The sequence below is a fragment of the Epinephelus moara genome, chromosome 15 (genome assembly GCF_006386435.1).
Source record: "Epinephelus moara isolate mb chromosome 15, YSFRI_EMoa_1.0, whole genome shotgun sequence".
NCBI classification, from domain to species: Eukaryota; Metazoa; Chordata; class Actinopteri; order Perciformes; family Serranidae; genus Epinephelus; species Epinephelus moara.
The window spans coordinates 14,690,501-14,760,002 of record NC_065520.1 but is presented as its reverse complement, the minus strand read 5'-3'; the positions used below and the strand labels follow the sequence as shown (position 1 = coordinate 14,760,002).

Here is a 69,502-nt window from a genome sequence, read left to right as displayed (position 1 = left end):
TGGATCGATATTAGTGTATCAATCTCAGAAAACTGTCATAGGATGTTTCTATGAAAACAGAAACAGTGCTCTGAAAGTGTGCAAACATCTTTAATGTGTCTTCTATAAAAACTGTTTTCACATCAAGTGGGTAAAAACTAATCAAGACACAAACATGAGCAAATCTGAAGGCTCAACAGTGAACAGGTCATGTAAGAACACTTAAAGTTTATATATTAAAACTGTTCCTTTTACTTTAATATGTAAGGCTTAACTTTGATGAAAATTTCTCCCGACTTTGGACATGAAGTGCACAAACACAGATCGGAGAAGTTAACACAGACGGACGTCCGGACTTAAGATCGTGAATCCACATCAGAGGTTGCTGTTTACATCCCGACCCTGGAAACACACAAACACTTCTCATTTATCATCGCTCCCACACTTCACTATTACCAACATTCCAGGTAAACTAATGGAGTCCCTCCCTGCTCACAAATGTGTTGAATTCATTCGCGCTTGATACTTTCGCTATTGATAGCCTACGCAGCTGTAACGTGGATGTGAAGCACGGATTGCAAAACAATGGTAGAAGAGAAGAAGAAAACAGTTCTGTGTGTATTGCAAAACGGGGTTAGCATACCACAATAGCACGTCCTCAATGCTACAACATCTACGAAGAAAACATCCAGTGTATATAACGAGTTCGCCGAATGGACCCGGCAGAACAGGGTACGTTAACGTCATGTTTAATTGCATTTAACCTTAATCAGTGATCGCTAGCTGATATTCATAATGCATGTAAAGAGCTTTATAATGGCTGATTAATAACAGAAATCAATGGGGTGGCTAACGTTACCTGGCAATGCATCATGTGTATTAGCCAAGTTTTGTGAGATAATGTAGCAACACGCGGAAAATAAAATGTGTCCAGTGTTGGTTGATTTTTCGGCGGAGCGGGTTTAGCGTTAGCTCAGCTGTCAGCGGCAAACTATATCCTCAGTCCTTCTTTCAGTGTTAAAAAATCCAGTCCAGACGTTTTATTTAAATGCCTATGGTGCATTTCTAATTTCTTTCTCTGGTGCCTCCATCTTTGTTTTGATGACCGTCCTGCCAAATTCAGCTAACTGTGACCTCTGCTGACCTCACCAGGAAAAAAACAACATCAGCACCATCTAGTGGACTAAAAAAAGCAATTGATTTTATTATTCTAGTAACAAAATGTTATATTAAAATGCATTTCTCTGTGCTCACATTAAATCACACATGGTCCTATATATGTGGTCGTTTATTCAACCTACACAAGTGTAAAATAAACCTGTCTCTGTCTGGAGAGGATCTTAAACAGTGGCTCTGTGTTATTCATGTGTGTTTAAGGACAAAGAAACTGAAGCAGCCAACATTCATTTTATTCTTCACACCTATGCTTTGCCTGCTGTCACACATTAAAATGTGTGTCTCCACCTCTGTGTGCCGTCCTGTCATGTGAGGACTCTGTCAGCCGGACCTGGATTCAGTGTTTTATTACACTCACAAATGATCTCTAGATACAGTTTGTTGTTATTTCTGATTGTTGTAGACACACCTTCTTTTTAGGAGTGGTCGGCTCAGGGGGCAATTTTTGAAGCGCAGTTTGGGCACTGCCTGTTACGTATTTTAAGACCTGAGGTGAACAAACCTGTCCTGCAAGACAAAATGTGGGTGTGGCACCTGTTGGAGGGTCCGCAGGTCCTCCAGGGTCTGCTGGGCAGCCAGTCTCAGGCCGGGCTGAGCGCTGGAGGTGAGACGATTGACGAGAGCCTGGAGGTCTGGATCCAGCAGAGAAGGGCCCAGCAGGAGCAGCACCTCCTCCTCCAGCAACACTGACTGCAGGAGACGCAGAGAGTGGAGAGACACCTCCCAGTCTCCATCTGTCGGACAATGAGAGATCAGAGGTAGGGTGGAGGCCGACACCTGGACGCTATCAACAATTCAATCGTAGACTGGTGTGACCTTGTGCTTTTCAAATGGAGAAGGAACTCCAGCAGGTCAGCCTACAACTTTGTAGCCAAAGTGATGTCACCCATTGGTTTTTGAAGCCTCAAGTTTGACATTTTGGCTGTCGCCATCTAGTCTTTCTGGAGCCAGAGGTGACCTCCCAGTACCGAATCTCGCATCCACGTTTCCCTCACTTGCATCTCTTCCTCGCGTCTTAGCTCCGCCCTCGTAAGACACGGGGGAGAGATGTGAGGATGTGACGCGAGGAGAAAAGAAACAAGGAGATGTGACGATAGAGAAATGAGACGTCTTTTCCTTTAAAGCGCCACGTGAAGCGACGCTAAGCGTGTATCCTCGCTTCCCCTCAGAAAGTCTCCTCTCTTCGACTCCTCCGAGTGCATTTAACGAATTGAGACGTCCTACAAGATGGCGAGTCTCAATTGATATCCGGATCGAGGATAGAGGACGGAGGAGTTGAGGAGGGATATTGGGATGAACCCCATGTTTAGACAGTAGGGTGGAGCTGTGGAGGAGCGAGGGGTGGGTCTGACTGAGAGCACAAGGGCACTGTCGGCACTGTGGACAGCTTTGTCTCTCTAAGCGTCCTGCCCTTAATTATACATAACTATAAAGAGGACTTTTAACCAGTTTTAAAATTCATATATTTTATTCCTATGGTCTAAGACAGTCCAAAAATATGAGTAAAAATAAACATCTATCAAATCTATGGGAAAAGTCTTTTCGGACCACATGGCATCACATGACGGTGTTTGGTGGCCACTCAGAAAATTGGCGTCAAAGCCCACTGCACTTCTTGGGGGTCTGGGCTAATCTCTATAAGCCCTTATCTGCATATAAATGAAGACAAACAAAGCTAATGCTAAGCTAACGCTTTGTTTGTTTACGTGCCTCAAACATAATTGGTCGATGATACTCAGACTACAAACAGAAACCAGAACAAAACACATCTCCTGGTAATTTGTACTTCCAAACCATTGTTGCACTCATGATTTTGGGACCTGTAGTTGCTCAGTATGGCCCCAGGTGACATTCACGCACTCTCAGATCCTTACTGAACTCTTTGGACTCTCCCATTGAGATGTTTGTATGCAGTCAAACACGCCCTGATCGTACAGGCACAGAGAAGCTACCAAGTGTAGTAAATCATAATCACGTACGGGAAGTCAGAGGCACTCCCATAACGTGACACTACGGAACATTATTGTGTGTTTCAAAATGGTGTCCTTACCACTCAGCAGGGTCCAGATGAGAGGCAGGAGTCCTGGGTTCTCACTGAGGCACTTCAGTCCTTTAACACTGATGCTGACATTATACAGAGCCATCAGCATCAACCTGCAGCGACACACAGCTGCTGTGAAGTGCAGAAGCACAGTGCTGACACCTGCTGTTCACATCGAGACACTGACATGCTTTACTGAGTGAGCCACACTGGCCAGAGGTGTTGAGTGCACGTACAAATGAATCTTCAGATTGAAACTACCAGTGGTGTGTGTTTTGCATTCTACTACAGCGCCACGTACACTTTCAATTTGGGGAAGACGCCGGGCTTCATCAGCTCCAAAAGCTTCACCAGAGTGTCCAGGAGGACGTGCGCCGAGCTGGACAGGAAGTCCCGGCCACAGGTTACTGCTGCTATGTCTGATTGGAAAGGAAGAAGGCAGGTGATTGGAGGGGACACCTGGTTTTATGTTCCGTTCTTTATCAGCCTGAGAAATAAATTCTGACGGTACAGCCAGTGCTTGAGGCTGCGACAGTGACTAATGACCTGCATATATTTTAAATAAGGGCAGGAAATTAGACCCAACCCTGATTCAAATGAGCTGCTGTGACTCGCTGGCAGTGCAGCAGCTGTGAACTCACTGGTGATGGTTCCAGCCAGCGCCAGCACGAACTGGTGCTCCTGAGAGGTGTGGTCCTCGGTTTGAGTTTTGGCCTCCTCATCCAGAGACCTGACGAAGCTCTCCAGAGTACGAGCAGCGACGGACAGGAAGGCCTGCAGCTTCCCCTACACACACACCAGACAATACATCTCCACCGATCAGCTGTCAGATATCCAATTATCTCACTGTTTAATATGAAAGTGGAGACGACTCACATCAGCCAGCCAGCGTGTGACCGCGTCCTCGCTGGCAGAGCAGCTCCACAGCAGACCGCCGGCTGCCGATCCCAGACCGGAGCAGAAGTCCACCTGCTGCTGCAGCTCTGCGTCGCTCTGCCACAGGTGCTCGCGTAGCAGCAGCTTCTCCTACACACACACACACACACACACACACACACACACACACACACACGTCTTGATATGACACACTAAAAGTCAAGGTAAAGCCAGAAACACAGCATCTCTCACCTCTCTCTCTTTCTGACACTCAGTCTGAGCTGCATCCAGCCGGGACTGAAGGTGCAGACACTCCTGTTGCAACTTCTCCTGCTCCTGCACAAGCTGCTCCTTCACTACACACACACACACACACACACACACACACACACAAAATGTCTGCAGGTTTGTGGGTGTCCAGTTACCCAGGTCTACGTACTATAAATGAGCCAAAACGCGTGATATTCACATTATTTTGACTTCTTGCCCTATTGACGTCATACTGTTACCCATGGCAACAACAAACATGGCTGAAAGCGAAAGTGTTACCGACTCCGCGGTGGTTCCAAGAAGAGGAGCAGCTTCAGTAGTGTGGAATAAACTGTGGCGTCCTGAATGTTTTATGAACAGCCCCGGACTTCTCAGACTCTTTTAGTGACCCACCGCTCAGAGGGAACTCATTCAGCGGCTCCTCTGGCAGCAGCACAGCGTCTCTCCCTCTATACCATGCTGTATCGGTTTTCCCCTCCACCCCTTACAGTTACTAGCTAACACATGACACATGGCTGACACAAGGTTTCGTTCAATAGGGGTGTACTTGTCTGAGCTGCCCGAGCTTTATGCAGCATTTCAATCAGGTCTCCCTTCAGCACTCTGGGCAGGAACTCCCTCAGCTGCATGACCTCTGTGGTTAACTTCTCCAGGTCTCTCTTCCTCACTCTGACAAAGTCATCCTGAGAGAAAAGAAAGCTCGATCTCAATGCATGGATCATTTCTGAGGCGGCAATTTGATTCTTTCCTCCACTTTCTTTAGGCCCCCACCCCACCTCAGGGGCCCCAGTGCAGCCACACTGTCTATATTTACGTCACATGGATGTATTCAGAGACCGTGGATTGAAGCTGAGTAAAGTTACCTGTTGGCTTGCCTTCATGTTTGCACCATGACTCAGAGGCAGAGATTTCTCTCCTAATGATGCTGACATCTTTGGTGGTTGGTTTATTGTCTTCTTCTGCTGCTGTTGTTTCTTCTTCTCCTGTGGGAGTGTTAGCATTGTCAGTAGTATTAATAGCTTGTTAAAGGAACCAGTGTGTAGGAGGTAGGAGGATATATTCGCACAATAAGCATGTCTTCTTTGGTGTATAAACACCTGAAAATAAGAATTCCTGTGCTTCCTCAACATCTGGATCAGACAAGGATGAGCACACACTAACTTATGCTGAACTGTATCAGAGATGCACTGATGTTTAACGTGAAACTGCTTTATTCAGTGTTTCTAGTGGTTTAAATCACCTGGTCTGTTTGTTTTGGAGAGGAAGAGACCTTTGTGGATAATTCGGCTTCTGGTGAAACCCTCCCTAACATCTGGATCTTATGTTATCTTACTTTGATGATATGTTATGTTACTTTCTCTCAGAGGTTAGGTGTTATTTTTTTATATAGTGTGTAGGGGTTATCGTTTAAAAAAGAAAATACTGTAGGGATTATACTTTTTAAACACATTTTTGGGGTTATCTGTTTTTAATAAATATATTTTAAGGGGTTATCTTTTTTAATAAATATATTTATGGGGTTATCTATTTTTAATAAATATATTTTAAGGGGTTATCTTTTTTTAATAAATGTATTTTAATGGGTTATCTTTTTTAATAAATATATTTTAAGGGGTTATCTTTTTTTGATACATATATTTTAAGGGGTTATCTTTTTTAATAAATATATTTATGGGGTTATCTATTTTTAATAAATATATTTTAAGGGGTTATCTTTTTTAATAAATATATTTTAAGGGGTTATTTTTTTTTAATGAATATATTTTATGGGGTTATCTTTTTTTAATAAATATATTTTAAGGGGTTATCTTTTTTTAATAAATATATTTTAAGGGGTTATCTTTTTTTGATTAATATATTTTATGGGGTTATTCTTTTTAATAAATATATTCTAAGGGGTTATCTTTTTTTTAATTAAAAAAAAAATGTAACCTCACATTGGCATACGTAGGGACCAGCTGCCTGCAGCAATGTGCCAGATTGCCTTGGAAATACATGGATTTGTAACATTAAACGGCATTATTTGGTGTTTCTGGTGGTTTAAATTACCTGGTCCTTTTATTCTGGAGAGAAAGAGTCCTTTGTGGATAATTCGGCTAATGGTGAAAACCTCCTGAAGGTCTGGATCTTATCTTATCGAAGAAAAAAGGTAACCTGACATTGGCATGTATTGGGCAAGCTGCCCGCAGACATGCCAGACTGCATCTAAAATACATGGATTTGTAACGTGAAACTGGATTATTCGATGTTTCTAGTGGTTTAAATTACCTGGTCCTTTTATTCTGGAGAGGAAGAGTGCTTTGTGGATAATTCGGCTTATGGTGAAAACCTCCTGAAGGTCTGGATATTATCTTATTAGAGAAAAAAGGCGACCTCACATGGGCATGTGTGAGACTAGCTCCTCGCAGCTACATGCCAGACTGCGTCTAAAATACGTGGATTTTAAGCGTGAAATGTCATTATTTGGCATTTTTAAGTTTAAATCCCAGGCTTTGTTTGTTTTGGAGGGGAGGAGACCTCTGTAGATAATTCGGTTTACAGTAAAAACCTCACCCACACCGCTAGACGTCACCAAATCTCCCTAAATCTTACACACCTCACCTTTACATTGGCACCTGTGTCGAAGCTAGCATCGTTAGCATAGTTAGCTAAGATGTGTTTGAAGCAGGGAAACAGCCCAAAGTCGTTTGGTATTTAAAGAATATTTTCAGAGATACTTTGATAAATAATGTTCCTTACTTCTAAGTTTCCCTCTGAGCTGTGGGCGGCACACCGGCGGGAGTGTTTCAGTCCGGTTTCCAACCAAACTGGAATGGCTGTCAGTCACAGAGCCGGCAGACTCCAGTCCGGGTTTTGTGACTCTCCAGCCGCTCTAATAATCTTACCTACTCTTCCTTTGTGTTTGAACCGTATCAGTGTGCTCGGTGGGACCGGGAAACCTGCAGAAAAACGCCTCAGTCCGCCACTTTCATACTTCACTAATGTCTGAGGGACTAGAACCGGACTTCTCCGGGGATGAGGCGTTCAAGGGCCGGTTTCCCATCCACCGAGCCTGCCGGGATGGAGATGTTGGAGCTCTGGTGTCGCTGTTACAACAGCCCCCGAACCGGGCTCATCTGACCACCGAGGACTCCTGCTACGGATGGACCCCCTTACACTGGGCTGCTCACTATGGACAGGTAGGGATTAACACTAACGTTACACTACAGGCGGGATTAACAGATTTAGTGACCGAGCAAATGTCGTCGTCTTCTACAGGTCAGCCGGGGATGTTATAACTTGACAGTAATTCACCATGTAGTTAATGTGACTTCATTTAACAGCCGTTAACTTCAATAACGGCTTCACTAACGTTAATCTGTCCTCATGATAGTTTACAGTCACAACATGGCGGTGCACAGCAGCTACCAGCATGAACCTAAAGGTTTATATTTAATGTTTAATACTGTTCTCTGAGTGAAGTCTGCCGCAGCTCCTGAACCCGCCGTTTTCCTCACTGTCACTGACTGAGTCGCTTCCTAACGCAGCAGCTGTCTGACTGTGACTGTACAATAAAGTTATGAGGGGAGGAAAAAATAAACAACGTCACCGCATGCTGTGTTTTTATTGGTTCCAGTGCAGCCAATAGCGACTCAGGCGCCAAAACAACTCCAGAGAAGCAGGAAATAGTTAATAATAGATCAATAACGTGTCAATAGATCCGTGATTGATACTGTAAGATTTAAGATACAGTTCATGCTGACATGACGTCACTGTCCTCACATCTTTCACTTAAAAATAACTGATTTAACCATGTGCAATAAAGACCAACATCCTACGTGACACTTTTTCTCAGGGGCTAGGTGTTATTTTTTTATTTATATTTAAGGGGTTATCTTTTTTTCATTAGTTTTCATCTTATTTTCAAAAATACATTTAAGAATTTTTAAAATTTATTTCAGGGGTTATTTATAGGGCTAAATTTTTTAATATATATTTATATATATATATATATATCAGAGGTTATCTTTTTTAAAATTTTATTTCAGGGGTTATCTTTTTTTATTTAAGGGGTTATCTTTTTTTAAGGGGTTATCTTCTTTAAATTTGTTTCAGGGGTTATCTTTTTTCATTTAAAGGGTTATCTTTTTTAAAAACTTATTTTAGGGGTTTTCTTTTTTTAAAAAACTTATTTAAGGGGTTATCTTTTTTAAATTTGTTTTCAAGTTTGTCTTATTTTCAAAAATATGTTTAAGTGTTTTTAAAATTTCTTTTAGGGGTTATCTTTTTTTCAATTTCTTTTAGGGGTTGTCTTTTAAAGAAAATATATATTTCAGAGGTTGTTTTTTTTTAATTTGTTTCAGGGATTATCCTTTTTTTTAAATACATTTTAGGGGGTGTTATGTTTTTTAATTATATTTTAGGGATTTTTTTTAATATTTAAGGGGTTATCTTTTTCTAAAAAAAAAAAAAAAAGAAGAAGAATTATATTTAGGGTTTATCTTTTTTTAAATTCAATTCAGAGGTTATCTTTTTTTTTTTTATTTCAAGGGTTATCTTTTTTCCAATTTGTTTTAGGGGTTATCTTTAAAAAAAAAAAAAAAGAAGAAGAATTGTATATTTATGGGTTATCTTTTTTTAATATGTTTTATATTTTAGGGGTTTTTTTTGTTTGTTTTGTTTTTTCATTTATTTTAGGGGTTGTCTTTTTTTTTAATTTGTGTCAGGGGTTATCTTTTTTTAAAATATATTTTAGAGGCTATATGTTTTTTAATTATATTTTAGGGATTATCTTTTTTTTTTTAAATATTTAAGGGGTTATCTTTTTTCAAATTTGTTTTAGGGGTGGTCTTTTTTTAAAAATGTATTCAGGGTTTGTCTTTTTAAAATTGATTTTAGGAGTTATCTTTTTTATTTGTTTTCGTGGTTGTCATACTTTTGAAAATATATTTTAGGGTTTGTTTGTTTGTTTTTTTTGTTTGTTTGTTTTTTCATTTATTTTTAGGGGTTGTCTTTTTTTTTAAATATATTTTAGGAGTTATCTTTTCAAATTTATTTAAGGGGTTATCTTTCTTTTTAATCTTTTTATTATAGAAGCCATCACTTACAACATGTGGCATTAGGACAAAAACAGAATCATTCATGCGTCATACCCAAATAAAGATAACATCACAGGCATGACTCCACTCTTGATGGGACAAAGCATCCAGCGTGAGCGCACAACATCGGGTCAAAGTAAGCTAATATTGAACAAATAAAAGGCAAAATAATAACAATAACAGAAAAGGTAGGCAATAAAATCACATTTACATTCATAAAATAGATGTTTGACTAAAAATCTTGAGATGAGTTTGTTGGCTGGATAAATATCATGCGCAGTTTTGTAATGTTGTTTGTTTGGGGTAACACAGTGAGAAATGTGGGTGTTTCAGCAGCATCAGGACAGAAATAAGTACAGATAAACAGGGAAACATAGCCTAAATAATAATAATAAAAATAAGAATAAAAACAGAAACTATTAGATTCAGAAATACAAATCAGGCAGTATTCATACACTACACATAACCAGAGCTGTGCTTAAACTATACAGGGCAACACCATCTCAGGCAAAGTCTGATTCTCATCACCTGCCTGTGTTCTGTGTTTCCTTGCACACAGCTGGAGTGTGTGGTGCGCCTGGTGCAGATGGGTTGTGAGGTGAACACGGTGACCAGCCGCTTCAACCAGACGCCAACACACACCGCCGCGTTCGGAGGACATCCTCACTGTGTGGTGTGGCTGACTCAGGCTGGAGCTGACGTCAACAGGCAGGTCAGTCTCCCAACACCCCCCAGCAGGTCCATTTAACATGTACTATACTAGAGTGGATGTACTTGTTGTAATGTGGTTTTTTAGCCTTCACTGATCTCTCTGAGTTTGACATTGTGTCTTCAGGATTTTGTAGGTGAGGCTCCCATCCACAAGGCGGCTCGTTCAGGTAGCTTGGAGTGTATCCAGGTCCTGTTGATAGCAGGTGCTAAACCACAGTAAGTATTCTGCAGTCTGACCTCTGTGCAGCATCAGCAGGATTTGAAGGTGTAGAAATATCCCAGATGTTTCGTTGGCTCTTCCCTCCCAAACCAGCTGATGTAAAGTGATCTTATCTGTGTGTGTTGTATTTTCTCCAACAGCTGCATAGGTAAAAATGCCCTCGTATGTTATATGTTAAATGATAGAGATAGTTAATGAGAATGTTGGCAGCACCAGAAGCAGAAAAGCTCATGTGTTTCTATTTACGTACGGCACACCAACAAAAACACTGTATTCACCTGGAGACAAATATGTAAGACGTGTATAACTGTGTAACTACACTGCAAAATATTTCTTCTAAAACTTCATCAACATGCATTATATCATAAAACGCAGTCTCATTTTGTGATGCAGTTCACTGCATCGCCACCGGGTGTCCTCACCTGACAGGCTAACAAAGTCAACCACACCTCCTCACTGAGGTAAACGTTTCTGTTCCTCTCTTGGTCAGGTCCTAAACTAGTCCTCGCTATAATCTGTTTAGTTAGGAACTGTTTGAGAGTAAACTCATAATGTTTGTGTATAAGGCTCCAGGTTTCCAGCAGCAGCAGAAAGTTTCACCACATCACCTGTAAAAGCTGATGAGGCGTCAGTGCTGTGATCTTGCTTTTAAACTGGCAGTCGCTGCCCCAAATTTGGCACAAACATCCACTTTGGCTCATGGGTGAACTGATTAGATTGGGTGGGCAAAGGTCAAGGTCACTGTGGTGTTTTGTCTGTCTCATTTTCATGAATGCAATAACTCGAGCGCACCGTGGGAATTTATCGAAATTTGGCACAAACGTTCACTTGGACTCAAAGATGAGCTGAAGGGGTGTAACTGTACACAAAATTCACGGTTCTGTTCGATATGATACAGTGGTGTCACAGTTTGGTACGTTTTTGATTCAGCAAAAAAGTAGAAATAATTTGGGCTTTTGTTTTTGTATGAAGCAGGAATTATAGTCAGCCGGGGCCCCTTAGCTACTGGGTTAGCTGCTGAAGAGAGTCTGAAGCTGTGCGGTGGTTCGTTCTTTAGCTCGGTGGTTTTTCCCATACTGTCTTACCGTCATACTCTAAACTAATCTATAGCGAAACCGAAGTGGCTCCAAACACCAGACTTGTAGGTTATCGGAAGATCTTCTATTTCTGATCTGGTAATGGTGTTAAAGGTAGGGTCTGGAGGATTTTCCAGTTGCTGTTTGTAAACACACATTCAAATTTGGCCCCTCCTATCAGGCTCAACTGCGCGCTGCCCCTACCCCTCCCAGCAGTTGGGTGTTACACAGAATGATTCAAAGCTCAATCCTCACACTACATCAAGCCAGGCGTTTTGCCTCACTCACATTTAATTTCCTTTTCTTCGTGGGTACGTCTGTATCCGCCATTTCTCCCGGGTGTACGGAGCCCGGAGGTACGGAAGAAGGCTTCACAGAAGAGGTTCAGGCAAGGCTCGCGCTGGTGCACGCTTGGACACGCTCGGGCACGGCACCTGTGCGCTCTCATTGGCTGGGGAAATCTCCGCCCAGAAGCGGTCCGAGCTCACAAAACATCAAAATACAGTTAAAGGGCAGGAGCTCTGCAAACAGAGTCACCACCACACATGAGTAGAAGCCCATAGGTGATGATTAAGCAGGATTTCATTTGTATATGTCTATATTTTGTTTTGTTTGAAAATCCTCCACATCCTACCTTTAATAACCATCTTGCAACAAGCTAGCTTAGCATAGCTGCCTCCCAGTGTGTCTCACTGGAGTAGAACGTTCTGGGCAGAGGTTCTGGGTTGGGGGTGCTAGGGGCCGACAGCATGTTGCCTGTTCCGTCCTGTTGGCCACCTTGTCGAGGGCAGTAGACTGACAGCGTCATATTAAAGATTAAGCTGTACATTTTGTTTTCCAAATGTAACAGAATACCGAACCGAAAGCCTTGTACCGAACAGTTCAACACGTATATGTGTGATGTTATACCCCTAATTAACTTATTAGATTTTGGTAGTCAAAGGTCAAGGTCACTGTGGCCTTGTGTCCGTCTCATTGTCTCGAATGTTATGTCTCAAGTTGAGTGAATTTCTTCAAATTTGGTACAAACACCTGCTTTGAGTCGAGGATGAACTGATTAGATGAGGTGGTCAAAGGTCAAGGTCACTGTGACCTTGCGTATGTCTCATTTTGTGAAGGCGATATCTCAACAATGCCATGAGGGAATTTATCCAAACTTGGAACAAACATTCAATTTGACTCAACGAACAGATTAGATATGTAGCTACTCTAATGTCTCTGTTTGCTCTGACTTCAAGAGACATCAAATGAGTTGTGGTCGATTCGGACATGGATCAGTGTCAGTAAACGGACATCATGAGCTTTTCAGCCTCAGGGGATTTTATCAGCGATAGTAATGAGGGTGTTTCCAGACTTGTTTTAATCTGACACTGTTTGTTTTGTCCTTACATGTTACATTGTGAACTGAATATTTAGACTTGCTTTTGGATCTTATGCCATATTCTGTAAAGAAAGGATAACCATGCGCTGCATTTTCAAACTGCAAACACCCTGCACGTTCTGATGTTTTACAGCTATTGAATTTGAACACGATTTGTCTTGAGTAATCCCAGAAAGAGGGAGCAATCCAAATAGGCACTGCAGAATCTGCCACATGTGCATCAGCGAGCATCTTACAGTTGTTCGCTTCCTACACTTTCCGCAGCTGGCAAACTGGCGAGGTATTTCCTGCAGTGATTGGTTTCAAGTTTCAGAAAGAACTGATGATGATAGTCATGTCTTGACCTGCATGCTTACTGTGTTAACAAACTGCGAGCTTATTGACACACCTCAGGAATTATTGTAGAGATCACAGGGAGCTCAATGTGGTGGAGGGAAAGGAGCAGAGTAGACAGTGACACGTGAAGAGTCAAGTCAGGAAAAGAATAAAATGAAATGTTTCTTTGAACAGGTTCTTAGCTAAATATCAGCCGTAGAGATGTCTGCCTTCTCTCCAGTATAATGGAACTAGATGACACTCAGTTTGTGGTGCTCAAAGCGCCAAAGAAATACCTTAGAAAAACTCAACAGCAATGTCTCTCTTCAGAATTCTTGAGACTCAGTGCTCCTCAAAGTCAAGGATGCTTCCTCGGTTGGATGGTCCTTCGGAGTCGGGTCTTACAGAGTCTAATCAAGACTTCTTCCTAGCATTTGGTGAACACAAATTGGAGCAGGCCAGCATGTGCCGAGGTGTTTGTCATTGAAGAGGCCTCACCTTCAGTTCCGGCAAAGAATTGTGGATACTTCATGCCTGTTAAGGATACACACATGCATCCTCGAAAATTCCCCAAAGGAAGGACCTTGTCCTCGGTAGAATTCGAAGCATCCTTGACATTTAAACAGTCTACTGCTAGCTGCCGATACAGTTGATGGGTGTAGTTTGGTAGAAGGAAATAGTTCCTTCATATAACTACTCACAACAAAGTCTGTGGATTATCTTGAGTAACCAGGTTGCGGTTTCTGCAAAGAGACATTGCTGTTGAGTTTTTCAAATGTATGTTTTGGCACATTGAGCAGCACAAGCTGAGTGCCATCAAGTTCCATTATATTGGAGGGAAGGCAGACATCTCTATGGCCGATATCTCCAACACTCGGCAACTCACACTAAAGCTATCTAGAAACTATCTAGACTTTAAATTGAATTTTTCTGTCACTTACATTCTCAAAATCTGAAACTGATGGAACTCTAAAAGTGAAACTTCTCTCAACACCAGACATATTTTTCGACTCATTAGAGAAGATGGTCAAATAAAAAAAGGCTTAATCCATTGTATATCGTGTATAATGAGTCATTGTAGTTCTTTTCAGACCGTAGAATAAATGTTTGCTAAGTCTTTTACACTAAGTTAACTTTAACTTCACGAGTTATATACTGGATTCCAGTAAATCAGACGTCCAATATTGTCTTATCACGGTATCACGAGATATGTAAGTAAAAGGAAATCACCAGAGGCCCCACGATAGAATAGTTTTACAATACTTCAGTCACGATACAATATGATTTTAAACATTTTGCATTATGTTTAGTTTTGCAATAACATATATTTGAGGATGCACGATAATATCGGTACGTCATCCGTATCGGCCAATATCAGCGTTTGAATGAACCATCAGGATGGGTCAACATGCTTTTTCCTAGACTTGATCACTAAAAGTAGTTGATGAAAAAAGCGGATTTATCGATATTGGTACCAAGTATCGGCCAAATAAGTTGTTATATATCGGGCATATCGGATATCGGCAAAACTCAAATATCGTGCATCCCTACATACAAAATATTCTGATTTATTACCTTTTTTCAAGTGCAAATTATATCCCCAAAGGAAAACTTCATCAACATCATTGCTATATACCGGGTCCCTGCAAATCCTTAAAAAGTCTTAATGGCATTTAATTCATTAATCTAAAAAATAAGGCCTTAATAGGTATTAAAATGTCTTAAATCGATCTTTAACAAGCAATTTTTATGAATTGTAAAATTTCAAAATAATATGTAACTTTAAATTTAAAAAATGTTTCTTGCAGAAACGTCACCAAAATTAAATGTCATGTTTAATGTCACAGTAAATATTTTGGCAACATTCTCAAGAACTGTAAGTAAGTAAGTAAGAATTCCACTCTGTGGGGCATTAAAAAAGTCTTAAATCCCACTTACCTTAAGCTGTAGGAACCCTTAAAGATAAAGTTTCTCACTTCTATCATTTTTATTGCAGTTAAATGTATCTAGGGGACCAAAAAAGCACCTTTTTTTTTATTCTAGTCGACTACCAAAAGATAATTTGTATTTGCAATATTAGTCATTTGTATAAATAAAAAAATATATACTTGTTGTCTGGTATTGTAGAAGATAAATGATATAATAATTTGGTTATTTCAGAACCTCGTTATGAGACATTTCATTTTATTTAAATGAAGTAGAGTTAGGATTATCTAACTAACATTTCAGCTAACAGGACTGTGTTTAAACTGTAGATTATTCTGTTTTTTCATTTGTCTTTAATCAGTTCTTTTATCTTTTGGTCATAAAAGTAAAATACTAAAGATGTCAGATATCATTTAACATACCCACCCTTTATATTTTATTCATGTAGCAAGCGTTGCAGGGGGAGATGGTCAAGACCAGAACACATTTAGGATTTAAGGTCATATTGACCTACTGTGAGCTGTTCTGAGGTCTGTTACTGGCTCATGACGATCTCTCCCTGCAACGTCACAGTCCTCTAACTGACAGACTTGATCAGAGTAACGCAGTGATGAGTGCAGGATGCAGTCAACCTGTTTGTGACGTCAAACAGGAAGCAGAGCGTCTCACCCGTCCCTCCTCTGGTTCAGGTTAAGGAACGCCAGTGGGCAGACGGCAGCGGACCTGGCCCACGCGCACGGCTTCCTCGACTGCTTCTGCCTCATCTCCAAAACCAAGAAGCACCTGCAGCAGTGCGGCGGGCTCCACGTGAACGGGGTGCAGAATGGGAACGGCGCCCCGTGTGGTCAGGGTTTGCTCGGCAGGAAGAGGCTGCTGGCAGCCGTGGATGCCGGGCACATGAAGAAAGCCAGGGGACCTGATAGTAAGAGTTAGCTTAGCATTTGTTTCATTGAATTTTACACTGTGAGTCAAAGTGATAATGATATGAAGGCTCCCAACACCTGTCACACATGTCACCTGTCCTTACTCTCCTCTTTGTGTGTGTCCCGCTGCAGATGTGCTGGAGCAGATGCAGAGCAGCGAAGGAGAGGAGCTGGAGAGCATGAACATGGAGCTCAACTCAGGTGCGACTGTTGGACTGATAAAACAATCACAAAATGACTAAGTATAATGTTGCGTGAATTGCTAACGAGGAGTCTTTGTCTTTGAAAAACTAGATGACGACACCAAAGCGATCACCAACGGCCATCATCACACGCTGCCTTACACCGACCAGCCACCCAAAAGGATCCCCTCGCCACCGTCCCCTCCAGCCAACCAGCAGGTGGCAGCGGTGCCTGCTCAGCACTCCTCTGCCGACATGTGTGGCTCCCTGCACCTGACTGGCAGCCCCAGCAGCTGTGTGTCCCACCGGCCGGCCTGGCGGGGGCTGATGGGAGCAGACAGCGGGGACTTCCTGCATTACGGACACTTCCACGGCTTCGGGGACACGGCGGAGGAGCTGAGCGACAGCGGCGGCCAGGCCGAGCACAGATACAAGATACAGCTGTACCATGAGTCATAAGGACAGCCAGGGAACCTCTGCTCCTCCACACGCTTTAAAGAACGCTCACAATGTGCTGCCAAACACACAGTCACTACTACGGACATCACGGACACGTTAGTTAATCTAGTTTTGTTTGTTTGTTCCTGAGTTTTCAACTGCATGTCATGGTCTTCATCAGTGGATGGAGCTGGCCTCCTGTCATTTTACAAAGTGGCCTCCGAGTTAAGTCAAATTAATATATTGCATTTCAATGGTTTGGGGTATACTTCATTTAGTTTTTTCAGTGTGACACATTTCAGACTTAATAGTCCTGTCCTGTCATAGTCAGGGTTGCCAGGTCCGGTGGTGTTACTTGAGTCAACGTAAAGTGAAGGTTGCCGAGTCAAATTGTTACCCAGTCTGTTAGGTCTAAATTAGCATTTGTTAATTCATTTTACCCCAAGATGGCGGCTGTGTAGTCGGCTGTTTATTGGTGGTGGCCAAATGAAGCTTCATAAAGCACCAGTTGTATTTGCTGAACCCACTAGATGGCGCTCTTGGTGTCATGAAAAAGGCTCAAGGGATGGCAGTGCAGTTTGGTTTCATCAAGTAATGGCCAAATGAAACTTTATGAAACGTTTTCTTTATTTTTTTGGGGTCCACTCCGGCACTCTTTGTTCAGCAAAGGGTTAATATATAATATTTTTAGCAGTGGAGTACACTCAGTTGTCCCGGAGACGGCTGATGTCAAAATGAAACTGACAGCTTTGCGTAAAACGTCGGACCACTGCTTTAAAGCTTCAGAGTTTGCAAGACAAAAGACCAGTTTGCCTTCGTTTCCATCTTAACATAATGTTCAGTTTAAAATGAACAGATGGAGGTGTGGATTGTTGAGGATCTGGACCTGTTTTACCATTTGAACTTCCTGTTTCATCTTTGCTGATATTTCCTGTAATGTGTTTCAGTATTTACAGCACTGATCTGTGTGTCTGCTCCTGCCGGCTGGTTTGCACTATTAAGGGCTGTCTGCTTGGATTATTCAGTGTTGTGTGTGTGTGTCCATCCTCTCTGAATGTGGCCTGATCTGGAACATCTGCACACACACTACTTGCTGGCCTTGAATACCAAAGGGAATATGTTATGTTTGTTTTTTGGTAGCTTTTAATTTGAAATCCTGTATTTATGTTTTAGAGCAGATGAATGTCTTTATCCAGAGCTGTACTGTAATTTTATAAAGCATACTGTAGGGGAATCTGTGGGGTTACTGTAACGTACAGACAGCGTGCTGAAGAAACGCTGCCTCTTTGTAAACACTACATCGGCTGCTGATTCTGACAGCTGGTTTTATACTTGTGGTTTTGCCTCTTTTGCTATTAAAACGTGTTTTGCAGTTTCGTAAAAATGGTGTCAAGTGATTCTCTATAACTCACAGCACTCACGGACAAACACTTGTCTTTATCTGGACACATTTTCCCAACAAATACAACATGCTAACGTTATTAGCACAAGCCTATGGCATTTTACATTGTATAAATTAGCCTAGCAACCAGCAGACATTTCCTCTGCTATCATGTTCACAAGAATGAGATGGATGCAAACTCGTAGTGACCTTGACCTTTGACCATCAAAATCTTATCAGTTCATCGTCAAGTCCAAGTGAACCTTTGTGCCAAATTTGAAGAAAAAAAAACGTCCCTCAATGTGTTTTTGATTTGAAGAAAAAAAAACGTCCCTCAATGTGTTTTTGAGAGACGGACGCAAAGTCATAGTGACCTTGACCTTTGACCAACAAAATCAAATCAGTTTAAAGTTGAGTCCAAGTGGATGTTTGTGCCAAATTTGAAAAAAAAATTCCCTCAGTGCGTTTTTTAAATATGGTCCATAAGAATGAGGTGGACGCAAGGTCAGTGACCTCGACCTTTGACCACCAAAATCGAATCAGTTTATAGTTGAGTCCAAGTGGACGTTTGTGCCAAATTTGGAAAAAAAAAAAAAAAAATCCCTCAATGCGTTTTTGAGATATGGTGCATAAGAATGAGACGGACGCAAGGTCATCATGACCTTGAACTTTGACCACCAAAATCTTATCAGTTCATAGTCAAGTCCAAGTGGATGTTTGTGCCAAATTTGAAAAAAAATTCCCTCAATGTGTTTTTGAGATATAGTCCATAAGAATGAGATGGATGCAAGGTCATAGTGACCTTGGCCTTTGACCACCAAAATCGAATCAGTTGAGTCCAAGTGGACGTTTGTGCCAAATTTGGAAAAAATCTACTATAAACCACTAAAATTTTGCCTGTCCTTTTGTCTCATCACAAGTAATGATATCACCACCAAGAAAATATTAAATGTGCTTTATTTTCCATCTGAAATATCACTTATTAAAATCATCCCAAATGTAGAATACAATAGAATGTGTGCATTACAACATATCTCATACAGATATCAAAGCTGAGTGTGCATCACCTCCCCAGATCAAGTTGAATAGTCTTCTGCAGGCTGGCGATGCTGGCATCCAGAGCTGCCAGGCCGTCTCTGAACGCTGCCTCGTCTCTGCTGGTGAAGGTTGACCCTGACCTCATGCTCCAATCAGACCACACCGACTCCACGTCACACTGAGACAGCTCCTCCTGCCGCCGCCCACAGGACTGGACTCCATCCAGACAACGTGACTGGTCGGGATGAGGTTTGTCACCTCGCTGAGATCTGACATCAGGATGTGATAATGTGTCTCTCAGCTCCTGTAGTGTGTCGTCTTCTCTCTCCGCGGCTACAAACACATGCTCAGTGTGTGAGGGCTCCAGCTCGCCCAGAGACAGGAGGAACTGGGTGATGCGTTCAGTGGGCGGCTCTGCTGGATCCTGTTTAGCTGGCATGGTGTCTGACACTGAGCTGTCAACAACTGGAGGACGACTGGATGAATCCTGACTCTGAAGAATCCTGAAACACACAGAGGAGAGAAAGGGGCGGGGCTTCGAGGAGCTTTCAGCACTAAAATCTCTTTAACACTCACATCTGGGAAAACACCCAGAGGGAATACACCCCCCAACCTCACACACACACACACCTTTTAAGGTTTCCTATCTCTTCCAGTCTTTGCTGGGCGAGTGCGGCCAACTCAGTCTTCTGTCGTTCACTGTCCAACAACTTGCTTCTAGTGGCCTCCAGGTCTACACACACACATATATTGAAATGATTACACATTAAAGGGACAGTTCGGATTTTTTCAAGTCGGGCTTTATGATACGATATTGATTTTTCAGTCTGAACCTGTTTTGAGGAGCACATTCTCTTTCTCTCTGTCCGTCAGCTGGCTCTGTGTGCCCTGAAAGGCTTTCCGTAGCTCTGTGAGGTCATCCTGGAGCTCCTGCAGACGTGCCTGAGCGTTCGTGAGCTCCTCCTGCAGAGTCGACGCTGCGGAGACACGTGGGAGTCAAACTGTGAACTTCACAGAGAGCAACATAAGCACACTCACGGTTCTTACCCTCTGAGTGACACAGCGTCTCCATGTTCTGTCCCCTCTCTGCTTTCTCCCGCTCCTTTAACTGCTGGTTCAGAATCCTCACACGCCTGACACACACACACACAGATCAGTTAGTGAGAGCCAAGTGAAGGGGCTGAAAAATGAAGCCAACGTGAAAGTGCCAAAAACTGCAGTTCCTCTAATGGCCACTTGAGGCTAGCTCCAAGAGTGAGTCGATCAAATTTTCAGTTTTTTGGTAAGTACATCTTGTATTAATGGTTTTGAGCCTGTTTTCCGCTAGCAAAAATTAGCATTAGCATTATCACGGTTAGCCACAGCTGTAAATGCACCGTGCTAACCAAGCTAGCCGCTAGCATTAGGGTTAGCTCAACTGTCTCGTCTGAATGTGGTCACTTCTGGCTCCAAAAATCAAAGATGGCGACGGCCAAAGCGCACGGTGGCTTCGTCCATTCTGTTACACAGACTATCGTGTGTGTGTGTGTGTGTGTGTGTGTGTGTGTGTGTGTGTTACCTGCGGAGCTGAGTGTTCTCGCTGTGCAGTGACGACACGTCTGGTTCAGTCTGGATGTTCGAACCACCAACATTTATCAGTGATGAAGACACAGTGTGCTCCAGGTGACTGAGCAGTCGCTCTGCTACACTGCCTGCGCGCACACACACACACACACACACACACAGTATGACAGCACAGAGGGTGGTTTGTCTTCTGTCAATCACTGTGTCCACAGATTCTGTACTGATGGAGCGACACGTTACCTTGTCCAGCGATCAGAGCCTTGAGTTCTCCCAGCAGATACTGAGCTGTCTTGACTTTCACTTCCTCCGTCTCTGCACTGCTGTCTGAGTCCTGGTTCTGTCCAGGCTCCAGCTGCGTGACTGACACGGCCGTGTGTGTGTCTGCGGCACTGCTGTGGGCGTTCACGTCTCTCACAGGAACAAAGTCCTCCTCTTCTCCGTCACACTCTGCCTCATGGTGTGTGTGTGGAGGTTCAGGAGCAGCCTGGCTGTCAGGTTGAGGTGGAGGGGTGGCGGCGGTGGTTGGGAGGTGCTGCAGGGTTTGGCCGGGTGATGGAGGGAGGTGAGACCGCAGCGGGGTGGCGGGATGTTTGCGAGATGGATGGAGCTTCACTCCCGAGTGTGCAGCTGGAGCAGCAAACTGATGAGCTGTTTTTGGGGTGGTGCTGCCCGATCCACGCTGGACTGGCTGACGGCTCTTCAGGTCTGGCGTGTTGTGCGTGCGACCCACTGCGGGAGATTAAAAAGTAGTTGATAGCAGTTAGCAGCTAACTCCAACTGCCAAATAAATGTAATAAACCTGACACATACACACTCATGAACACACAGCTACCTGTCTTTGTAGGTAGCTTCTTGATGGTCTTCTTCCCCAGCGACGTAGATGGTCTTGATTTAGCTGCTCCACCCTTCACTGCTCTGGGAACACCTGGCAAGGCTTCTACACACACAAAAATAACCAAGTCCGACCCCCGAGGGTTTAAATAACATACAGTTGTGGCTGCTCTCTACGTGGCTATTATGTTCGGAAACTCATCTGACCTGTGTTCTCAGCCTGGAGGATGCCACCAAGCAGGGCGGCACAGCGGTCCAGACCCTTGTGGAGCGAGGTGACCTGAGGGGGCGAAGCACAGCTGTGAGTATCACTGACGCACTTCCTCTTCAGCAAGTCCACCTACTGTCAACGTGATGCTGCTTTCTCTATTTACAGGCAGGCAGAGGTGGGAGATTTAAAAAGCAGCTGATAGCAGTTAGCAGCTAACTCAAAGACGAACACAGGCCGAAAATGTCCGCAAACTGGGAAAACAATGAGGTCCAGGAGCTCCCTACCCTCACAGAAAAATTACCAACTGTAGCTTTAATTATAATGCCGCTGACTGTGAATCAGTTCACCTCCTTACCTGGTCCTCGGAGTCTGTAGAGTACAGGGAGTAGGCGGGCTCAGGGCGGGCTGCTGGTCCTGGATTTGGAGGAACTCTACTAACACAAGTCAGAGGAGCAGAGAGCAGCATAAGGATGGGGAGTGTTGAGAGGAACATACAGTGTAAAAGGTGATAAATAAGGCCAGAGTGCTCACCGTCTCCTGGCTGGCGGCCCTTTGCCCTCTCCTGTCAGCCTCCCTGATGTCACCACCTGCCAATCACAAGCCTGCATTTTAGCCAGCTGTAGTACTGAAGCATGTTAACAGTCAGCCACTCAGAGCAGTAGTAAAGGTCTCCTCACGTCTCCTCTGCTCCTCTCATGACACTTAGTTATCTTAAGGTGTCTTAGCTGTGTACTAAGTTTGACAGTAGTCTAGTCTTACCTTGCTTTTAGCTGCTTTCATGGTGAACAGCTTCAGTTACTGTGCCGTACTGAGCTCAAATATTCAGCCTCCTGAGCTACTAAATATTTCCCCGTGCTGTCAAACCGAGTGACGCGTTTTCTGACTGTTAAATATTTCTATATTTGCGCATAGCTGTTAAGTTTGAAGCGGTTTCTCCATGTACGGCTCAGTTATTCGCATCACTTCCGGGTGAAGCTTGAAGTTTGAAACAGAAAACATGTAGCTGACCAATGGGAGAGCGGCCCGCTCAGAGTGGGCGGGGCTACACAAGAAGCAGAGGAAATCAGTGCGCAGTGCCGTGTGCTTCATAGTGGGTACTGTATCAATCCGCGTCTTATGTTACACGGACTACTTTAACTCGACCAGCTACGTTTTATTTATTTGTCCAACTGACGTAATTACTACAGTTGCCACGTGCCTCATTCACCGTTGCTATGGAGACGACACACGCCACCTCAGAGGCAGAGTGAAGAGAGTGGAGTCTTCATGTATGAAGGGCTGAAACTGCCAAAATCAAAAATAAATAAATTAAATCACAAAGAGATGTAGAAATAAAATGCCCAGTTATCAAATGAATGTGCAGGTTAATTTGAAAATAAATAAATATGCACAGAAATACAAAAATGAATAAATAAAATTTATTTATTTATGTGACAAATTACTTATTTTCCGTATTAATTTCTTTTTACATTTATTTCCCTATTTATTTATTGCTGTTTTCATTTATTTCCCCATTTATTTATTTGTTTTCATTTATTTCCCTATTTAGTTATTTCCCTATTTTTTGTTTTCATTTATTTCCCTATTTGTTTTTATTTATTTCCCTATTTTTTTATTTTTCATTTATTTCCCTATTTGTTTTAATTTGTTTTCATTCATTTCCCTAGTTTTTATTTATTTCCCATTTTTTTATTTTTCATTTATTTCCCTATTTATTTCTGTATTTACAATGTATAAAAATAATTGTATTTATTTATTTCTGTATTTACAATGTATAAAAATAATTGTATTTATTTTTCATATTTCTGTGAATATTTATTTTCAAATTACCCGGCACATTTGATAATTGGGCATTTTATTTCTACATTTCTTTCTTTATGATTTCATTTATTTATTTTTGATTTTGGCAGTTTAAATGTTTCGCTCTTTTAGCTGTCGGAGTACAATCTGGAAATCCATCGGTACCTTCTCAGTCGCCATGCCGTTTGTTTGTATTTACAGGAGTTACTGCACTGCTGCTACATCATCTCCTTCCTCCAGGTGAAAGACTGAAAAAAAAAAGTGGTTCACACGCACAACGCCGTGTCAGACTACAGTCGTTCTAAGCCGCTTTTTATTTGATGGCACATTAAGAGTGTAATCCAGAGAGTTCTTGATTTATAAAACGTCCTCTGGGTCTTTCAGGGAGAACTCACCTCAGAGGATTAAATGCTTTGGAAACATTAACCAGGTCCTAATGACCTTCCATTCAACACATTTCACAATAAAAGGAGGCTTTGCTTTGAACATGTTTTTATTTATTAGTGTCTCTATCTTTGTATGAAACAAAACATAGTTAGAAAATGACACGCTTCAGTTTGACCTTTGGTCAGACACACAGTTTCCTTATTAACCATGTTACACGTTAGTGATGATTCAAAAGTAAAGTTTCCACAATATGTCGCTCAGTGAAGATCAGAGGAACCTGTTTCCTGTTTCACATCTCGCTGGACGTTTTTAACTTTTTTTCTTCTTCTTCTTTTTATAAACACAAATGCTTAGATAAAACTCCAACAAGCTGAACACTGGAAAAGAAAAATAACTCAGGTCAATGTGTGAATGAGTGCTGCTCTGATCTGATCGTCCTCTATTCCCACTCTTCATCATCATTAGCCGTCTGAGCAGCTGGAGGACTCTTCACACTGTTGTCCTGGAAAGATCCTCCCTGAGGACACACAGAGAGGACACAGTGAGGACAAGGACACAGTGAGGACACAGTGAGGACAGAAGAGTCAGTCCAGTTACCTTCCTGGAGTCTGTGGAGGCAAAGCTCTTCCTGGGGGCGTTGAAGCCTGAGCCTCCGCCCCCGCCGCTGAACACTGACTCCTCTAACCACGCGGGCACTTCCTGTTGAGCCTGTCAACCAGTCCACACACACAATCAAAGATGGCCGACACTGGCTGTGCCCACACATGTACAAAGCCTGCGCTGTGGATGTCTCACCTTGGACAGGATCGTGACCAGAGAGCGGGCCAACTGGTTATCATTATCTGGGTCGTAGAAAGACACTGCCCTCCCAGTGTTCCCACAGCGGCCAGTTCTCCCAATACGGTGGACGTACTCGTCGATGTTGTTGGGGAGGTCAAAGTTCACCACGTGCTGTACGTCGGGAATATCCAGACCGCGGGCAGCGACAGAAGTTGCCACCAGGACGGGACATTTGCCAGAGCGGAAGTCAGCCAGAGCCTGCTCTCTCTCCCGCTGCTCACGGTCCCTGACACACAACACAACAACACCACACCACACATGACTAACTGCCTTACAACTTAAGTCATAGCGTCCTGGATGAGCCACTCACCCGTGGATGCTCGTAGTTGGAACCTTCTCCTGGCACAAATAAGTGGCGATGAAATCAGCTTGTCTCTTGGTCTCCACAAACACCATGGTGCGCTCCGTTCCTGCAAACACCAGGCGTCAACATCAGGACTGTAAGACAATCAGCACGACTCATTTCCCTGTCGACTAAATGACAATTATAATCAAGACTAGTCGACAAGTCTAAAAAGGGAAATCACAACTAGGGCTGCAGCTATCGATTCTTTTAGTAACTGAGTATTCTATCGATTATTCTGGCGATTAATCAGTTAAGAAATACTGCGTGTTTTTATAAGATTACTTTAGCTTTATTTAACAACAATATATGAGAGGAAATAAGTATCTGAAATGAGAGAAATGGGCAACACGTGTTTCCTTTTTTGAGAGTCAGCTGTCAACCAGTCACGCTAATGACCGATTTCATACGCACTCATGCTACGTCGCTATTTCTCATGCTGTCAGGAATAATCAGTGTTGGGAAGTAGCTCACTACAAGGTGCTACCTTACGAATTTATCAGCATTCTCAGTAGCGTGGTGGTGACATAACGAGACATAATGGAGAAATATTAAATCAAGCGGAGAATGTCACATAATGGCAGGTCTGTCACTCAGCGTCATCGCTGCCATAATTACGGAGACTCCGCTCACTGCAGAAACACCCTTCAATCAGTTTGCATATCTGTGCCCGCTCCACCACTCATTAGATCTGTCACTTAAAAATACGGCAGAGAAGAAGTGCAGTTTTACAGACTGTCTCGCACCGACGTGGTTCTCCGACAGAACAGCTGTCATTTCGTGCGACAAATATGCACGGCTGTGGCTGTTAATAGAGCCCATGCCACTAATTCATGACATGTAGCCCTTTTTAGTAATCGAATTATTCGACTTAAAAAAGATAAATTGCTGCTGAATTCATTTTCTAGACTGAAGTGCTGCCAAACCGGCTGGTTTTGAGAGAGGACATCTCTTCACTTTCCCACAGTGCTGTTTTAAAACTCCAGTCTACTTGAGCATTACCACAGGGAGGGGGACCGCTGTCTGACGGCTCTGTAGCACCCACTAGTGGCGGGCGGCTGTATGACAGTTAAGCAGCAGTACTGTTAACTTCTTCAGCCACTTGTTTTTAGCGTCTTCTTTTAGCTGCCAGGATTCTTATCTCTTATATTGAGGTTGTTCCGAACACTGGAAACCAAACGACTGGCAAAATGGCTACAAAATAAACCATACCAGTCGTCTTGAGGAGGTCGAGGAGCTGCTCTCTCTTGGAGAACTTGGTGACTTGCACAAATGACTGCTCCACGTCACTGCAGGCTCCGCCCACAATACCCACAGCCAAGAACAAATAGTCAGTCTTGAGGAAGTCGGCAGCCATCCTGCAAAAAACACACGTCCATATTCACACATGCCGAGCTGAGATCAACACATACAGATGTGTTTGACGGGGGAGCAAACCTCTGGATGTCCTCGGGGTAGGTGGCGCTGAACATCAGAGTCTGGCGGCTCTCTTTGGGTGGCATTCCAGGGGAGCCCACCAGACGGCGCATGTCAGGTTCAAAGCCCATATCCAGCATCCGGTCTGCCTCGTCCAGCACCAAGTAGCGCAGCTTACTCAACCCAATCTGGAGCACACACACCACTCAGTCACAGTTTCAGCCTTTAACTAAGTACAACTTCGACATAAACAACTCTATAGTAGTTTACCTTTCCTCGTCCGATCACATCCAACAGCCTCCCTGGTGTTCCACACACCACATTGCAGCCCCTGCAGATCTCTCTGATCTGGTGTCCAGTGCTGACTCCACCATACACCACAACTGGACGCACACATGTCCTGCAACAGTCAGAACTTAGATTAGAAACCAGGAGTGTATTTAACATCTTGCTGTGTGATTAAGGATCTAAACATACCCAAAGGCAAACTTCCTGGCCTCCAGGAAGATCTGGTTGATGAGCTCTCTGGTCGGGGCCACGATGATGGTCTCAGGCTCCTGCAGCTCGCTGAAGCTACTGGCTGCCACACCGTCTGCCATCAGCTGCTGCAGAATGGGGAGCAGGAACGCAGCCTGCATGGAGGGAAATCTGCATTTATACTCTGCCCACGAGCACACGTCAAGTCAAGTGTCGTCTCACCGTTTTACCAGATCCAGTCTGGGCACAGGCCATGAGATCTCTGCCGGCAGAGATGATGGGGATGCCGTACTTCTGCACAGGGGTCGGCTTCACGTAACCAGACTTCTTGATGTTTTTTCTCAGGGACTCGCACAATGCTGCCTCGTCGAAAGTCTGAAGGAGAAAGGAAGGAAGTTTCATACTTTTGTAATGCAGGATGAGGCTCTGACTTCAACTTGTGTTCAGGTCTTCAACGTGCCCTTAACCTGCGAGACTTTATCTTGGATAATAATCTAAAACTTTAAAAATAATTTCATTTATACACCTGCATTTTGTAAATAAGCAAATGGACACGGTACGATAATGGTCAACTTTTACATCACAGTATGCCTTGAAACCAGTATTCCGCTGCGACCCTACTTCTCACCATGATGGCCTGTGGTGGGTTGGTTCCACTGACGTCCACCATGATGTCATCATACTTGTCGAAGTTGATGCCTGACTCGTAGTGGGCGAAAATGGAGTCTTCGTCCTCGGGAAGGGACGGGGGAATATACGTGACCTTTGGCTCTGCGGGTCAGAACAGAAACTCTGTTGTGCAGAAGTGAAATAAAACCACAGTGAACACATTTAAACACTTAATTAACTTACTGTCACCATCGCCTGCATCCTTCTCTGGATCTCTGTCATCCCCTGTGTCAGATACAGACGTCAGCCACATCAGTGAAATGTTTCAAATTAAACTGAGCAGCTAAAATCTGTTTATCACCATGAAAATGATTCCAACCTTTAGCAAATACCTCCTCATCTTTCCCACGGTAGCCTGCAATGATGAAGACACACTCGACATTTACCCACATGAAACTGACTCTTCAAAAACAGCTACATGATTGATCACTTACCTCCTCCAAAGCCTCCTCTGCCACCCTGGTCACCACCTTCAACACATGAGCAACCATTAACGATCGGCTCACATTTGAGACTAGACTCAAAATGCTTTCCTGCTTCACTACAACAGAGCTACCTTGTCTGAAACCTCTGCCGCCTCTTCCTCCTCGGCTTCCTCCTCTAAACCCTGTTCAGAGCAGACAGCATTGAAATATAAAGACTCACATGCAGTAGATATAAAGTATTCCTTTAGGGGGGTGGGGGCACCTACCATTTTCACACACTCCATTATCATCTCCTGTAAAACCAGGCAGATCATGACATCAGATTAAACGTCTTCAGCTGCACTGAGAATAGATCTTAGAACCAAACTTGAAAACATTACCACTGAATTCACTGCCATCCGTCCCGCCAAATCCTCTGCCGCGCCCTGAGAGAATAAACACGCTGTCAGACACACATTTACATTAACAGCCCAAAGCATACAACTGACCCCGACACATTCTTCTGAAACAACGCAGGATTTGCTCTTCACATTGTTCAGAAGGTTTAATGGCTGACTACATAATGAAACAACTGTCTCTGGGACTCATCTCATCCACATACTTCTTGCAGTGTTCATGGTTTGACACGACGGCATGTCATTTCTGTCTCTACATGGTCGCGTGTTTATCACGCACGGCGGAGTTCTGCCCCGATGCGTACACTAGGGCTGGGTTAAAATAATCGATTCATCCGATTAAATCGATCTTCACTGGAATGACCCGACATCGATTCATAAAATCAGAGACCGATCTTTTCATATATGCTTTTTTCCCACGGATGTGTGAAGCTTTAACCCTGTTAACCGCAGTCTTGAGAAGCTCCGACGTTACCGACTCTCTTGTCTGTAACTGCTAGCTTACTGTTTTACATTTGGGTGTAATTTATTATCACGCTGCAGCATCTCCTCCTGCTGTCTGTGCGTCCTGGCTGCTGCACCACTGTTACCCACACACACAGACGGAGTAAAGATGCCACGGTGGAGACAGAGAAGTGAAGATAACGTAAGCCGAGTACATCTGTGGGACAAAGCGTGTAATAAAAGATCAATCTCTGATTTTACTAATCGATATTGGATCATTCCAGTGAAGATGGATTTGAATCATATGAATCAATTATTTTAACCCAGCACTACCACTGACAGGAGTTTTTATTCCGTCACTTACCCAGTCTGGCAAGTGGTTCACAAAGCAACTTGCCCAGAGTCCATTTTTACCGACCTGTACTGATTAGCAGTTATCAAATAACAAAGACTTGAGTTACTTGTACGTGCATAGCTGGAGTTTCCCCCACATCCTCCAACACCACTCAACTCCCTTCAGCTTAAACTTAGTCTTCAACCTGCCAACATGTGAGGTGAAACAACACTTCTTCTGTCCGTGTGGTTAGTCACAGTTTTGCGTCTCACCTCTGCGTCCTCCTCTCCCTCTGAAACCACCTCTGTCTCCTCCTGCATGGTTCCAAGTGTCCTGATCTGCACACAACAAATTGGAGGGTCAGTAGCACCGAGGACGGAGTAACTACTGACACTATTTAACATCATACTGCTCAGTACTCACCGTTCCCGTTCTCATCACCACCTAAAAAACAAAGATCAAAGCACCAGGATTAGATGAGATTAGCATTAGGCTACATCCACACTAACACGTGGTCATTTTAATACAGTTTTTAAATAAAAACTATGACCGTACACGATCTCTAACACACGTCGAATCACATTATCACATGAGCATTCATGTACACTGGGTATGCGCATGCTGGGCAGATTCTCTAATCTGCAATTGGTTGCTTTGTACAGACTATTTTGGAGTGAGTGACAAGTAAGATCAGGGATTTCTTTGGCTGGACCAAACTCAGTACAGACTAATTTGGGATAATGTCTGAGCCCTGCTCAGGTGGTGATGGAGGGTATGTTATGGTGGCACATCACTTCATCTCACCGCTCAAGATGCTAAAATTAGTTCACCTGGAGCCGAGAAATACCCGTGACTATTTTCGAGTCATTTGACCGGAGAGTAAATGCCAACTGTAACCTTTCCCATTACATTACAAAGCCAGATGTCAGCAGGTTTTTCAGTCACTGAACTAAGAATCTTTTTTCTATTTGTTTAAAAGTATGAGAATCATGGGAACCTGAGGAGAACGAGCTTTTAAATCCTCCTTGTCTGCCTCTGCCTCTTCCACCACGACCTGCAGAGAAACAGAAAAACTGTCTCCATCAACATACTGTAGGACAAAGACGGGCAGTGTTGATCCTCTCTACACTTACCCCTGCTAAATTCTCCACCAGTGTTCCAGGTATCTCCTTGGCTGGTTGGTGCAATAGTACTAGTGGTAGTTCCCTGTCAAGGTGAGTAAATTCACATCAGGTGCTGTACGTCTGGCTCCGTGGCACAAACATGAGCTGGACATAATAGCCCTTTCTCAGAGCAGACATTTTGACTTGTCACAGTTGGACACAGGTGTCAGTAAACTGCTGTCTGCTTTTAAAATGGCTTACAGCCAATTCTTCAAAATAAAAACAGGGTTTAAGTCCCCTGTTTTTGCTGCATGTGTTTCTCCACAGCAGGGCAGGTAGAAGAGGTTTACTTGTTGGAGGTGAGCTGTTTGCAGAGGTGCAGTTGTCTGCAGCTCTTCAACATCTCACCATGGCTGTTCTTACTTTTAGTCTTCCTTCCTGCTGAGTATTACACTTGTCTTAATTGAAGAAAAGCCGCTAATAAAGTTCCACTAATTCAGTAATACACATTTTACTAAAAATAAAAGTAACCTGTTATTTTGTGATGTAAAAACTTTTATTGTGAAGCAGCTAAATAAGGAAATGTTGAGTTTTCGAGCAGCAACTTCACACACCTTCTGATTCAGTGGATAACGAACATGAAACAATAAAATAAAGCAGATATCTGAAGTAAAAACAGGACGCCGGAAAGAAACTAAACTCCAAATCAAAGAGCTTTAGTTAGAAGCTACAGACGTAGTGAGAGCTGAACACACAGAGACTTTTATAAACGCCTTTCTCTCTGGTCTCCTGCAAACAGATGTGAGGAGAGTCCTGCAACACACACGGCTTGTCTGAAGGGAAGAAACGAGGTGGTCTGGTGTTGGCTGTGGTTGGCGAGACGCCACCACTACCTGCTTGAGGGCGGGCAGTCCACCTGCTGGACCCGTGCATCTCAACTGACAACAGAAACGCAAATTGGCACAGCATGGCTTGACTGGACGCGGCTAAAAGTTACAGAGCAAAAGGCCCACAGCACTGTAGGTGTGCTACTGCAGTAACTTCGTTCATGGAGTTGATTTAGCGTAGCACGTGCCACATATAGATAAATGTCTCACTGTAGACTACTGAACAGATTAAACAGAAGCAGCTCTGTGTCTCTCCGAGTGTTGATGGAGAAACTGTGAGTGAGTAGTCTGGGGCCATTAGTGGCCGTTTTGACAGGAACCAGAACCAGGGCGAGTGAGACAGGATCCGGAATTGGATGGATGCGCCTTTCCGTCAAAATAAAAGCACCAAGCTAATAAAAATGCGGCGAAACTTTAATTTAAAGAATATAATTTACAAGAAAAGCCCCAAGCCATTAAGTTAAGAGATTTTCTTACACCCCTCATCACCCCAAATCAATGGTGCGCCAAAATTTAAAGTTTTACTTTGGTGAACACTTTTACTTTGGTGAATTCCGCATCCGCTCTCTAGACCGAACCAGAATCCAGACAAAATTCAGAGTGAATAGACACCAGGCTCTTCACGTAAAAAGAGCCTGGTGATAGTGAGTGGAGCTGTGCAGAGAGAAAGAGAGGAGAGATGAACACTGGTATGCCTTATGTGGCACAACTTGACCCTATATCGATAAACGGTGTTGACTAAATCTATCTCATGCTTGAAAATATATCAAAATATTTAAAAAACAATGTCCTTGCCTGGGTACACAAATAAACTACTGTAATGTCAAATGCTGGATTGTTTAGCAGTGTTGCATAGTTGCAATAACATTAATTTTCCACTGGTATGTAGACAACTTTTAAATTAGTAATGTTGGCCTGTAACTCCTAATGAAAAAGGTTTGCCCACCCCTGCTCTAATTAATCACACCTGTGCTTCTCCTACTGTGACAAGTCAAAAGGCAAATGGCTCATTTCAGTGGGTGCTTACCTCTTCCTCCCACTCGTCCATTTTATTCACCTGAAAAATTGAAAGGAAAAGTAGACATTGAGACGCTGAATCTGTATTACAGTTGCTTTACACAGACCATTAATGTTACATAGAACAGCTGGGGTTATGAATCCTTCCTGAGGACTGTGGAAAAAATAAACTCAGTTGATTTATACTAACGTGACGTTACATAAATACTACCTACTGTAAAGTTGATTTGGAAACGTGTAAACAACGTCTGTGTTAAAGCAAAATCCCCTTTAATTCGTCCCCAAACGTAAAATTAGCACGTGATGATCTACTGACCTCGTGCTTCACTCAACGCAAGCTTTACACTAACGCTAACTTTAGCTAATACACAGGATAACTATCATAGGCGAGCCAATTTGGACATGTCGAAGGTCGAACAATAAATTGCGCGTCGAGTTGTACTCGGAATTACCCACACATGAAGATTTAACGGCCACCTTTACCGCGACAGACTGCTAACGTTAGCTAGCATCACTGCTACCCGTTCCCTTCACCTGCTAGCGAAGTGTGGTGTGCAAAATTATCTCGAGCTATTTTTTGCTAATTAGCTAACACCGAGAGACTTAACGGCCCATTACATCTGCCATAAAGTCACTCCCTGACAAAACACCCAAGTAAAACCGGTATTTTTTGAAGGGTAAGATAATGTGACCTAGCCAGACATTTTGAAGGTGACGGTTACGTATAAAAAATGGACGCCTGCTAGCAGAAGAAGTTCAGGGTGTGGCGCTAGCTGCAGTTAGCTAACTCCGCATGAATGACAAAGCAGTTTTTTTTCCTCCAGTTTTCACAAAATATCCCTTCTGTTCTTTAAAAATGTTTTACAGAATGATAGCTGCAATAAAGACAAGCGAAACTGTACAATCTTACTTTGTCAAACGCGTTTAGAGTTGAAAACGATGCTGGTCTCCGTCGTGGCGTGGCTCCGCTCAGTCAGGTTTGCTGCGCTGTCACATAATGTGTGCCGTGTGCACAGTGACCAGCGAAGGTTGCCAGTTCCGCTGCTTTCCCGCCCAACGGCACAATTTTGAGAATATAACTAAAAATAAATTTATATGACTAATAATAAACTGTAATCTGAGGTTTAGGTGATTTGTTTCCCCTAGAAACGACATTTTTATTGTCATTTGGGTCGCTAATAGGTTATTTTGTATATTTTTCAGCTAATTTTGTGTCTCTTTGTGGTCATTTTGAGTCTCCTGGCGCCCAATCACCTGCCCTTTTGGCCTCTGACTAGGTAAGTGATAATTTATTTATTTTTATTTATTTTTTTAAATAATTTTCTTTTTTAGTTTTTTAATTTGGCCCTTGGCATCAATTCTCAACTACTGCATTTGAGTTTTAATCCTGTGAGACCACAAGAGCCCCTGTCCCTCCTTCTTCACCTTCCATTATTGGCAAAACTACCATAGTTTTTTTTGGTTTTTTTTAAATGCGAATTTAATTTTATTTATGAACCAACAGGAAATTAACTGGATCACAGGTTAAATTAAAGGGTTCTGGTGGGACAGTATCAACAAGAGAAAATATGAAAATGACTCAAACTTCCCCAAAATACTCTTTCTCTCTTCAGCACTTTGTGTATTTCACATTTAATTGAAGAACTTTGAGGTAGAAATCGTCCTCACAGTGTGTTAGTATGTCAGAGCTCTAACATCCCGAACCATTAAACCTGACTGCAGAACAAGGCCCCTCATTTATACACAGTAAAAAAAAATGTGAGTCAGCAGAGATAATATGAAATGGAAAAAGTGACAGGAGATCATGTATCTAAAAGCAATACGGAATGCTGAGAGCCTAAGGTGAGGTGTGGTTTAATATGGGCCTGGCAGCTTATTTTTGCTCCACAGTGTCCTAACAGGTTCATCGAGCCATACTTTCACCTGGCTGCATTCTGAATCTTCAACAAAATCAAACAAAAGCCCAAAATGACCAAATATAGAGATGTTGTCATGAATGAACTCATCAAATTACTAGTATGATGGTGCATGTGGTTTGTGCAAGGGGTGTTGCCGTACACCAGCAGATGCCGTTGCTCGACTGCTGTGGGTAGAATCAATGTCAAACACTGTTCTGTCTATTTCATGACTTTCAAATAGGAAAAAAAAATTGAAAAACTAGAATGTGTATGAGTGTTACGTGGCCTATATCACAGTTGATGTCCATAATGTGTCATAAAATGAGATTGAAAGTCATAGTATCATAGAATATGTCACAAAAATAATATAATATACCATGGTGTGAAATGCTCTGCAGAACCAAAGGTCAGAAAACATAGTAAAGGAAATAACAAACATTAATATCATAAAATATCAGATTTATTTAGTGTCCCTCGTAGAGTTTGGGTTCATATCTTGATCTGCAGCTGGATTCTTCTTATATCTGATGACCAAAGGCACAAACTGTTTCCCAAGTTCCCAGCCCACATCGGACGTGGTCTTACTGCTCCCTCCAGAGGTGACCACACTACACTACCTTAGACTCCTGATCCATGCTGCTGTCACATCCTAGTTTGAGGTGTTATACAATACCAGTCACGCCTGAGGCAACATTGGTTTAGCTATCTTTTATTTTATTTTTTTAAACTGCGATATTTTTCTTTTTTATTCTAATGTCTGCATTGTATCGTCTTTGTGTTGTATGTGTTTCTGCTGGACTTGGAGTCTGACGATAAAGCTGAACTGAAGCAATGAATCCATTTTATGGCACAGTACAAAAAAAATCCCACTGTGAATCAATTTATTTTTATTGTGAAATTAAAAATGGTTGGGGTGCCACCTGGCACCCAACTGGGGCCATATTTGGTTTTTGTTTGGTTCGCAATTTGAATTTCTCCTAGCTATTTGGGATCAGTAGAACCTGATGAATATAAAAACTAAACATTGACAACATTAATTAAGCCCCAATGGCCTCAAACGAGACGACAATAAAGTCCCAACGTCCTCAAATGAGTACTTCCTAATTAACAGCGTCTTAGCTTGTTGCTGTCCCTAAAATTGGTCAAATGTGTGTCCGTATCAAACAACAAACATTATTAATCATAAATAAACAAGTTTCAACCATTAAATGTGATCAGGTTTTTGGATCTTGTCCACTGTTATGTCGGAATAGGCTGCAGACTGAGTTAGCAAAGATGGCGGCCATCTTGTTTTTACACGTGCTTTGTCTCAAATCGCGTACTTCTGTATTTACACTTAATATTTTGAGTGCATAAGTGCGTTCACACTGAGAAGTATGGAAAAATGCAGTGCACTATGAGTACCCGGATGGTGCACTCAAAACGGTCAAGAAGTTGAGTGTGGAACTATGGACACTTCTCGCCCTCAATGGTCGCCATCTTGGCTGCGTAGCGGAAGGGGAGGGACCACTTTTCAAACTGGAAATGGTGGCCGAGGACTGTGCGACCATGAACATCGCTACATGTGTTTTTTGCACTAAGCACCACTATACTGTTGTCGGGTATAAGCTAGCAGTATGTTTACTGGGTTAATTTAGCAGTCTGTAATGATTTGGTACCGCGAACGATAACGCGAATGCAAATGCTAGTTTGCTAACTAGCTAACTGCTGCACATTTAGACGTTGTGGGCAAATGGTGGCGGTAATGCTCCACTGCCGGGTTACAATTAGGCAATAAAAGAAGAAGAAGAGGTCGAAATTTACGGTCGTCATTTCTGGCAAGTGCGCAACGGCTGTGTTTGGTTTGAGACAACACTACACTGTCGAAATTCGCGCACTACGCCAATAAGTATAGTGCACATAGTATACTACATGGAAGTGTACGTGACGGAAGTATGTGATTTTAGACACACCAATGGATTAGTGTATTGTGGTCTTACTGTCACTAGATGGCACAAAAAAGCGTCCACGAACGAGGACAACAGGTCTCAGGTAAGGAGAATGAACCCAACATATGATGTCATCCTATAAGGACAAATATAAACTGTATGAATATAAAGTATATTTATTGTAAATACATATTATCCTCCAGTGTTGTGTTAGTGATGGTAAAACCAGGGTACACTGATCAGTAATATGAGTCCAGGTCCTTGTAGCATCATGATCCATTCCGGCAGGTCCTGCAGCTAGAGCGCAGTGCATTGTGGGACGTGGGTTGATGGTGAAGTCAAGATGGCTGCGAACCCCAGGCTGCGGAGAGAGCCTGCTGTAGGAAGGCCGTCAATGAAGTTTTGAATAGAAAATCCGTCTTCGCTGCTCGTTTAGACTCAAACCAGCGTGCTGTTGAAGTTGTTACCGACCTGCGGAGGACCTGATACTTTCACAGACAGCAACAGGATAACAAACAACTGAGGATAAAGTCTCGTATGAATTCCGACGAGAAGGAGGACTGTGAGTGTGCGCCACCACAGGCCGAGACGAGCCCCGCAGGAGGACCTTATAGGTGGGCACGTCCGCAGGAAAGAGTCGGGGATGCCGGGGATGCTAGGAGGATCACTGGTAGCGTTAGCTAGCTAGGTGCTGCTGGGAGCTGTGTGGGTGCTATTGCTCTGACGTGTTTATCAGTATAGTTAGGCAACGTTCACAGTCAGCACTGGTTAAATAACAACTAATAAATTTTAGTAGTTTGGAAACATCAGTGCTGCGTGAATAATATTAAAATAAGGCCTGCAGGCTAGCTAGTTGTGGCTACATTAGCTTGCTAGCTTGCTAAGTCAGCGTCAGGATGTGCAGGTCCCTGACATTTCTCCCACTTCACCACCCTGCTGCCCCTCCAATACTAAAACATATGATTCTGTTATATGTTTATTTTAATGATAAATACCAGCTTATGTTTATTAACTAATATTATAGCCACACATTTATCAGAATACACTGTGACCCTAACCACTGTAAGGCTATGATGGTGCTAGCTCTAAAGTTGCTTTTACTTAACATGTCATTTTCTCACCGTGTGTAAGGCACATGCATTTTGTAGATGAAAATATGTTCTTATCATGTAGTATAATCAGATTTCTCCAGAGACAGACAGGCAGCAGTATTTGTAGTCACCATCATGTCAATGCACCACAGCTTGACCTCTGCTGTAACGCCAGTTCTGTTGTGTCTGTTGTTCAATCAGAGAATACGAGGAGCCTGAAATAGAAAACCCAGAAGCAAGCCGAATGTAAGTCAAACTCATTTTGTCCCAGTGCATAGGTGTGCCTGTCAGTGTGTGTTTGAGACTGCCCTGCCACACCAGCAGCTCCGACAACTCTTGTTTCTGCCTGCTCTCACTTCTTGTTTTCTTGTCTTGCTGTCATACACGGAGTGACTGTTGTCATGACCATGTTACAGACATTTTCAAACATGACAGCCGAAATATTTCACTGTTGGAGTGTTTGTTAATGCAGTGGGTGACCAAGGAAACTGTAAAAGTGTGGTATAGTTTCTACGGTAGCTGCAAGGGACATATAAAAGATGGAAAGGACGGTGTTTGAATTTTGCATCAGAGCCAGACTTTGGTGCCAGGTCTATTGGTGGTGCAGTTTTTAGCACCGTGTCGCCTCACAGCAAGAGGGTTCCTGGTTCAAGGCCCCTCTGTGCTGAGTTTGCATGTCCTCCCCATGTCAGCGTGGGTTTCCTCCAGGTACTCCAGCTTCCTCCCACAGTCCAAAGACATGCAGGTTAATTGGTGACTCTAAATTGCCCGTAGGTGTGAATGTGAGTGTGAATGGTTGTCTGTCTGTATGTGTCAGCCCTGTGATGTGGTGTACCCCGCCTCCCGCCCAGTGTCAGCTGGGATAGGCTCCAGCTCCCAAGAGGATAAGCTGAAAATGAATGAATGATTGAATCTATTGGATCAGATGGGGCAGGCTTGGCAAATCACACCCTAACCCATCTTATCTTTGTTGTTTCACCTTTGACTTTAAATTTTAATTAAACAAATAATTATGTGATGCTGACTGACAATTTTTAGGGAGCTGCAGTGTTGGTGAGTGACAGGAAATGTTGAAATGAGGCAAACTAATTGAAATTACAACACACTGAAGCATACAGTCAAGTCCGAGTTTAGTGGATGTATCATGATGTAGCTTGGATCATCCAGCTATCTTGTTGTAGAGTTAAATGCATCTTACAGACAGAGCCATGATCTATTTGGAGACTAATAACAAGGAATACGAACATGCACATTAAGATAAAAAAACATCTGTCAACAGTGCATAATGTGTGTTGTTTAATTTGGTGGAAGGATTTTGCAGGTAAAGGTGAAACAAAAATGATATGATGGGTTGTAGTGTGATTTGCCAGGCTCTAATGTCCTTTTCCTTCTTTTATAGCTTCCTTGTTAACTGTCAGGAAGTAAACAGGGACCAAAGCTGTTTCCATAGCAACAGAATAACAATGAAAAGGTATACTGCTGCGTTCAAATGGGGTCGTCGTGCTTACCGAGTCCATGTGAACACTCCCCTGATGTGGTGTTCACGACCTCGTGAGTGAAAATTTTCTGAGAGCTCCGAGTTCAAGACTTCGGGTACACAACTCCCAATGTCGTAGATCCATTTGAACGCAGCACGTGTAACGAATGATCTTAAATGCTCAAATTCAGAGAGCCTCGTAAAGAATGTCAGGAGAAGTTTTGTGTTTATGTTAACACACACTACTCACATCACTATTGGATTTATGTAACTCTAAAATTGATGCTGGCGTCATCCTCTTGGGCTCTGTCCATATTTAGCCGTATGCTGCAGTTATCTCGTATAGGAGTTACTGTTATCACCAGTTTTTGACACATAAATAATGTTCACGTCAACAATATTGGCGAAAAAACTGTGCTAGAGAAGGCAACATACAGATGATTCATGTCAGCCAGCATCCACACTTGATGGATGTGGTCATATATTTATTAATACAGTGTATTTTTAGCGCTCTCCCGACCAACTACAGTCATACAGCTGTCTTGAGTTGTCAGATGAAATGGAATCTCAATGATTACCATCCCCTGTCGTACTAATTGCTGTAAACGCTCAAAAAAAATGAGACCACACAGTATTTATAACCCGTTGTGCCTTACCTTTAAACACAGGAAGCGAGCAGCTGCCAAACATCTAATAGAGCGCTATTACCACCAGTTAACGGAGGGCTGTGGGAATGAGTCATGCTCCAACTCATGGTGTGCCTCGTCACTCGGCTTCAACCGCATGGATAACAACGCAGCCGCGGTCAAAGCCCTGGAACTCTACAAGGTCAACGCTAAGCTATGCGACCCACACCCCTCGAAGAAAGGCACTGCCTCGGCCTACCTGGAGAGCAGCGCTCACAGCAACTCGGCCTGCAGCAACAGGAAGTTGAACCATAAAGATGTCCACTCTGTACGGGATAATTTCAAAGGTGAGTCGATGCCAGATATTTAGGATCCACACACTGCTGCTGATGAATGATATAGAGCAGGATATCAGATATTGCAATCTCAATAATTAATGTAAATTCACTCCGTATGAACTCAAATCCAGTTGCTGCAACTTTACCGCAAATTTGACTATTTAAAAAGGGTAATTAATTAGTATTTCTAATGCTGTCATGTTTGATTCTGTACACAGATGTAAATTACCTGACAGAGGAGAAAGTGTATGAGATCCTGGACATCTGTGGAGAGAAGGAAGACTACTCGCCTCTGATCAGGGTAATCGGCAGGGTGTTCTCCAGTGCTGACGGCCTGGTGCAGAGCTTCAGGAGGTCCAAACCTCACACTAAAGAGGAGCTCAAGTCCCTCCAAGGTAAGGACGAGGACAAGGATGAAGACGAGAAGGAAGCAGCCGCCTGTTCTGCTACAGCTATGGAGGAGGACTCCCCCTCCGCATCCTCGTCATCATCGAGGCTGGGAGAGGGCTCCTCAGGGGAAAACGATGTCCAGAAGCTGGCCCCCGATGAGGTGTCGGTGGACATCGAAGCCGTGCGGCGGGTCTACGAGCGCTTGCTGTCCAATGAGAAGATAGAAGCAGCCTTCCTGAATGCACTGGTCTACCTCTCGCCCAACGTAGAGTGCGATCTGACGTACCACAACGTGTATTCACGAGACCCAAACTACCTGAATCTGTTTGTTATCGTGATGGAAAACAGCAACCTCCACAGTCCAGAGTACCTGGAGATCGCCCTCCCACAGTTCTGCAAGGCCATGAGCAAACTCCCGCTGGCAGCTCAGGCCAAGCTGGCGCGCTTATGGGCGCACTACAGCGCGGAGCAGATCCGGCGCATGGTAGAGACCTTCCAGCAGCTCATCACCTACAAGGTGATCAGTAACGAGTTCAACAGCCGCAACCTGGTCAACGATGATGACGCAGTGGTGGCGGCCACCAAGTGCTTGAAGATCGTCTACTATGCAAACGTGCTGGGCGGCGACCTCGACATGGAGCACAACGAGGAAGAGGACGAGGAGCCCATCCCGGAGTCCAGCGAGCTCACCCTGCAGGAGCTGCTGGGCGAGGAGCGGCGAAACAAGAAGGGCCCTCGGGTGGACCCGCTGGAGACGGAGCTGGGGATCCGCACCAACGATTGCCGACGGCCACTCATTGCCTTTGAGGAGTTTGTCAATGAGCCTCTGAACGAGGTGCTGGAGATGGACAAGGACTACACTTTCTTTAAGGTTGAGACTGAAAACAAGTTCTCCTTCATGACCTGCCCCTTCATCCTCAACGCCGTCACCAAGAACCTGGGCCTGTACTACGACAACCGCATCCGCATGTACAGCGAGCGCCGCATTACTGTGCTCTACAGTTTGGTCCAGGGTCAGCAGCTCAATCCCTACCTGAGGCTGAAAGTGCGGCGAGACCACATCATCGATGATGCTCTGGTCAGGGTACGTGTGCGCCACCTCAGCACGATACATTCAGTTTAATCCGAACACATTCCCCTGACGTGTTTCTCTTGTGTTGCAGCTGGAGATGATCGCGATGGAGAATCCTGCAGACTTGAAGAAGCAGCTGTACGTGGAGTTTGAAGGAGAGCAAGGTGTAGATGAAGGAGGCGTATCCAAAGAGTTCTTCCAGCTGGTAGTGGAGGAGATTTTCAACCCAGATATTGGTAAGAAAACACAATATCATGAGTACAATAGCATGAGTAGGAAACAGGAAGCAACTCTCAAAACGTAATGGAAATATTTGTTGGACAGTCGGGGAAATAACGTTCACCTCAAGCCTGTCCTTTCATTTTCAGTTTGAGTCAAACATTATTGCACTGGAGTGACCTTGCAGGATGGTGGAAGTTTTAGAATTAAAAGCGTTTTAAGCACAATATTTCATCCTTATTTGAAACTTGAAATTTAATTAAATGAATTCTTTATTTCTGATATTTGGAGTGGGGTTAGTTTGGCATATTTGTGTTTATGCAGTAGTGTACAGTCCAGGTGAAGACAGGAGATGTGAGTAACAAAGATTACTGTCAAACACAGATACTGTGTCCTTAGATCAGATCAGTAAAGGTTCAACCCCTATTGTTCCAAGACAATGAAAGTTTATTTGGACAAGTTTGTGGTATTCTCTCTGATATTCTTAAGACATTAAAAGGGTCTTAACGGCTACATATAAACAGAGCAGCTGTGTGCCTAATGCTGCGTTCATTAGTGATGTCCAAATGAAGCTTCATGAAGCACCAGTTGTATTTGCCGAACCCACTAGATGGCGCTCTTGGTGTAATGAAAAAGGCTCAAGGGATGGGCTCAAGGGATGGCAATGCAGTTTGGTTTCAACCCTTTGTTGAACAAAGAGTGCCAGAGTGGACACAAAAAAAGAAAGACAAAGGTTCATGAAGCTTCATTTGGCCGTTGCTAGTTGAAACCAAACTGCATTGCCATCCCTTGAGCCTTTTTCATTACACCAAGAGCGCCATGTAGTGGGTTCAGCAAATACAACTGGTGGTTCATGAAGCTTCATTCAGACATCACTAACGTTCATGCAAGGTCCTCCATAAGCACTGGTGGTTGACTTTTGAGTCACGTCACTGTCACCTTTTAGATCTTCTTCGTTTTTAATTTTATCCTTTCAACTAACCTAACCTTTTTTACTTTTACTTTTAGAGTATAACTCTTTTTAGCTTAGTTTTTATTTATATATTTTGTAGTTTCTTAAAGGTGTCAAGTGTACTGTCTGCACCGAGGGTCTGAAGAGTAACGTTATTTCGATCCTCTGTGTGTCTTGTACATATTGTAGAATTGACAATAAAGCTGACTGACTTTGACAAAGGTTTTCAGTCATTGAAAGTCTTGATCTTAAGTTATCAGAGAAACAAGCTAAGCTAAGCTAACATTAGAGGTAGCTCACCTCGCAGTCCCTATTTCATTGTTTCAGGCACCGGTTTTAAAACAGAGCTTCTAACAAACACAGAGAGATTGTTTACAACACTAGACACATGATTTTAGCAAGATTTGCAATCATGCAAAGTTTATTTTAGTCCGCAGTGACCGTGCTGCTACTTTTACACTCTGATTCCATCAATGCAGCTCAGAATAACATGAGACACCTGTGTGATGAGAACTAGGATAAAACAGTAGTTTGTTTCATTAGTAAAATAATCCACACACTGTTAATTAGCTCCTGTTATTATAAATGCATCATTTCAGTCACTACTTTTCCACCCTTTACTTCAAGAGCTGAAACAGTCTGGCTTCACTTTAAAGTGTTTTATGTGACATATTCAGAGTATTATTATCATCATCAAACTAAACAGCAAAACATACTCTATACAAACGTCACATAGGCCCATAGCTCAGTGATACCTGCAGGTAATTTAAGTCTCAGCTGATGGTGACTTTTTGAAAAGCTTCAAGTCTCTAGAGTGTCGGTTACATCCCACGCCGCTGACATTTTTCTGTCTTGCAGTCGCAGACGCTTTTGCTACAGTTTCATATCATATGAAGCAGTCAACTTAATTCATGGTTCTGATGATGTCGCTCGCTGAATAGGAAAAAAACTAGAGTTGACTGAACTAGTTCATAACCAGCTTTGTAGTACCAGTTATCCAGACGGCCAATGTTAGGGTTAGTCAAACCTGATAATGAGAAGCTATCCTGGGTAAGTTGTAGTGGCTTTGTAGTACAGAAATCCCTGACACTGACCAATCAGATCAGTGGGAAAAAGGTATCCCGACTAGAATTGTGTAACGATCCATCGAATCTGGATTGATACATCAATTGAATGGTGAACGATCCAATCTCGTCAATGCAAAGCGAAAACATCGATCCATAACCTCATCCTTAGGACACGCTCTGATTTTGAAAGTCTGTGTCACCGTCAAACAGCTGCAGGCAGATGGCAAGCAGCCAAGAGAGAAAGACGATGAGGATAACGTTATTTACTCGGGAGTAAATCAGTAGCATGGAAATAGTTTGCATTTCAGAGAAAATACAGGTCAACAGACAGAACACATGGCATATGTAAACAATGACGTCACGAGATAATGCACAACGACAGGCTTCCTGTTTCTCTGGTTTTAAAACAGAGCTTCTAACAAACAGCGATTATGAACACGTAAGGATTTTGAGTTTATTTTACCCCCAGAGTGACAGCTGACAGTGTGGCTGATATCACACCCTGATGCCATCACTGCAGCTCAGATAACACGAGACACCTGTGTGATGACAACAGGAAATAAAAACTTATTACTTAACTTATTTTGAAGTGTTTACGTGACATATTCAGAGTCGTGTCTTCATCATCTACGCACTCCACATCCAATCATGTCACAGTTCCACACGGTCGTAGAAATATGAAGTGTCACAGTGGTCAAAGTTCAGTAATAAAATCTGCTGACACCGGATGGCAGCAGAGGAAGCGGTGCCAAAGTGAAGCTTCATGAGTAGTTTACACGACTTTCTAATCATTAACATCTACAGGACACCCCTGTGTATATTTTACACACATATTAACTCAAACTTTTCTCTCCCTCCTGCAGGCATGTTCACATATGACGAGGGCACCAAACTGTTTTGGTTTAACCCGTCATCGTTTGAGAACGAGGGCCAGTACACTCTGATCGGCATCGTCCTGGGCCTGGCCATTTACAACAACTGTATCCTGGACGTCCACTTCCCCATGGTGGTGTACAGGAAGCTGATGGGCAAGAAAGGAACCTTCAGGGATTTGGCTGATGCCAACCCGGTAAGAGCTTACCTCAGCAAATGTCCTGACTACTGATAATTCGTGTAGCTACAGAGCAAATCCACAAACTGTCAATTCTGTACTGTGTCGGAAAGGTTCTACACCAGAGTCTGAAGGAGCTGCTGGAGTACGAGGGCAGCGTGGAGGAGGACATGATGATCACTTTCCAGATTTCACAGACGGACCTGTTTGGGAACCCCCTCATGTATGATTTAAGGGAAAATGGGGACAAGATTCCAGTCACAAATGAAAACAGAAAGGTGAGCCGAACAGAAAATACGCAAGACTATGTCTGTGGCTGTACGTATTTATTCCCTCTGACAGCCACTGACGGATGGAAGCAGCCTCAAACTGCAGTAGGAGGTCTTGGTCTGCATCCAGATGAACTCTAGTTTTGTTTAGGGTGTGAAAGTAAAGCAGGCTGGTCGTGTTTTTAGAATTAATCTATTTCACCACTAGAGGGAGCGCACATACCACCAGTAGTTTGTGAAGGATCTAACTGTCCCTGCCGATGTGTGTGTGCAGGAGTTTGTGGCCCAGTACGCAGAGTACATGCTGAACAAGAGTGTGGAGAAGCAGTTCAAAGCCTTCAGGAGAGGCTTCCACATGGTCACCAACGAGTCCCCGCTCAAATACCTGTTCAGACCAGAGGAAATCGAGCTCCTGATCTGCGGAAGCAGGGTGAGATTCTTTTTTACTAGACATTTGAATATGTCAGGAAGTCATTTAAAGTTTCCTCAATGCTCATGCTTGTTTTGTCTCTCAGAACCTGGACTTCCTAGCACTTGAAGAAACAACAGAATACGACGGCGGTTACAACAAAGATTCTCGAATCATCAAGTAAGGAAGTGTTTGTGTTTGTAGGCACAGTGTGTGTGCACACAAGTAATGATGATGGTTTGACCGCACACCCAACGTGCAAGACCCTACTGACCTTGATCTTTTATATTTTGCACTCATTTGTAATTTCGCTATGTTGCATCGTAGGGAGTTTTGGGAGACATTGCACTCGTTTGGTGAGGAGCAGAAGCGCCTCTTCCTGCAGTTCACCACCGGCACTGACAGAGCACCTGTGGGTGGGCTGGGCAAGCTGAAGATGATCATTGCCAAGAACGGCCCTGACACTGACAGGTGAGTCTCCTCTATCATAGCCTCTTCCTGAAATAGACTTAACATAGCGTCTTCTACAGACATTGTTGTGGGCAGATTCATTTGGGAACCATTTTCTTTCTACTGAACTTCAGCTGCCAATCGTATCGCAGCGCTGAAGAAAGCGTATATCCACTGCCAGCTCACCTAGCACCCCTGAGCTAGCCACCACCCTTTCGTCCATGAGTAGATGCACTCTTCCTTCTGGGCGGTGATTCGTTTGGTGGGTGTAGTTCGATAAACAATAGTTCCTACGTGAAAATGCTCACAAGGTCTGTGGATTATTATTATTATGGATTTGGGGTAAACTGTCCCTTTAAGAACAAGCTAGTTGGTGCCATAGACTGTATATAAAGATGGACTACTACTGTACAGAAGTGGAGCTAGAAAATCCTGGATACAGCTGCTGCCGTCTTGCTCTGGCAACGTCATGCAGAGCCAGAGTCTGCACAGTAGCGATCTCTACGTTACCATACACCCGTCCAACCAATCGTGAGGAGCAGCCTTAGGATGCGAGCCCATTGATTGGCTTACACAGTTGTCGGTCATGTTTTAAAATTCCTATTTTAGCATTAAATAAATGATTAAACACAAACATTTGAACATATAGCAGTGAGATAAAAACTACCTTAAATGACAGAAACCATCTTTGGGAAAAGTTAATTTGATGTGTACTTTGAATTTTGACATGTTACACAACAGCGTGTGACATATACGCTTCGGTAGCACTTTACAAACAATAACAATCACATAACATAGCAATAACGATCATTAACCGCCCCAGTTATTTGGTGGCTGATCTCGTCCTCTGCTTAGAGGGTAAGGAGCTCCTGGACCTCATCGTTTTCCCAATTTGCGGACATTTTCACCTGCCGTTGTTCCTCTTAGAGTTAGCTGCTAACGGCTATTACCTACTTTTATAATCTACTGTGATGGGTTGAAAAGATGCCTGCTTCCACTTAAAAGTGATTTGAATTTTGAAGTTACTTCCCTGTCACACTCTTTGAATAGATCTTGGGCCATCTGTGGCAACACAGTGTTCACATTGAACTAAAAGAGGAGGCTGTGTGTTTTTTTTTAAATGCCTAAATCTTAAAATGAGTCTGAGTTGGAGCTGTGGCACACATACAGAGTTGGTGCTATACAACACTTGTTTGATGGAGTATAAATAACACCTACAACTTAAAACCACGTGGGTGAGAATTCTCATGTGGCCCCGCTGAATTACAGTTTACCTGTTTATTATCACTGTGCACCAACGCTTAACGGATCATAGGTGTTTTGTGCTCTAATTATATTCCCCATGGTAAGTGTTTGCTTTGTTTCATCCAAGCACGGGTGGGAATCTAAGAGTACTGTGTAGTTGCTGCGTTGTCCTACACATGTTGGAAAAAGCGTATATTTAAAGATCGATCTCGGATTTTATGAATCTTAAATGAAGATCGATTCGAACCAGCTGAATCGATTAGTTTAACCCAGCCCTTATCTCTATCAGCATCAGAAACAATTTGAAGTGAACAGAAGACGACCAATATCAGTTCTTTTGGCTCTCATGTGGTTTCTGTGGTGTCGCCGTAGCTCCAACATGTGGTCGCATTTTCTAGGATAAGCTACAAATTAGCCTTAGCCTGTAGTGTAGCTTGGCATTGATACAGTTATTCTTCCTCCAGTGAGTCGAGGAAAACTGACCGTCATTGTGCTGTTTTGTCTCGGCAGGTTACCGACGTCTCACACTTGCTTTAACGTGCTGCTGCTGCCCGAGTACAGCAGCAAGGAGAAGCTGAGGGAGAGACTGCTGAAAGCCATCACCTATGCCAAAGGGTTTGGCATGCTCTGAGCCCCTGCTCCGAACACACAGCAAAACGGACTCCTTCTCAGAAAGCCCATCAAACCCTGCCCTTCCTTTGTCAGACACAATCTACAGGTGACAAAAGACAGAGTATGTTTTAAAGGAAAAGCAAAGTCAATAATGAAAGCGGAGAGATGGTTCCAATAGAGCGCTCCAGTAGTTCTTTACTGTGCCTGCATCATCCCACATCAGTCAGTGTAAGCACAGAGACCTCCTGATCAAAGTACCCACCCCCACATCCACATTACGTGAATGTGCAGCAGCCTCCCCATCTTTGTTTTCTATGTACAGAGAGGATCATTTTCCTTATTATTTATTTTAAGGTTAAAATGGGTTATTTTTCATGCCTGCCTGTTGTGATAGCTTCCCTACTCGGGGAACGGGGGAGGGTTATTATTAAACAATGTAAATTTGGGACGATGCATTAACAAGTCAATATAAAACCCATTTATTGAACAAAGTTGTGTTAAAGTAGACTTGAACTCTGGTTCACAGACCGCTGACAGAGAAAATCTAGTTTTAGAGTAGCCTTTACTACAAAATATTATATTCCCCACAGAAGAAAAACCATTCCACTCTCAGCAATCGGTCATTGTTGTTTCTACCAAGTCCATTTTTGATCAAGGTAAGCATTTAGAAATGTCACATGGTCCTAAATGGCACACTATAAAATAGCTGTTTTTGTTTTGGGCCTCTTTTCCTTATTTCGGGGGTGGGGGTGGGGGGCACCGCAGGTTAGACTAAAATCTTGTCAGAGCTGTGTAAGTGCACTTAGACATTTTCAGAATGTTTGTTTTTTGGCCACAGGTTGCCATGATTGTTTGAAGCATTTTATTTCCATGTCTTCCTGTGTTGACGATTCTAAATAAAAACAGTATTTATGTATCAGTGCGGTTGGAACTGCGATGCCGTATTGTGCACGTTTCGGAGGATGTACACACGTAGACCAGTCACTGATGATGTTCTCAGATACAGACATAGAGCTCTTCTTGTGCCAACCTATACAGTCAGTCGATAGGTGGGTGAAACCCCAGTAAGCACTTTGTGTCGTCTCGTTCTGGCTTCGTCTGGACTCGTCAATGTAACGGCAGTTTATCTGAAAGCCCCCCATGTAGAGTCAAGAAGGCAGTCACTGCTGTGATTTTTAGTCTCCGGCTGTGGTTACACCTGTCATTTTAATACAACATGTATCACAGGTTCAAGTGAGGACAGTAGTCTACGCACAATCTGAACAAACTGTTAGGTCAAAGCTGCAACCAGCTCAGTTAATCCTGAAGCCACTTAGGCCCTGTCTACATGTATACAGATGTTTTAGAATACGGATATTTCGCCCCCTAGCTGTCCACACAAAAACGGAAAAATGGCTCCAAATGCTAGCCCGGGACTGTCACTGTCGGTAGTAGAGGAAATATAAAGATGAAGGAGCTCATTCAAGCATACGAGAGATGCTCTGGACATGCTCCTTTTATTTCTAGACGATAAAAATGTATTGGTCCAACCGGTCCTGATCCAAAACTGTCGCTTCTGGCTGACTTAAAACCGCAAACGCTGGAGCAAAAACACTGGGTGCAGATGTTTCCATCCAAGTTTAGGTGTCATTGGACCAAGCAGCGCAAACAACATGTTAGCAAACCAGTTGTTTCTAGAAATTTTGTTTGCCTGTGGACGAGAGGCGAAATCGTAGAGGAAAATATCCATTTACGAACATACCTGTATACATATAGAGAGGGTCTGACTCTCAGAAAAGCGCCTCATATTTTCCTATCAGTCCTTCGTTTGCTGTGCGGATCACAATGGAAAATAATGTCGAAGACAACAAAAAAAAAAACACTTTCTAATTGTGCTGCATCCAGTAAGCACAGCTCAAAGACCAATTAACTTGGCTCTGTAGAACAAACAAATCCTCCCTCTCCACGGCTCTCACGTTCTATCTTTTCGTTTAACATATGTAGCGAGGCTAGGCTAACTGCGTCCTCCTGCTTCCAGTCTATGTCCTAGACCTTTGTACCTCTGTATAACACTGATACTGACTCTGGGGAAGACGGTACTGTACGGACACATCACTGTGATCAGATTTATATTCGGATCTGTCACATTCAAAGAGAAATCAAACAGGTGTAACCACTGTCTATGGAAAAGTCTAGGAAGCATTTCATAGCACTTTTTCAACATTGATTGGAATAATAACTGTGAAATCATCCTCCCACAGAACAGGCTGATGTTTCGTAGTATTTGATAGTTCTGTTTTTGTTCAGTTGACTAGGCTGTACCTGTAAAGAACTTCAGTAATGTCTGCATGATGTTCTTACACACAGACTTTATAATTTGACACTGTCAGCAGAGTGCGTTAGGTCAGGCAGCACGTCATCAGATACCCAGGTAGGCAGGCTTTAAACCCATCTACAGTTTAACTGAATTATTTAAACCACTTATTTGAAAGTGAAAATAAAATGGACACACTGAAATGTCACTTTTGGCAGTTTGTTGCATTGTGCACAGCCAGTAACTATGGTAAGTATGTTACCTTGGGTTTTATAGAGTGCTCCAGGGATGACATGGAAGTTAGCATCGCCCTGGTTCTCTTGTCAGAAAGCCGACGGGATTGCTCCATTGGATTTCGGATTATTGCAGAAACTAAGCTCTGTGGCAAACAAACATTTATGTTACTGATATGTTTTGTTCAGGATAATCTTCTCAAACGGACACCACGTTTATGGTCCTTACAGCTTAAATGCAAGCTAACGTTAGGCGATAAAGTAACTACACGGTTGCATGACGTAATATACCTATCACAACAAGGCTGCAAAGTCTCATTTAGCTTCTTGTCAGCAGCCGCCTTTTTGTAAGGCACATGAAGGCTTCAAAATTCACCGTGGGGTATTGACGGACGTATTTTATGTCGTAGAACAAAACGTGAAAGCCTCTTGTGTTAACGACAGACCTTATTTCAGGCGTCTAACTGAAAACTATTGACTTCAAGATGAGGGAAGAGGAAGTGCTAAAATGCAAACTCATTTCTGGGTTTTAGAACTCATTCCTGGGGCACTCTATATATTCATATACATACATTACAGCTAGGTATGGGACGATGTACAATTTCATTGCATCATCGTAGGAGTATGCATGCGTAATATGATGTTATGGAGACTTAATGATGACTAAAATTCTGTGGGGAAAAAAGTGGATATATCGATATCAGTATCTGTTATCGGCCAAATGAGTTGTTATATATAGGCATATCAGATATTGGCAGAAAATCCAATATCATGCATCCCTCATATGATGCCATTGCAAATAGTTGAAATGCCTGGCTTTTTAACATTGTCTTTCGCTTAAAAGAATAACAAACGTGCGTCCTATCTGTTACACCTTAAAAATATTTATATGTCTTAACAAAATGCCAGGTAAAGTGATGCAGTATGTTTAAGTATCAGGATGACATCGTGAATCGCAATAATTTTGGCCATGAAATTTTCATATCGTCCCATGCCTACAGCCAACCCTTTTGCAAAACGTGCTTTGTTTTAGGAATTTAAATTATTTCTACCATTCCGTGCAATATGAATATATACAGTATGAAAAGCATACTCTAATCTTAAATCTGAGGTAGTGCTGTGTCAACTTTTCAACCCACTTTACCACCAGATGAAGACATTTTAACACACATAGGGATGGATTACACAACTCGAGTACATGTCAAGAATCTTACAGATTTTTATACGTAGTGGCAACGAATGGAAGCCAATGGCAACCTTCAACAGTTTGAAAAATACACCCCGAAATCAAATTGAACACGGTTATTAAAAATGTAAGGTCCTTTAACATTACCTTTTGTTTTACTTCCAAATAAGTGGTTGAGATAATTTAGGTAAACTTGACAAACACTTGTTTGACCACTGCTGTAAAACTGTCTTAACAGTTTCCCCCCATCTTCAGATTTGCCTTGAAATGTCATAGCGTTTATGTCAAGGTCCCCTTACTTCCTTTCTTGAGCTTTTGAACATATTATAGCCTGGATCAGTAAATGTAGCCGATCTGACACCACTCAGCCAAAACATCAAAACCACTGGCTGGTGAAATGACAAACATTGATCATTTTGTTATAATGCATTGTTCTGCCAGGAAGTATTAGGTCCTAGTATTCATATGGCTGCCACTTGGCGCGCTCCACCCAACCAAAACACTGTTGTAGACCAAAGTACCCCCCCTCATGGCAACAGCACTCCCTCATGGCAGTGGTCCTCCCCAGCAGGACAATGCACCATGCACCACCATAAAAACTGTTCAGGAATGGCCTGAGGAACGTGACAAAGCACTCAAGGCGACAACCTAGTGTCCGAATTCCCCAATCTGATCACCACGGATCGGGAAGACCCTAGAAGTACCCTCAATTCACAATGGGGCCACCTTGGATTGGACTTGCTCTGACCTATCAAGGCATAGGCACAGGACCTCTTGGGGCAATGGATCCTTTTAGTCCTGTGGCTTGCAAGATGGGGTATGAACACATCCCACAGACGCTTGATCAGATTGGGATCTACTGAATTCGGAGGCCAGGTCAACGTCTTGAGCTCTTTGTCACGTTCCTCTGGTCTTTCCTGAACAGTTTTCGCAGTGTGGCACGGTGCATTATCCACTGCTGTTGACATGTGTTGTTGCCATGAGGGGGGGGGTTTGGTTTGCAGTTTTTTGTTGAATGGAGCATGTCAGGCGGCATCTATGTGAATGCCAGGACCCAAGGTTTCCCATGAGGACATTGCGTTTTGGCCGATTGGCGTGGTCTTACACAGGGGGTGACAGTAAACCCTGTCTGTCTTCAAAGATGGTCCTTGGTGTAGAATGTGAATATTTTCAAAAGCTCCCGAAAACTAGTAATTGGATCCTGAGTTTAGATTTGATCAAGACCCAGATTATCAAAAAAACAGGTTTGATATATCCAAAGCTGGTCGGGGACTACAGCAGTCTGCAGATGGTCACTCAGAGGGGTGTTCTGTTTGTTGTCATGGGCTTTTTGGTCTTTGGAGATTGAATCAATGACTTCTCACTCTAACCATGAGGTTCCTGCTGTCCTAGTGATGTGTCTGCAAGAGGACTGTCTCTTTTTTTTTTTTTAAAGTGCTGCTCAGCCTGTGAGCGCGATGGTGCCCACAACATGCCACTGAACCACAGCGCTCAGACCACAGCAGCACACAACAACCCTGAGCCATTCTTTCTGTTCTTTTACTTTCTCATCGTCATGGTTTCAGCTGGACCTGGGCTAAATGATGTTGGAGAATACTTTTCATGGCTTGTTTCTAGCTTTCATTGGAGTCACTTTGGACAGTACAAGGAGTGCCTGGAAATGTGGACTAACAGTGGACTGTGTTGGAGAGTTTGTGGAAATAACAACTAAACATTGTAGTAACCTCAATCATGTGGAACTCTGTAGGTTCAAACAAAGGTTAAGGATTACTTGCAACTGTTATTGAGCCCAGGTCTGGTTTCTGCTGTTTACCATTACTCTGTACCTCCGTTTTGAATGCTGAAGATGCTGCTCACGTGGACATGTGAAAGGGCTCTAGAGCCTGGTGAAGGTAAAAGGGTGAAACCTGATTTTGGAAAGGGAAGCGGTTTTAATCGATTGGTTTGACTTGACGGTAACATTCTAAAAGATACAAACTGATGAAAGGCTACAAGTATTCAGTGTTGTGAAAACATGCTAAATAAAGATGACAGCTTTTTTCCAACTTGTGTTGCCTTATAATCCTGATTCGAGTCTGCAGGTCCTTTGGTTTCACGACAATGAGTCTTACCCATGTTCAGGGATTTCTTGTTGATCCCTGCCAGTGGAGCATAGCCACAAAATAACTCTGTCACACTACTTTGTCATGAACCTTTAATGCTGAATCCATAAAATATTTACATCAGGACCATTAAACATATGTCACGCTAAGAAGCTAACCTTTTCGGACTACATATATTTGTTAATGACTTTGACGAGGCTTAGCATCGAAAGCTAAGCGAGCTGTTCTGTGAGGCTAAACAATGGGCAGCTACTACTTCCTACTACACCACTGGTTATGTAGCCATAGACTGAATATAAAGAACAGATGTAGGCCCCGTGATGTCACCCACTGGTTTATGGACTGCCATTTCAAAGCCTCGAGTTTGACCATATTTGGACGAGAGGGTGGAGCTGTGAAAGAGCAAGGCGTGGATCCAACTCAAACACTGGAAACACCGCACAGACAGCTTGTCACTCAAAGAGGCCATGCCCTTAATTATCATTAACTTTAAGCCTTAACAAAATTGAAATGGGTGAGTTGAATAAAAATGTACCCTCTGTACAGCTGTTATGAACGGGAAAATTAGCTATGGAGACTAAAACCGTTTTTGTACAAGGTTGTAAACACGTTTATTTCTGCTGTAAAGTTTGGCATTTTAACATGAGGGGACTGACTCACTTTTGGAGCCAGCCTCAAGTGGCCATTAGAGGAACTGCAGTTTTTGGCACTTCTGCGTTGGCTTCATTCTTTAGCCCCGGCAGTTGCGGCTTGTATGTAGCAGGAAGTGTTCGCCATGTTAGCATGCTAATATTTGCTTATTAGCGCTAAACATGCATGTTAGTAGTTTTGCAAGTATTAGGACGTAAACCAAATTTAGATTTTGACATGATGATGTCACTAGATGGTAAGCAGGGATCATTTGAGTTATTACAATTAATCCTAACAGGGAATTAGATATTTGTACCAAATTTCATCAGTCCAACATTTGACGTACCTTCTTCTATATTAATGATACTGTAATGTTTGCTTACATGTTACTTTCCAAATTGACTGCTAATGTCTTTGTGCTGCAGATGGAAACAGACACAGACTGACTTCAAATCAGTTTATTTCAATCAGTGCTTAAATAACAGACCCTGGAAACAGTACTTCTGGTAACAATGTTGTTTTCAATATCATGCTACAAATACCACAAATAAAATTGAAAAAGGGTTGTGATTTGTTTTTAATCACAGAAATTTGGGCAGGTGTGTGAATTACAATTTTTATTTTCAGTAAACATGTAGCATTGAAAGATGCCTTTGTAATTACTCACAAAAATGCATTGCTAGAGTTGGGCGTCATATAGATTACTTCCAGACAGGTACAAATATGACACAAATCTTTGTTCTTGGACCAAACTGGCAAAGAAACATTTTAAAAATTCAACACAATAAGCCAAATATCTCAACTGCATCACATAAACGGCTGCAATGAAACTTTACTGTATATGTCAGTACAAAATGATCTAAATGATCAGAAAGTGCCTGTTTAATGTTCACGAAAATCTTACTAAGTATCCTATAATCTATTGAAGTAACAGTTTTATGATACTCAGTAGGGACACAAAGAAGAAGATACTTTATCAATCCCTGAGGGGAAATTCAATTTTGTCATGCTGTTGTCATGTACACACAGGCTTGGAATACACACACAAACAGGAACTATACATGCATTAAGTGGAGAGATGTCAGAGTGAGGGTCTGGCTATGGACAGGCGCCCCAAGCAGTTGGGGTTTCAGTGCGTTGCTCAAGATCACCTCGGTAGTGCCCGGGAGTGCCAAGTTCACACTCCATATTAAGTCCAGACGGGGACTTGAAGCGACCCTCTGGTTCCCAACCCAAGTCCCTAGGGACTGAGCTTATCAGTTGGTACTTATGAAGTATGGAATTACCCAGCCCTCTGAATATCTGTGTGTATGAGAGTGGTCAACCTTCAAGGCAACCTTTCTATTTGACCATATATAGGATTAATGAATGGAGACAGCCACTGTCCAAGTGCTGGTCATGTGCTATTTGGTGACGAGTCCAACAGCACCATGGAATGACCTCAGAAAGAATGCCCTGAAGTGGAAAAGTCCTTAAGACCAGCAGTAGCAGCGCCAAGCCAAGATCTACTCGTCTATTCTGAGGGTTCGGACCTGGTTTGACATATTAGTGAGCCGTTGCTTTAGTTTACGCTGGGAAGATTCGTACTGGTCTGCTAGCTTTCGAAATTTGACTGTCATGACCTCGATATTCCCCTCAATTTTGTTGACCTTTTCCTCCAAGTCTTTGACATCAACAGCAGCGACCAGCGACTCATCTATGAGATTATCTTTCATCAGAATGGACTTTCCCTTCTCCTCCAGCAAGGTTTTAGCATCAGGATACTCAATGAGTGCCTCCATCAGATCGTCTTTGGACAGGGCAAACAGATCAGAATAGCCCACACTTCGAATGTTGGCTGTTCTTCGGTTTCCTGCCTTACTCCCCTTGATACCAAGGATGCTGATTTCTCCAAAGTATGCCCCATCACTGAGGACCACAAACTGGGTCACCCCATCATCTGCTACCACAGCCAGCTTTCCTTCTTTGATGATATACATTTCTCTGCCAATGTCCCCCTTCTTACAGATGTAGTCACCAGGACTGAAAACTTGTGGCTGAAGTTTAAGGACCAACTCAACAAGCAAACCTGCTTCACAGTCTTGAAAGATGCGCACTTTGCGTAGAGTCTCCAGATGGACGTTGATGGCTATCTCAGCTTTTAGTTTGTCCGGCAGGTTCTTCAGCACCAGCTTCTCATCACAGGTTTTCTCCTCCGTCCAAAGGTAGTCAAACCACTTCACCACCCTGGCCTCCAGGTCTTTGGTGACCTTTCGAAATTGCATGTATTGCTTGATAGAGTCAATCTTAGCCTGGAACTCTACACGTGCAGCATTCATGTTGGAAATCATGGCACCAACATTGCCTACAATTGTAGCAAAGATCAGAACCCCAGTGAGGAAGTCAGCTACCACAAAAAAGTATTCAACATCTCGGACTGGGGGTGGTGTCTCTCCAATAGTGGTCAGGGTAAGAGTGGACCAATAAAAGCAGTAGATGTACTGTCTCGCCAGGCGAGCAAATTCAGGATTAGTGGTGGCTGGATAAACCCAGGTGTCTGAGCCAAAGCCAAGTACCTTGGAGATGGCAAAGTAGAGGCAACCATTCCAGTGGATAATGATAATGATGTAAAGTACAAGGTTAGCAATTCGAAAGATGTTGGGGAAATTGGTTCGAGTTTCAGTCCGGTCAAAGAACTCAAAGAGTCGCGCTAACCTAAAGAGACGGTTGAACCTCCACTCTGGGTTGTCAACTCCAATTTTGAGGAAAACAATATCTGTGGGAATGATTGATATGATGTCTAATTTGAACTGGCGCGTCTTCATGTACTTTTCTTTCAGGATCTTCTCATCCTTTACAAGAAGACCTTGCTCCAGAAAACCTGTTGAAACAACAATTTTATTAGCATTATCATGAGTTTAAAGTTTCCTTTAATCTTCACACATCGAAGCAAAAATTCCTGTCACTGACCTGTCCTGGCTCTCACAAAGGTGTCAATGTAGTAGATGACATCTGAAATGTAGTCCGCAACCATCCATGTGGTTGAATTTGCATACTGCAGTTCGTTGAAACAAGCCCTACAGAGAGGCAAAACCATGACAAAGAGCTCCGAAGCAACAATAGGGTGAAGAGGAAATAGAAAATGTCATGAATACAGACCTGGCCACCAGGAGCATCAGGTTGTAGAACACTGGAATAGATATTGTGCACAGCCAGTAATAGTACATATCTGTGGCGGGGTCCATGATCCACACCTCCTTTCTGAACGAGAAAAGGGATGTTTTATGTTAAAAAGCATGTTCATACTTGGCAAAGTAAGGTACTGTCAAAGGTTGTTGGTATCACTGAGATCCAAGTATTTTATCAGTATAGTATTGAAGATTTTCAATTTGCTGAACCCACTAGATGGCGCTCTTGGTGGAATGAAAAAGGCTCAAGGGATGGCAATGCAGTTTGGTTTCAACCCCTTGTTGAACAGAGTGCCAGAGTTTACTCAAAAAATAAAGAAAATGGTTCATGAAGCCATTGCTAGTTGAAACTGTAGTGGACATTTCAAAGATACCAAATCAAAATGAGCAAACAGATGTCTAAATCCTCATTTAATAGAAAGTTGCAGCCACAGAAAATACTATGTGGTACTTACGGTTCTTCCTTTTTATCATCCTTTTTGTCGTCTTTCTTGGCATCTTTCTTATCGTCTTTCTTTTGATCTTTCTTTTCGTCTTTCTTCTCGTCTTTCTTTTCATCTTTCTTTTCGTCTTTCTTCTCATCTTTTTTACTGTAGATGTACAGAAACAGAGGCAGGTGAGGTAAATATCTTGACCCCTGTCATTCAGTGCTATCAGAGAGCCTGAGGAGGGCGCTGTGACACAGTACAGTCATGCAGTCCCAATGCTCTCAGCACTACATCCATCACTGATTTTAAGTGAGATAGCCAGTGTGAACAGCAGAGACATGCTGTGTGAGGAATAAAGCCTTTCTGTAGCAAGTCAAGTGAAGGGCTCGTACATTATGCACTTTAATAAAAGTGTCGGTAGCTCATTTTTTGAATCAGTTAATAGGCCAAATATAATTGTAGACAAATTAAAGTCCTGGGCTCCCCAGGTCTTACATGACCACAGGATTCTCCCTGACTCAGTTCATACACGTAATCTTTCAGCTTTTTAGGCAACAAACAAGAGTTTTATAGCAACCTGTCACCAGTCACCGAATGTGGGTGTTTTGAAATTACCCATTGCTGTTTTTCCAGCGGCTTTTGTAGACGACAAATTAGTGGTTTTTATCAGGCCGTTACTGTTTTTCCAGCAGCTTTTTATACAACATGAGAGTTTGTTATCAACCTGTTGCTGTTTTACAAGCAGCTTTTTAGGCTCCAAGTTTGGGTGTTTTTGGTGACCTGTCAGTGTCTTTCCACCGGTTGTGCCACGAAAAGACATTGCCGCTTTTCCAGGCAGGATTGTGCCCCTGAAAGTGTTTTTTTTAAAACTCAAACAGGATATTTTCTTTACCATAAACGAACAAAAGTAAAGTTTCAACGTATCCATGACATGATAATGTATAAAGGTAATGTATCTGCAGTTTTTCAGAAACGTAAAATGCCAACATTTTTTTCTGGTGATTGGATTACCTAACCAAGACTTTGGTCCAGAGTGAGATATCATCAGCTACATGAACAGATGGCCATGAAATTATCCGTTGATATATGTTGCCCCCTGAGCATGAACCCTAACAGTTTGGCGGCCCTTTGACCTTCGCTTTGACCAACTCTTTTGGTCCATAGCAAAGTCTCAAAATCTCGTGGTTGGACTATCAAGACTTATCATCTTACCCATCATTGTTGTTGGAGTTGTTCATGTTTTGTGCAGCCAGGGCGCAGCGACAATCGCTGGAAGAGAAACAAATCATTGCATGTATTACGAGAGGTATAGCAACTCAATATCATAAGACTACCCTGGCTTTAAGTCATATGACAAGAGAAAAAAAGGTGTAATATTTTAAGCATTAAGTCATGATATAATACATTGCTTCGAGCAGAGTAGCTTTCTGTCTCTGCGTCCCCGTCACTCAGAGACACTTTGCTGTGTTTGGGACTGATAAAAAGCAGAGCTAAATCTCTGTGGTGACCGTGCTAACAGGCTCGGTGTGTGAGTGTGGACTGAAAGATGGTGCCGAAATCTGGGTCAGATCCTCCAGCAGTGCGGTCCCCCAAGGACTGGGATGTGTTTGCAGCTCACCTGCTCCTGCTCCTCGTGTTCTCTGTTCTCTGGCTGCTGACGCTGGACTCTGCAGGGCCAACGCTGCTCCTCCCAAAATGCATCATGTTGGACAGCCTTGGAAAAGAGATCATGTTTTATCAGCACATACACACAAACTATCAGTTTAATATCCATTCCCATGACTATTTATATTATCTGCAGTGAACTGAGACTGCCTCTGATGGATCCTTAGTCCTTAGCCAGACTCACCTGGACAGCAGTCCTGTCCCCGTCTGATCCTGAGTGTCCATCAGCCTGGAAACATGGAGCAGGATAATATGATGAGCTCACAGTCACACTTGTATACCATATCATATTCCATGCAGAGGTAAGTGTGCATCTACTCATGGCCAGGAGGCTCGTGCTTGTGACAGCGCACGATGTAACAACCCGTTCTCATACCATCATCTATCGCCACTTTGCAGTTGACTTTCACGTCTACGTATTACACGCTAGGTATCCCACTGTGTTTATGTTACAGGACGCCACAACCAACACCACGATGTCAACCAAACACAGGGTTAAATTTAGAAAACAACATCATGGTTTGGCTCTACATTCAAACAGGAAGTGAACAGCAGCCTCCCAGGTGGAAGTCTGGGTTTAGTTGGACCCATCCACCACTTTCCAGCTCTTCATATTAAGGACGCATTCACACTGGCACTATTTGGTCCGCTTTAAATGAACTCTGGTCTACTTCCACGAGTACTTTGGTTCGTTTGAATTGGTGTGAACACTCATTAAAACTCTGGTGTGGACCAAACGAGCGAACCCTGGTCCACTTGAAAACTGGGGGTCTCGGTTCACTTGCAAGTGAACCCTGGTGCGGTTCACTTACAGTGGGAGATGCAAACGGACTATCCAGCAAACCAAAGAGAAGAAGTGACGTACAGCAGAGTGCATTTTTGTTTTTTTTTGTGGTGACCAAGCCAGCTGAAGGGGATGGATTTCCGTTTTCGGTCCTGGCCAGTCGATGCGCCGGGTTTTCTTCTTCCTCACGCTTTTTTTCTTCCTGGTCAGTGGTCGTTTCGGGCAATACCGCCCCCACATGGGCAGCTGTTGTAACTTCTCCAATTTAATGAACATTTTTTGGGACATATTAAACTTTTTTGACATTTAATTAACATTTTTTGGACATTTTAATAATATTTTCTAGACATTTCATTAACATTTTTTGGGGTATTTTATAAATGTTTTTTGGACATTTTAATAAAAAAATTTCAGTCATTTTATCAACATTGTTTCAGACATTTTTTAATATTTTTAGGACATTTTATGAACATTTTTTCAGGCATTTTATTCATACTTTTAGGACATTTAATTAACATTTTTTTTGGGACATTTTGTCAATATTGTTTCAGAATTTTTTAATATTTTAAGGACATTTTATGAATATTTTTTCAAAGATTTTATTCATATTTTTCAGACATTTTTTGGACATTTTGTCAGCATTATTTCTCAAATGTAATGAACATTTTTTTGAACATTTTAATAATATTTTTCGGGCATTTCGTTAACATGTTTTTGGACATTAATATTAAGAAATTTCATAAACATTTTTGGGGGTATTTTATAAACATTTTTTGGCCATTTTAATATTTTTTTCAGTCATTTTATGAACATTTTTTTCAGACATTCTTTTCATATTTTTTGGAACATTTTTATCAAGATTGTTTTGGGCATTTTAATTGCATTTTCTTGACATTTCATGAACATGTTTTTGGACATTATTAATATTTTTAGGACATTTTATGTCAGCCGCCCCTGTACCTCCCCCCAAACGAGCAGCTGTTGTAACTGCGTGACGTTGTTCAGGCGGTTTGGTCCGCTTTAAAAAGTGCAGTGTGAAAGTGAACGGAACCAAATGAAGGTGTGAAATTTTTCCGCATTCCCCACCCAATCGAACCGAGCCCCCCGGACTATCCTGGTGTGAATGCACCCTAAGTTGTTCCTGATAGTGTTTCTGTCATCCACTGGTGTATTATACAGTCATCCAGCCGACTCGTGGCGTATCATAACACTGCAACAGGTTCCATCCGACCATGTTACACGTTGTTGTCTGACACCAAATCCAAACAAAGCGGCAGTATTTGACAACTTTGTAATGAGAATGGGCTGGATGTAAACATTAATGGTGTCTGTCTTGGCTAACGTTAGCTAGCTCAGTGGTGCTAGGTGAGTAGATGCACACTTCCTTCTGCCGTCTGTTTGGTTTCAGTAATGTCTGCTGAACACAGGAGTATTTTGCACTCTAGTGTGTCAGTCAAATTCACTCTTGTCCAAACAAAATCAAACCAATCAAATCATCAATGATGCTCCAGTCTCGTATATTGTAACCAAATTCAGTGCTAAATATTGCCTTTAAATCTGTTTGTGTTTAGTCCCATTAGCTCCGCATGTTTCCCAGCACTGTTAACTCAAATCCTTCTCCCAGATTACACCGGCTAAAATTAGATGTTCAGCCCGGTGTCACTTGTTAAGCTCAGGACTTCAGAGTCTTTTCTTGTAATCACACTGTAACATTAAAAACAAACCCAATCTGGGTACATTTGGCTTACCTGAATGTGAGTGATGATGATGATGATGATGACGGTGAAATCAGGGTGATCTCTGAGTGAATCCCATATCGCTCCTTGTTTGTTCTTCCTCCTTCACGTCAAACATGAGGCTGGACTTGTGTTCGGCGACACAGATCCTGCCGTCACAGAGTTAATTTATCTTCTAACACAAGTTACACGAGGAGACAGCACACATGCTTTGCTGTGGTGAAGATCTTGCCCTACTGCTCATCCACTCAGCACTGGCTCCCAGCAGAGGATGAAGGGGGAGGGAGGAGGAGGAGGAGGAGGAGGAGGAGGAGGGAGGAGGGAGGAGAAGTCACTTTCATGAGTATGTGAGATTAAGGCGGCAAACTTGGGGCTGCCCTGGGCTGTTTCTGTTTAAACAAAAAGGATCTTAGTCTTTAACTAAAGGTCTATCTCTGTCAGGATCCTCTCCATAATATTGTCAGACACAGAGCAACAATCTGAGCCTGTCAGTGACAAAACAACACTTATAATGGACGTAAATTCATGTTGTTTGTATCACTGGATAGGTAAACAAGAGTGACCAGAGTCGGAGCCACCTCTTTATTTATATCCCTTCCAGTCTGAGTCAATCCTCTTAGTGTGAGGACGGCTAAAGTGAGACATCAGACTCCACCTCCACTTCTCGTAGAGGAGCAGGACAATCCCCAGCAGCCTCAGCTAATCTCTGCTCTGCTCCCGCTGCCTCCCTCTGGGCCCGGTGTGTGACAGCTGGGAGCTGCTGGGGAAGTGAGAGCAGCTGATCAGTTAGAGGTGCTAACAGGTTACAGGCAGGGAGAGCGTCTCAGGGGGGTTCAGCAGTCAGTCGTGCGGTGTCTCTCTCAGGGCCAGTGTATGTTGGAAAAGCCAGTTTCACGCTGAACATGTCTGTTCACTGGTGCAGATCTGCCGAGTCAGATTAGCTGCTGTAAATGAGATTAGAGTTTATCTGCTGATGCTTGTCGGTAAGCAGACGGAGAAGAAGTGATGGATCACAATTCACACTGATGAGCCTGTAGTGATGAGGCTGGTGTGGAGGCAGTTTAGAGCAGTGGTTCCCAGCTGGTCCAGCAGCAGGGTCCAGATCTCTCCTCAGTCATTAGTTCAATGTCCCACACAATTTATTATAATCAGTGTCATAACTGAGTTCGGCCATGTCGTCAGGCTAGTTTGCGTCTCTGTTGAGTAGCTGTCCGTTAGTCATTCACTCTACAGCAGGAAGTGGGACTTAAAAATAAAATCTTTGTGCCTGAAATTCGCCGTTCTTCAAACATGTTCTTCAACATGCTGACCCCATACGTCCAAAACTGACACAGGAGGATACTTAGCCTGTCATATTTTGATGTGGAGCCCCAGAAGCCACACGACACACGATTTTATAAATATTTTTTGGACATTTCATTAACATTTTTTTGGCCATTTTAAAAAAAGGTCATTTTTATCAACATTGTTTAAGAATTTTTTTTAATATTTTAAGGACATTTTATGATTTTTTTTTTTTCAGGCATTTTATTCATATTTTTTTGGACATTTTGTCAGCATTATGTCTCAAATTTAATGAACATTTTTTTAGGGACATATTATGAAAATTTTTTGGACATTTTAATAATATTTTCTGGACATTTCATTAACGTGTTTTTGGACATTATTAATATTTTTAGGATATTTCATCAACATTTTTTGAGGTATTTTATAAACATTTTTTGGACATTTTAATAAATTGTTTTCGGTCATTTTATCAAGATTGTTTCAGACATTTTAAATATTTTTTGGGACATTTTATCAAGATTGTTTTGGGCATGTCATATTTTTTGGACATTTAATGAACAAGTTTTTAGACATTTAATTAACATTTTTTGGAACATTTTAATATTTTTCGGGCATTTTATTAACTTCTTTTGTATATTTTAATAATATTTTCTGGACATTTCATTAACATGTTTTTGGACATTATTAATATTTTTTGGACATTTCATTAACATTTTGGGGGCTATTTTGTTAACTTTTTTTGACATTTTAATAATGTTTTTTGAACATTTTATCAACATTGTTTTGGGCATTTTAATTACATTTTCTAGACATTTCATTAACATGTTTTTGGACATTATTAATATTTTTTGGACATTTCATTAACATTTTGGGGGGTATTTTGTTAACTTTTTTTGGACATTTTAATTTTTTTTAAAATTCAGTCTTTTTATCAACATTGTTTTGGGCATTTTAAATGTATTTTCCGGACATTTCATTAACATGTTTTTGGACATTATTAATATTTTTAGGACATTTCATCAACATTTTTTGAGGTATTTTTTAAACTTTTTTTTTGGACATTTTAATAAATTGTTTTAATTCATTTTATCAACATTGTTTCAGACATTTTAAATATTTTTTGGGACATTTTATCAACATTTTTTCAGACATTTTATTCATATTTTTTGGACATTTAATTAACATTTTTTTGGATATCATTTCTCAAATTTAATGAACATTTTTTGGACATTTAATTAACATTTTTTTAGAACATTTTAATAATATTTTTCGGGTATTTTATTAACTTCTTTTGTATATTTTAATAATTTTTCTGGACATTTCATTAATATTTTTTGACATTTTAATAATGTTTTTTGAACATTTTATCAACATTGTTTTGGGCATTTTAATTACATTTTCCAGACATTTCATTAACATGTTTTTGGACATTATTAATATTTTTAGGACATTTCATTAACATTTTTGGGGGTATTTTATAAACTTTTTTGGCCATTTTAATTTAAAAAAAATTCAGTCATTTTATCAACATTGTTAATATTTTTAGGACATTCTATTAACATTTTTCAGACATTTTATCAACACCCCTTCTCCACCCCTGCTAAGTTAGTCTTTAAACTACAACAAAAAGTACAAGACACAGACATTTTGTCACGTTTTACTGCTCAGTGAGTCTGTCCTGCTGATCTGTTGGTCTCCAGGCTGTGACGCTCATTTCATGACATTGGAGGCTGTCCATAGATAATCACTGGCCCCATGTGCATTTATAATTGCTGAGCTGCTCTGGGTTCAGTTTGTTGTCTCCAGTGTCTCCCAGGATGCACTGCTCAGTGACTCACCCTGCTGTCAGGATATTATCACTGGATGATTTACTGTGAAGAGCTAAACATCTTCATCTAACAGATCAGTGTATGAACCAGTCCTTGATATGAGAAATATCTCTGCAACACTTTTGGTTATCATTAAAACTGCAAGCACGAGTGAACAATGGAGGAAGTTTTTCAGATCAGTCTGGGTGGAGAATAGGCTTGTGCCAACATCAGTAAATCAAACTGTGACATCACTGCTGTCATTAACTCCCAGTGCTGCTGATGTGTTAACAAGCTGCTGTAAGCCGACTCACCAATTAAATTCATTACAGCCTCAGCTGTGTCTGCCTCCCCACAGGACCACCGTGTCATGGCGGCTCCTGCATCAGCCACTCTCCTGCGTCAGACACACGCCGGACCCCGGGTCACTTCAGTTCACCTCCACATATAAGACAAGACGGTCACAGAGACACAAACTAATGGTGCGTTCAGGTGCTCGTCAAAGCTGTGACACCAAGTATGACATCAATAACGTATTGTGATTAACATGTTCAGGCTCTACCAAGAAGAAAGACACACGATTTTACCAATATTTTTTTGGACATTTCATTAACATTTTTTTCAGGTATTTTATTAACATTTTGGGGGAAATTTTAATACATTTTTTGGGACAGTTTATCAAAATTGTTTCAGACATTTTTAAGAGTTTTAGGATGTTTCATGAACATTTTTTTGGACATTTTGTCAACATTATTACACAAATGTGATTAATATTTTTTGGGACATTATAATTAACCCTTTTTAGACAGTTAAGTAATATTTTTTGGAACATTTTAATAGTATTTCTGGGACATTTTATTAACTTTTTTGGAAATTATTAATATTTTTAGAACATTTCATTAACATTTTTTCAGGGTATTTTATTAAGATTTTTTGGACATTTTAATAATTTTTTTCGGACATTTAATCAACATTGTTTTGGACATTTTTAATATTTTTAGGACATGACATTTTTTAGACACTATTCATATTTTTTTGACATTTAATTAATTTTTTGGGGACAACATGATTTCTCAAATTTAATTAACATTTTTTGGGACATTAAAATTTTTCAGACATTTAATTAACAATAATATAATGATATTTAATAATATATTTTTTTTGACATTTCATCGACATTGTTTTAGACATTTAGACTCTATTTTCCGGACATTTCATTAACATGTTTTTGGACATTATTGATATTTTTATTTATTATTTATTTATTTTATGAACATTTTTTTAAAAATAATTTTTCAAAAATTTTATTGACATTTTTCAAACATTTAATTAACATTTTTTTCAGACATTCTAATAATATTTTTTGGAATTTTGTTGACATTTTTGTGACATTTTAATAATATATTTTTGGACAATTTATTTACATTTTTTCAAACATTTTATTAACATTTTTCAGATATTCAATTTAACATTTTGTTAGACATTTTAATAATATTTTTTGGAAATGTATTGACATTTTTGGGACATGTTGATAATATTTTTTGGGACATTTAATTTAATATTTGTCAGATATTTCATTAACACCTTTTTGGACATTTTATGGTATTTTATTTTGGAATGCCTGGTGTCCAGTAAGAGCCACAGTCGTCATCTATTCAGAAAAGGTCAGGAAATTCAAGAGATGAAAGACCCCTCTTCTTTAAATCACCAGCCAGGAGCTACTACACTGTCAAGACAGAAATCTAAGGCACTCTTTAAAGTCCAGTGCAACACATTGTCACTCCGACTTCTCCACGTTAGGATTTCCTTATTGTTCATTGTTCAGGTGGTTTTTACCAGGAGCCAAATTGTCCACAGAGGACTCTTCCTCTCCAGAACAAACAGCGCAGACGAAGAACTGTCTGATTGTGCCATTGAACAAATCTGCTACACTACACATCCCAGCAGACATGACACATCTGACTTACTACAGTTTAGAGAGACAGATCCTTCCTACGCTCCTGTCAGCTGAGTGACCAGGTTCATGTGATGCAGCACTGCTGCCCTCTTGTGTTCAGATGGCTCTTGTTTAGTGGCTGGGATGCAACTATGACAGATATTTGGAGACTAATTTAATCATGGATGGAAAAAAATGAACATGAACACTTCTGGACTGAGGCTTCAGATGTTGTTCCAGGAATCTGCCGGAGCCACTCTCCCAGTTTGGGGATCACTGCCCCAAGTGCTTCTACGACCTCGGGGATCACGTCAACTTTGACCTTCCACATCTGTTCCAGCTGTTCTTTCAGCCCCTTGATACTCTTTAGCCTCTTCAACCCTTTACTCTTTGACCTTTGATTCTTCTCCACCTTTTCATGTTCCTTCTCTCTGATGTTGCTGTCGGCTGGTATCGCCACGTCTACCACCACTGTCCTCCTCTGGTGTTCGTCAACCACCACTATATCTGGTCCGAAAGTCTGGAAGCTGAAGCCCCACAGGATCTTAGCCCTGTCGTTCTCAACCACCTTCTGGGTGTGTCCCATTGTGATTTGGGTACTTTGAGTCCATTCTGGGTACAGAACTTCATTTGTTTTTTACTGAGGCATTGCTGCATTTCCTGACAGGATAGCGCCACCAAAACCGGGCACTCCAAAACATGATATGTTCTCACATGATAGTGTGTGTTCCCACAGGCAGCAGCTCGTCATGTGAGACAAAGAGACGTCCCCACCGCCCCGCTCCCCCCACTGCCGGCCGACCACACGGCATCTGTCAGTCACATGATAGAGTGTAACCAGTAGAGATGCTTCTGATGGTGTGTGAATGAGATAGGGGTGTGGGCACCAGGGCTGTGATGTCACCACCAGGCTGGGTGATGGGCTGACTTTTGTTTACTGTACTCCTGTTACATTTGCGGTGGGCCTGCCTCGTTGCCATGGAGCTTGTTTGTTGGTGTCTGCTGCTACACAGGTGTTAGGTGAGGTGTGCTGGTGACTGAGCCAGGAGGTTTGACCAGTCCGCCTGCTGTTGGGTCAGCACCCACAATCCTCAAATTTTGAGCGGCCCCATCTGGCCACCCCTATACAACATTTCCAGGGACACCACTACTTCTCAGAAGGTCAAAGCTGGCTGTTGTGAGATAAAGTTGCTCTCCGTCTTAACTGTGTTCCTCAGTGTTCAGTGGAAACACTGTGCCCTGACAGTGTGATGCTATCTCACTGCTCCAGTACTGTTATCTGAGGCTTTGTCAACCAACTCCCTGCCTGCCTCTGTCTCTCTGTCCACATGGTCTCCACCTTTACAGCTGTGACACAAACAGTCTTAATCAATGACTCTCTCATCCTGTGCAGGGTCATGGATGGTTTTTATAGGTATATATATATAAGCTGTGTATCCTTTGCTCCCATCAGAGCGAGATAACATGGACACCCAAAATTAGAGTCACAAATTCAGTATCTGACCAAAAGTCTACTTCTTTTCCTGCAATATGACATTGACAAATAGCCAGAGAAGGGTTTTTGCAGACCACTGTGTTGTCACAGTAAATTTAGCCTTTGAACTTTTGGATATGAAACGTATTTTTTCATCATTTTATTCTGTGTTTGTGTGAAATTTTGTTGTAGTTACGTCAAAAACATGTTTTTTTGAGGTCACAGTGGCCTTGACCTTTAATCTTTGCCCACCAAATTTGAAATTAATTCAATTCTAATCTAATAATCAAGTCCAAGTGGACGTTTGTGCCAAATTTGAGGGAGTTCCCTCAAGGCTGTCTTGAGATATTGCACTCACAAGAATGTGACAGACAAAAGGTCACAGTGACATTTAGTCTTTGACCACCAAAATTTAGACGTTTGTGCCAAATTTGAGGAAGTTCCCTTAAGGCTGTTTTGAGATATTGCAGTCACAAGAATAAGACAGATGCAAGGTCACAGTGACATTTAGCCTTTGACCAGCAATATTTAATCAGTTCATCACTGAGTCCAAGTGGACGTTTGTGCCAAATTTCAAGAAGTTCCCTCAAGGTGTTCTTGAGATATCACGTTCACAAGATTGAGACGGACAAACATACAGATGTATGAACAACACGATAGCATAATGCCTTCGACCGTGGTTGTCGCCTGCACAGAGGCATAAAAGTGAAGGGTAGCATGTGATGGGTTCGCATATAAAGTCAAGGTCACTTCTGCGCAGTGATACGGTTGGCTGGTGTAGTTTGGTCGAGAGAAAATAGTTCCGACATGAAAGTGCTCACAACAAGGTCTGTGGATTATCCTGAGTAACCGGGTCATGATTTCTGGAAAGAGACATTGCTGTTGAGTTCTCCAAATGTATTTTGGGGTGCTGTCCCTTTAAGCAGCAGCTGAATGTCCGGCCTCATTGGCCCCCACGGCTCCTGGTGACTTAATACCTGCTCTTTGCTGGTGTCTGAAACAACATCCCTCTGTTAGCTACTTCACAGCAGCGACCTCCTGTAATTACAGAACCATGTGTCTGCGACCGCTCCAGCAGCCTCCTCCAGTCTGAACACTGAGAACTCAATGGCTGAAGGGTAACAGAGATCGTGCAGTCACGCTGCTCCCCCTCCTCAGCCAGCAACAATTCATTCATTCATTCATCTCTGAGGTCAGACAGGAAGAGGGAGAAGGGGTAAAGTCTGTCACACAGACAGAGAAAAGGACATTGTTCCGAAATAGTATATTCATATCATTCTCCACTTGTCATTGGGTTTGTGCAGGGCTGCTTAGAGAACATAGTATTACTGAGATGAAGGAGCTGCACATGGGGCTCCACTGACTCTGATGATGATGTAATTTCTGATTTCTCTTTGGAGCACTGACTCCATCAGGCAGTTTGTGACTGGACATTGAAGATATTTGAGCTTCTATCAAAGTCCAAAATCATGAAAAAAGTCATAAGGCCCATTTCCACTGAAGAAGTTCCTGGTGCTATTTGGGGG

At 42.3% G+C, this 69,502-nt stretch overlaps 6 protein-coding genes across 7 annotated transcripts; 2 read left to right on the top strand and 4 right to left on the bottom strand.

Moving 5' to 3' along the window:
• Window positions 1-88: 88 nt before the first annotated feature.
• Window positions 89-7,153, bottom strand: hsf2bp (heat shock transcription factor 2 binding protein). The gene is made up of 10 exons (XM_050063527.1): window positions 7,082-7,153; window positions 5,206-5,325; window positions 4,890-5,025; window positions 4,325-4,428; window positions 4,073-4,222; window positions 3,838-3,982; window positions 3,498-3,615; window positions 3,206-3,309; window positions 1,690-1,889; window positions 89-381 (listed from the first exon to the last, which is right to left on the bottom strand). The coding sequence occupies exons 2-10, from the start codon at window positions 5,272-5,274 to the stop codon at window positions 355-357; spliced, it is 1,053 nt and encodes a 350-aa protein (XP_049919484.1). The 5' UTR covers window positions 5,275-5,325; window positions 7,082-7,153; the 3' UTR covers window positions 89-354.
• Window positions 7,154-7,198: 45 nt separating this feature from the next.
• Window positions 7,199-17,976, top strand: LOC126401944 (ankyrin repeat domain-containing protein 10-like). Its single transcript, XM_050063526.1, has 6 exons — window positions 7,199-7,521; window positions 9,980-10,132; window positions 10,256-10,347; window positions 15,739-15,971; window positions 16,105-16,173; window positions 16,267-17,976. Exons 1-6 carry the CDS (start codon window positions 7,324-7,326, stop codon window positions 16,611-16,613), a joined length of 1,092 nt encoding a protein of 363 aa, XP_049919483.1. The 5' UTR covers window positions 7,199-7,323; the 3' UTR covers window positions 16,614-17,976.
• A 944-nt stretch (window positions 17,977-18,920) lies between these two features.
• Window positions 18,921-22,577, bottom strand: ccdc14 (coiled-coil domain containing 14). Of its 2 annotated transcripts, none has more exons than XM_050063320.1 (11): window positions 22,376-22,577; window positions 22,148-22,203; window positions 21,972-22,050; window positions 21,613-21,685; window positions 21,407-21,511; window positions 20,815-21,303; window positions 20,570-20,702; window positions 20,059-20,144; window positions 19,845-19,988; window positions 19,642-19,744; window positions 18,921-19,514 (listed from the first exon to the last, which is right to left on the bottom strand). In XM_050063320.1, the coding sequence occupies exons 1-11, from the start codon at window positions 22,394-22,396 to the stop codon at window positions 19,037-19,039; spliced, it is 1,767 nt and encodes a 588-aa protein (XP_049919277.1). In that variant the 5' UTR covers window positions 22,397-22,577; the 3' UTR covers window positions 18,921-19,036. The 2 variants fall into 2 exon arrangements, with proteins under 2 accessions (XP_049919277.1, XP_049919278.1); XM_050063321.1 differs by having other exon boundaries at window positions 21,972-22,047.
• Window positions 22,578-23,973: 1,396 nt separating this feature from the next.
• Window positions 23,974-33,160, bottom strand: ddx4 (DEAD (Asp-Glu-Ala-Asp) box polypeptide 4). The gene is made up of 22 exons (XM_050063548.1): window positions 33,064-33,160; window positions 32,164-32,193; window positions 30,280-30,352; window positions 30,144-30,200; window positions 29,570-29,590; window positions 29,419-29,484; window positions 28,354-28,398; window positions 28,240-28,266; window positions 28,105-28,155; window positions 27,983-28,018; window positions 27,868-27,903; window positions 27,732-27,773; window positions 27,508-27,650; window positions 27,102-27,254; window positions 26,880-27,034; window positions 26,673-26,802; window positions 26,424-26,590; window positions 26,199-26,344; window positions 24,954-25,053; window positions 24,599-24,869; window positions 24,401-24,511; window positions 23,974-24,320 (listed from the first exon to the last, which is right to left on the bottom strand). The coding sequence occupies exons 2-22, from the start codon at window positions 32,182-32,184 to the stop codon at window positions 24,243-24,245; spliced, it is 1,929 nt and encodes a 642-aa protein (XP_049919505.1). The 5' UTR covers window positions 32,185-32,193; window positions 33,064-33,160; the 3' UTR covers window positions 23,974-24,242.
• A 3,131-nt stretch (window positions 33,161-36,291) lies between these two features.
• Window positions 36,292-48,163, top strand: LOC126401674 (ubiquitin-protein ligase E3A). The gene is made up of 11 exons (XM_050063052.1): window positions 36,292-36,593; window positions 37,272-37,316; window positions 39,216-39,520; window positions 39,730-40,985; window positions 41,065-41,209; window positions 44,075-44,280; window positions 44,376-44,540; window positions 44,806-44,961; window positions 45,047-45,120; window positions 45,268-45,411; window positions 47,146-48,163. Exons 1-11 carry the CDS (start codon window positions 36,517-36,519, stop codon window positions 47,264-47,266), a joined length of 2,694 nt encoding a protein of 897 aa, XP_049919009.1. The 5' UTR covers window positions 36,292-36,516; the 3' UTR covers window positions 47,267-48,163.
• A 4,123-nt stretch (window positions 48,164-52,286) lies between these two features.
• Window positions 52,287-61,755, bottom strand: LOC126401675 (cyclic nucleotide-gated channel cone photoreceptor subunit alpha-like). Its single transcript, XM_050063053.1, has 8 exons — window positions 61,484-61,755; window positions 59,136-59,180; window positions 58,905-59,000; window positions 58,499-58,555; window positions 57,314-57,448; window positions 56,830-56,931; window positions 56,641-56,747; window positions 52,287-56,551 (listed from the first exon to the last, which is right to left on the bottom strand). The coding sequence occupies exons 2-8, from the start codon at window positions 59,174-59,176 to the stop codon at window positions 55,197-55,199; spliced, it is 1,893 nt and encodes a 630-aa protein (XP_049919010.1). The 5' UTR covers window positions 59,177-59,180; window positions 61,484-61,755; the 3' UTR covers window positions 52,287-55,196.
• Between the last annotated feature and the right edge of the window lie 7,747 nt (window positions 61,756-69,502).

Bases quoted from the DNA above. Each gene is read 5' to 3' on its own strand.
- LOC126401675 (XM_050063053.1), bottom strand. From the start codon at position 59,176: ATGGACACTCAGGATCAGACGGGGACAGGACTGCTGTCCAG. The intron at 56,748-56,829 runs GTCTGTATTCAT...GCCTCTCTGTAG, and splicing joins CTGATGCTCCTGGTGGCCAG to GGCTTGTTTCAACGAACTGC. The intron at 56,552-56,640 runs GTCAGTGACAGG...TTGTTTCAACAG, and splicing joins CTTTGTGAGAGCCAGGACAG to GTTTTCTGGAGCAAGGTCTT.
- ddx4 (XM_050063548.1), bottom strand. From the start codon at position 32,184: ATGGACGAGTGGGAGGAAGAG. The intron at 29,591-30,143 runs GTTCCCATGATT...TTTGTTTTTTAG, and splicing joins TAAAAGCTCGTTCTCCTCAG to GTGGTGATGAGAACGGGAAC. The intron at 27,035-27,101 runs GTGAGACGACAC...CCCTCCATGCAG, and splicing joins AGACTGGATCTGGTAAAACG to GCTGCGTTCCTGCTCCCCAT.
- LOC126401674 (XM_050063052.1), top strand. From the start codon at position 36,517: ATGAATTCCGACGAGAAGGAGGACTGTGAGTGTGCGCCACCACAGGCC. The intron at 36,594-37,271 runs GTGGGCACGTCC...TTGTTCAATCAG, and splicing joins CCCGCAGGAGGACCTTATAG to AGAATACGAGGAGCCTGAAA. The intron at 44,541-44,805 runs GTGAGCCGAACA...GTGTGTGTGCAG, and splicing joins TCACAAATGAAAACAGAAAG to GAGTTTGTGGCCCAGTACGC.
- LOC126401944 (XM_050063526.1), top strand. From the start codon at position 7,324: ATGTCTGAGGGACTAGAACCGGACTTCTCCGGGGATGAGGCGTTCAAG. The intron at 7,522-9,979 runs GTAGGGATTAAC...CCTTGCACACAG, and splicing joins GGGCTGCTCACTATGGACAG to CTGGAGTGTGTGGTGCGCCT. The intron at 10,133-10,255 runs GTCAGTCTCCCA...TTGTGTCTTCAG, and splicing joins GAGCTGACGTCAACAGGCAG to GATTTTGTAGGTGAGGCTCC.
- hsf2bp (XM_050063527.1), bottom strand. From the start codon at position 5,274: ATGTCAGCATCATTAGGAGAGAAATCTCTGCCTCTGAGTCATGGTGCA. The intron at 3,983-4,072 runs GTGAGTCGTCTC...GTGTGTGTGTAG, and splicing joins TCACACGCTGGCTGGCTGAT to GGGAAGCTGCAGGCCTTCCT. The intron at 1,890-3,205 runs GTAAGGACACCA...ATTGTCCGACAG, and splicing joins CATCTGGACCCTGCTGAGTG to ATGGAGACTGGGAGGTGTCT.
- ccdc14 (XM_050063320.1), bottom strand. From the start codon at position 22,396: ATGAAAGCAGCTAAAAGCAAG. The intron at 21,304-21,406 runs GTAGCTGTGTGT...AATCTCCCGCAG, and splicing joins GAAGCTACCTACAAAGACAG to TGGGTCGCACGCACAACACG. The intron at 19,745-19,844 runs GTTCAGACTGAA...GTGTGTGTGTAG, and splicing joins GAATGTGCTCCTCAAAACAG to ACCTGGAGGCCACTAGAAGC.